General features: G+C 45.3%; 1 protein-coding gene across 1 annotated transcript; it reads left to right on the forward strand.

Annotated features, from left to right (window-relative positions):
* Positions 1-1858: 1858 nt before the first annotated feature.
* Positions 1859-57483, forward strand: LOC138349784 (rab3 GTPase-activating protein catalytic subunit-like). The gene is made up of 6 exons (XM_069308411.1): positions 1859-2157; positions 18743-19056; positions 26578-26724; positions 44887-45188; positions 56606-56834; positions 56941-57483. The coding sequence occupies exons 1-6, from the start codon at positions 1887-1889 to the stop codon at positions 57193-57195; spliced, it is 1518 nt and encodes a 505-aa protein (XP_069164512.1). The 5' UTR covers positions 1859-1886; the 3' UTR covers positions 57196-57483.
* Positions 57484-63131: the final 5648 nt, after the last annotated feature.

Raw genomic sequence — 63131 nt, forward strand, 5'->3', positions numbered from 1 at the left:
CAACGGTATGCATTGTAATTGCTAGAAAAAGGACATTATGAGTGCTAAAGTGGAGAAAGGCATATCAACAGTCACGAAACAAAGAACACAAACACTTGAGGAAGTTGAAAAGTTATTAATTCACCCAGAGTAAGCTGTAGTAGGCTGTTGTTAACCTTTTTAATGACTGTGTGATGTCTCACTTCAGACAAGTGTTCAGGTGTTACAATGTAGGGAAAAAAAACAAGTGTCACTAGACAGGTTTTTAGTGAGAAAATAGAGCAGTGAGCCACAAGCAGGTCCTCGTGGTATGCAGGCAAAACGTGCCAGTGTGTGTACTGTACCTCCAGAGAAGTCATCACTGCCTGATGTTATAATGGAAGGGGGACTCGCCTTCCAAACACTAACACCTCTCCTCCTTTCCCCTCCTCACCATCTTCCATACGCCAACAAGTCATCAATAAAGGTAAGGAATAACTTGTACATACTTTAGTACTAAAGATTTGGGTGAATTAGGTGTAAAATTTAGCTTGAAGTTAATTTTTTGAGTGTGTGGAACGGATTAATTCAGTTTACATTATTTCTTATGGGAAAATTCGCTTCCGTTTACAAATTTTTGGCTTATGAACCGTCACTGGGAATGGATTAAATTCATAAACTGAGGTACCACTGAATATATATAAAATTTAGGCTTGTATCAAGTTTTCCCCCCAAGATTGAACTGCTGACCCTTCCTAGGATGCAGCCTAACTCCTGGGTACCCACTGTTCAGTGCATTAGGTGAAAGGAAATGTGCAAAAATGTGCACCTGGCAATCAAACACAGGATTCCAGGGTGAGAATCAAGAATGAGAGTAATACTGTAGTAATGTACTTAAATTAAAAGTTTTATAAAGTAGGTTGTATAATTTTCTTATCAGCCTACCACTAGTTAATCTTTTCAGATGTCCAAACCAATATGTATTTCTCTTGACCCCACTCTGCTGCCTCTCACCTTCGAGCCAACTCTACTGTCTATATTCCATACACTTCTGCCATTCCACGCTCATGCTATTTTTACAGAGACTGACACTGGGTGGCCTATATGTAATGTCACCTGGTCCATCCCTCAAATGATTACTCTTGTAACATTTGTGCCTTTGATTATTCTTCCTTAAGAATCCAGAATCAGATTATATATTTAAAGTTAAAAAAAAATCTTCAATACTCCAATCTGAACTGAATTAGTTCACAGCCATTAGTTTATAATGAGACAATTAAAAACTTGCCTAATCTGAAAAATCCAAGATAGGAGTGAGAAGATGTGAAATAAGTTTTTAGTGTTGAGACTTCCTTACAATGTTTATACAACAAATAAGCAGTAGAAAATAAACATCAGACAATTCTGAGGCATGTCCACTGTTGGTTTTAGCACTTGATAGCTATTGCTGTGTTTATCTCGATATTAAAATTTATTTTTCTTTCAGTACCTAACCATTTAAAGTTTCACATTTTGTTTATTAGTTTGGATACGGTCACAGTTATCACTATTCATTAACTTATAAACAGAACTAGTAATCTTTGTGTTTTGTATGTAGAGCCCAGGGTAATATGTGGAATTAGGTACATAAGCACTCTTTTTATATGTTAAAGCTAGATAGTTATATCTGTGAAATAATCATACTGCAATGAGCTCAAATCTTCTCTGGATTTATATACTGCACTGTGTTTTCTCATGCAAGATCTATCTAATTAAAACTCGCTAACTGCAACTTAAATATCCAGAAATATGATGAATTATTTTTCTTTAGACATATCTTCAGTAATAAAAGTAAAGATAAGGACAATTATATTTTAATATTAAGAGTATCAAAGTTTAGATATTTGTCTTAAAAACATAATAATTTGTTTCAGAGTTTACTAAGTAATATGAAGAGTAGTGGTGTTGATGGTTTAATATGGCGTTTGGCTGTTGTGTTGAGTCATGTGATCCACTCTCTTGGTGGATTGCCAGCTGCAGCTCATCTCTGGCATGAAGTGGTTTTGGAACTACGATTTCGCTGGGACAATGCAATTTTAGTCCCAGGTATTGGCAGTGGGTCACCTGATCTTGCATCAACATTACTTCACCAAAAGCTTCAAATGCTAAACTGTTGTATAGTTCGAAGAAGGGCAAGGGAGAAGTCCATGTCTAAATCTAGTAAGTGATTATCTGCGATTTATTCAATTTTAAAATTTATTATTGACTTTTGTGTTGGGCTTAACCCCTGGGCTGTTCTTGTGATTAGAGGGTGACATATTTTGGCTGCAATAGGGCGAGGAAGTCTGGCAAAACTGAGGCGTTGACAGAGCAATCGTTGGAAGATGAGGATTCGAACCTGCATCCGAGAGTATCCCAGACGCTGCCTTAATCGACTGAGCTACGACATGGTCAAAAGGAGTTGAAACCAAAGTTCTACTGAACTCACTGGATCCTGCAGCCTCTCCGAGGCACAAACCAGGGTTTTACACAACTTCCCCCATGCACTCAAGCTATGTCAATAGCTATGTTCTTCCTCTTCGCCCTTACTTCATTACACACAGAAATCACAATTGCGTGATGCATCAAATGAACAAATCCACAAGGGCCATGACGAGGATTCGAACCTGCGTCCGAGAACATCCCAGACGCTGCCTTAATCGACTGAGCTGTGTGTAATGAAGTAAGGGCGAAGAGGGAGAATGGCATATTGACATAGCTCGAGTGCATGGGGGGAGTTGTGTAAAACCCTGGTTTGTGCCTCGGAGAGGCTGCGGGATCCAGAAAGTTCAGTAGAACTTTGGTTTCAACTCCTTTTGACAATGACGTAGCTCAGTCGATTAAGGCAGCGTCTGGGATGCTCTCGGACGCAGGTTCGAATCCTCGTCACGGCCCTTGTGGATTTGTGCACTATATTTTCACGTTATATATAAGTATCTACATTTGTGCTCACCATAGGGAACCACTAAGATGATAAAGCGATTCTTGACAATAACAGGTGGCCACACAGAGTCAGCAGATGGAGCTACCTCCCTCCCTCCCTCTCTCCTTCCCTCAGCATTACTGTTCCTACCATACTATGTACAGCTCTAATTATCATAATCCTGCTATTATCAGAATCTTGGTCATTTTTATCAGTCAGGGGTCTTCTATAATACTATCATCGCTAAATAATACGAGTTACATACGTATTTTTATATTTTTTAGGCGATACTGTAGTAACAAGCTGAACAGCAGGGCTGTTAGCTCATGCTGCATGCACCAGCCTCGGTTGCTCACTCAGTACTGATGCTCTCACACCCGGGAATGTTGCCCACGATTTTTTTTAAATGGCGTCTGTTTACAATAGCCTTGAGGAAGCTGATGTGAACCTTGTGTAGCCACGGAACTTTTAAATCTTGTGCGGTACTCCAACACATCAATAGCTGTGGTGTTCAATTCTGTGACAGTTACTCACCACAGCTATTGATGTGTTGCACAGTTTAAGGGTTAAGGGAGTGTTTGTAGTATTATGGTATAGATATCTGTTAAAGCTTGTAGATTGCTTCACCTTGATGACCAAACCACATATCAGAAGATGAAACGACAATGTTTCAGTTAGACCTGGACCATTATCAAGTCTTGTGATAGAAGAGAGGATAGAAGACTATGCTTCAGGCATAGTATGTACTAGCTCTATCTAGAAATCCAACATTATGTTTGTAATTCATTTTCAATGTATGTACCTTTACCTGAATAAACATCTTATATAAGTATGTACTGTACTGTGAAGAGGAAGAGTATGTCGACTGTGTCGGCTGCTTTGTGGAAGTTGTTTGCGCCAATTCTGAAGGAAGCGGTGTACTTTATCTGTTCTTTGCTTCCCGTCTCATGTGCCGGCAGGAGGTGCTCATTTACACTTTGGATTCCGTTTGGGCCCCAGGTTATCTTGAGATGATTTCGGGGCTTTTTAGTGTCCCCACGGCCCGGTCCTCGACCAGGCCTCCACCCCCAGGAAGCAGCCCGTGACAGCTGACTAACACCCAGGTACCTATTTTACTGCTAGGTAACAGGGGCATAGGGTGAAAGAAAATCTGCTCATTGTTTCTCGCCGGTGCCTGGGATCGAACCCGGGACCACAGGATCACAAGTCCAGCGTGCTGTCCACTCGACCGACCGGCTCCCAGGCTCTTAGATTTTCGTCCCCTTTCTGGGGGGAGCCCCGTCGGCTCCCCGGAGCTATCCCAGGCTGATATGCTAATGTCAGACTTTGGCATCAGTCATGTGTATGGAGTTCTTAGGCCTACCGGGGACCACGGCCAGAACCGGGCCCCCTCAGAGAGGCAAGGGGAGCAATGGCCTATAGAAGCCCCTGTAGTTGGAAGCATTCTATGTCTGCCATCGACCGGAACAGGCACCCAGAAAGGTAAGCGCCCCAAAACAAACCCCTATTCTGGTTAAAATTGCTACCTAATACCGAACTAGTGGATAGAACTCCCCAACCGAAAACAAGCAAATTAGTGTGACGTCACACACTGCCGCGCCGCTGTCTGCGCAGCTCCCCCCTCCCCGGGAGGGGGAAGGGGGAGCCCCAGACCCCCCGCGCCGGCTACCCACACCTCAGTTCTTGAGGCTGATGCTATAGGCGATGGTCGTGTGCTCTGGCTCCGGTGTCGCTACTGCACTGTGCTTTGAGTGTGGTGTTAGTTTTGTGGGTGCGAGAGCCAGGAGTTATCTTCAGTACTCGGGCTGCATGCGCCTAGGGCTGCCTTCCCTAGGTGCCCTGTAAGTACTGCCCTTGGGGCTTGGGGCCACCTTCCACAGGCTCCTCGGGGTCTGCCTCTGCTGGTCCGTTTTACCTTTCGGTTTTTCGGCCGCCTGTTGGGCTCTTGGGTGTTCTGTTCTCCCTTGTTACCGGCAGGTAAGAGGCAGTTTGCACTGGTAGGGGCGCAGGGTGCTGCTCAGCTTGTAATTCCCGACATCGCGGCCGGCTCTGTTCCTTGGGGTTCGCTGTCCTCTTGCGGGGTTTTGTTTTTCTTTTTGTTTTTGCCTGGTGGGGGGTTCTGTCATTTTATTCAGTTTGTTTTTGCCCTTCCACTGTTCTCCTCGGTGGCGCCCCCTGCTAGGTCCCCGTGAGTGTACACGTCCCTGGGGTTCAGCTTTAGAAGTTTGCTTGGTAGTTTTGGGCGCCGGTTTGCAGCACCCTGCCTGGGACTACCTGAGCGCGAGTCCTCTTAAAGTAAACGCTCAGGACCCTGGGAATCCCCTAGGGGGCGCGTGGGTCCGATGGATGTGACCCCGGAGTCCCCACTCGCTGTGTGCGAGTTTGAGGGTTGCTCGGTCCCCTTGTCTCAGGGTGACCCTCATTGTTTTTGCCTCTGCCACGCTGCCTGTTGGGTCGGTGATACTTTCGACCCTGAGTCCTGTGAGTGTTGCTGCTTGCTTGTGACTCAATTTACCCAATCCTCTGATGATTCTATTCGGGTACAGGCGGCACGTGCGTTGCAGTCTAGGTTTCGTCTGTTGCAACGCGCTCGGTTGGTTGCTTCCCCGGATGCCCCGGGGCTGCCCCGCTTTGCTTTTCGAGACCCGGACTTGGGGGTGGGGGTCGCTTCGATCCTGGTTCAGTCCGCACCTCCTCGTCCTTCCCCTTCTGTTCGTTCTGGTCCCCCGCCCCTGCTTCCGGCCCCGAAGCGTCTGAGGGTTTCGGGGTCGGAGCAGGGGTTACTTGATCTCGAGACTCGGGCAGCTTCGGGGGTTGCCCCTTCCGGGGGGGCGGCAGAGGCATTCGAGTCTTGTCTCCCGGCCGAAGCTTCAGGGTCTGACCAGTGGGCCCCCCTTCCTCCAGCTTTTCCGGCTGCTCCGTCCTTGTCTTGTGGGGTCGGGGCTTGGGGAGAGGACTCGGCCTCGGTCCTGTGGTGACGGACCTCGAGGCTGGGGAGGGGCTGACTTGGGGGCCTTGGGCCCCGCTGGACCCCGCCTGGGTTTTTCTTCCCACTGAGCGGGGCTTATTGTTACAAGGAGTGGGGTTTTCTTTCCCCCCCTCTGCGTACGAGTTGGATTTGGTGTCGGCCCCTCCCCGGGTACGGTTCCGTGTTCCCCCGGGTACGTCGGTTCCGTCCTTCCGGAGGTTTTCGGCTTATCGCATCCAACCTGGTGTGGTGCGAGCGGCCTTTGCAGCTTACCTCCTGCGTGACCCGGATTATGCCTCGGAAATGGATCCGTCCACGTTCAGGTTTGGGACTTCGTTCCCTTTCTGGCTCCGTTACGAGGTTCCGGAGTCATCCTGGCTAGCAGACTGCCCCTTGTTTGGTCTGGATTCCTGGCATTCCTTCTGTCGTTCCCGCACGCTGGAGTGGCGGGAAGCTTCCACGGTGCTTCAGGTTTTCCTGGGGGGTGACTTGAGTACCTGAATGAGTGCTTGTTTGCCCCTGCCCTTCCCCGCGATGTGGGCGTTATTCAGCTCCATGTGCAGGTTCCCTCCCTTTCGGCGGCGCTCGTGGCGGAGGACTTGCGCGCTCGGGGCCTTTTGTGTTCGGCCTTGCGGTTCTTTTCCCTCCTGGAGCTGTCTTCGGATTGGCTCGTGGAGGATGTGGGGACGCTTGGGTCCGTCCCGGGGTCCGGCACCTTGTCCTCGGCTGCGCGTTCGTCGGCTGCCTTGTTGAAGCTGTTCACGCCGATTTTGCGGGATGCGGTTTCCCTGTTCTATGCTTCCCGTCTCGCGTGTCGGCAGGCGGTGCTGGGTTCCTCCGTGGAATCTGCTTGGGCTCTGGCTCTTAGGCGTTCTTCACCTTTTTGTCCTCTCCTGTTTGGGGAGTCGGCCGTGGCGCAGTTTATTCAGGCTGCGTCGGCGGCTTGTCGTCCGATGTCGGACTTGTTGGTTTTCCGGGGGTCCCGGGGTGGGTCTTCCCGGAAAGGTCGTGCCAGGGCTCGGGGTTCCTCTCGTCGTGGTAGGCCTCTGGTGTCAGGTTTGGGGTTGGCTCCTCCTGCGGACCCTCCCTCGTCTGGTCGGCGCGGTGTTCGCGCTGTGCGGGGTTCTGGGTCTCGTAAGGGTCGCCGGCCCTTTCGCGGTTTGCCCCTTTGACGGGGCGATGGGGGGGCGGCTTGCGCTGTTCGCCCGCGCCTGGTCCCACGATTCGTGGGCCTTTCGGGTCGTGTCTCGCGGCCTGCGGTGGCGTTGGGTGGCCCCTCCCCCCTTTGGGGGGTCGGGGCTGGCGGGGCAGGCTTCTTCCCCTGCGCTCTGTCGAGTCGTCTTGGAGTGGGTACGCTTGGGCGTCGTCGAAACGACGTCGTCCCTCAGATGGGTTTCCCGTCTGTTTCCGGTTCCGAAACGGGACTGCGCGGACCTGCGGTTCATTCTGGTCTTGTCCCGTCTGAACCCCTGGGTTCATTGCCCTCCTTTCGGATGACTACGCTGTCTCAGGTTCGGCTCCTCTTGGAGCCGGGTGCTTGGATGGTGTCCCTGGACCTCCGGGACGCTTATTGGCATGTCCCGATTCATCCGCGGTTCAGGGACTGGCTCGGTTTTGTAGTGGGGCGTCTGAGTTACCGCTTTCGTTGTCTCCCGTTCGGGTTGAACCTGGCACCTCGCGTGTTCACACGCCTTACACGGGTTGTGGTGGCTCGTTTGCGTCTCCTAGGTGTTCGGGTGTTGGCCTACCTCGACGACTGGCTGGTTTGGGCTCCCAGCCAGTCAGCTTGCTTGCTAGCCAGGGATTTGGTTCTTTCCCAGCTCGCCGGGTTCGGGTTCTTGGTGAACTGGAGGAAGTCCCATCTGGTTCCCTCTCAGGTTCGGACTTGGCTGGGTCTCGTGTGGGACTCTCGGACCGCCTCCTTGTCTCTCCCTCGGAGTCTCTCCTGCGGCTGCGGTCCCGCCTTCGTCTGTTTCTGGAGGGCCCTCGGGTCACCCGGCGGTTGCTCGAGGGGCTGTGCGGGAGCCTGAACTTCGCGATGGTGGTCTACCCGCCGGGTCGGGTTTGGCTTCGACGGCTGTTCTGGTTCCTTCGGGGTTCCCCTTCCGCCTCTCTCGCGATCGCAGAGTTCGACCCCCGGGGGACTTGCGTCGGTTGCTGCGTCACCGGCTTCCTCTTCGGGTTTTTCGGGGTTCAGTGCCTTGGCGCCTACCCGAGCCCTCGCTCGATGTGTACACGGATGCGTCGTCTCTCGGCTGGGGTTTTGTGACCAGTGCTCACCAGGCCGGCCAGGGGCGTTGGGATCCGTCCTTCCGTCGAGCTCACAGTACGGTGCGGGAGTTCGCGGCAGTGTGGTTTGCTCTGGGGAGGATTCGGGTGGCCCGCGGATCGACGATTCGGCTCCATTCGGACTGCTCTCCGGTGGTTCATTGCCTGAACCGCGGGGGTTCGATGCGGTCCTTGTCTCTTTGGGGTTGGTCGCTTCGGGTGACTCGTCTGCTGAGTTCTCGGGGTTTGGCTCTCCTGGCGGTTCACGTACGGGGCGTGTCCAACGTCTTGGCCGACGCCCTGTCTCGCTTCGTTCCCCTCTCCACGGAGTGGACGGTCGACGACGAGTCCTTCCGTTGGCTTTGCCAGACGTTCGGGCGCCCCGAGGTGGACCTCTTCGCGTCGGCGTGGTCGCGGCGTCTTCCCGTTTATGCGGCGCCCTTCCCCGATTGCGAGGCCGTCGGGGTCGATGCCTTTCGGCTCGACTGGTCGAGGTGGGGGTTCCTGTACCTCTTTCCCCCAGTTCGGCTGTTGCTCCAGGTCCTGACTCGCTTAGAGACTTACCAGGGGAGAGTTGTCCTTCTGGCCCCTTGGTGGCCGGCCCAGCCTTGGTTTCAGGCGCTGGTTGCTCGGTGTCCGAACCCGAGGGTTTTCCCGCGGCTCCGCCTCTTTCAGCAGATCGGGCCGGTACGTCACGTAGCTGGTTCGATCTTCTCCTCGAGTCTTCGCGTATGGTTTTTTTGACTCGAGTCTATCATCATCTCTATGGTGATCAGGTGGCCTCCTTGTTGGTGTCCCACCTGAGGGCTTCTTCTCGGCGGCAGTATGAAGTTTCCTGGCGGTCCTTCCGTTTCTTTTTGCGTCTTCGTCGTGTTAGCTCCTTGTCTGTTCGGGTGGTCTTGTCCTTCCTCTCGTGGTTGTTTCAGGACCGTCATCTTATGCCTAACACTGTCGCTTCGTATCGTGCGGCGCTGGCGGAGCCGCTTCAGCTTGCTTTCGGTATCGATGTTACGTCTGCGCCGTTTCGCAAGCTGTCTCGTGCATTGTTTCACCTCCGGCCTGCTCATGCGTCGCCTGAGCCGTCCTGGTCTTTGGACAGAGTGCTCGCTTTCCTTTCATCTCCTCGTTTCGTTGTGGCCCCTTCGGTCCAGGATTGTTTTTCCAAGGCACTTTTCTTGTTGGCTTTGGCCTCTGGGGGTCGGGTAGGGGAGCTTCATGCTCTCCTCCGGCGCAGGGGTTTCTGCTCTTTTGGTCGTGGTGATAGTTTTGTTCGTTTGCAGCCGTCTCCTTCTTTTCTGGCGAAGAATGAGACTGCTGCGTTCCGGAGGGGTCCATGGGTGGTTGATGCTTGGTTGGTCAGGCCGGGGGTGCATCATGTTTTGTGTCCGGTTGCGGCGCTTCGCCGTTATTTGCGCGCCACAGCTTCTGTGTCCGGGGACGCGCTGTGGGTTGATCCGGTTTCCCTTCTTCCCTGTTCGCGGGTTCGGGTCTCTCAGGTCGTCCGCAGGGTTATTAGGTCTAGCCAGCCTGCGGTCTATCCCCGTGCCCATGACGTTCGTAAGTTCGCGGCTCTTGCTGCCGTCTTTGGGAATATGTCTTGGTCTGATATTCGGGCGCGGGGATTTTGGCGGTCGAACAGGGTCCTGGCTGCTCGTTACCTTGTGAATGTCCCTGGCCCTCGTCGGGCCTGTGTTGCTTTGGGTCGGCGGTTGCAGCCAGTTGTCTCGGCTTCGAGTTGAGGGGTGAGCGACGACCGCCTCCCGGGTAAGTCCCTCTTTTTCTGTCTGTGGGTAGTTAGCTCCGGGGAGCCGACGGGGCTCCCCCCAGAAAACCAGCGTTGAATGTAATGAAACGCCATTTTCTGGGTGAGTCCCGGAGGCTCCCCGGCATCCCTCCCTCCCTCCGGTCGGCGGTTTTTCGCGTTTTTGACATCCAGCCTCAAGAACTGAGGTGTGGGTAGCCGGCGCGGGGGGTCTGGGGCTCCCCCTTCCCCCTCCGGGGAGGGGGGAGCTGCGCAGACAGCGGCGCGGCAGTGTGTGACGTCACACTAATTTGCTTGTTTTCGGTTGGGGAGTTCTATCCACTAGTTCGGTATTAGGTAGCAATTTTAACCAGAATAGGGGTTTGTTTTGGGGCGCTTACCTTTCTGGGTGCCTGTTCCGGTCGATGGCAGACATAGAATGCTTCCAACTACACAGGGGCTTCTATAGGCCATTGCTCCCTTGCCTCTCTGAGGGGGCCCGGTTCTGGCCGTGGTCCCCGGTAGGCCTAAGAACTCCATACACATGACTGATGCCAAAGTCTGACATTAGCATATCAGCCTGGGATAGCTCCGGGGAGCCTCCGGGACTCACCCAGAAAATGGCGTTTCATTACATTCAACGCTGGTTTTTGTTCGTTGTTGTTTGCAGAGTCTGCCATGGTGCATTTTCTGCAGGCGGCTTCGTCTACTTGCCAGCCTATGTCGGACTTGTTGGTTCTCTGGGGAAACCGTGGTGGTACTGCCTGGAAGGGTCGTTCATGGGCTTGTGGTTCCTTCGGTTGTCGTAAGCCAGTAGTGCCAGGTTCAAGGCTGGCCTCTCCTGCTCAGCCATTGGCATCGAGTCGGCGCATTGGTCGCTCTGAGCCTAGGTCGGGCTCTCGTTAGGTTCATCGACCCTTTTGCAGTTCGACCCGTTGATGGGGGGAAGGCTTGCGCTGTTTGCTCTCACTGGTCCCACGATTTGTGGGCATTTCAGGTAGTTTCCTCCAGCTTGTGGTAGTGTTGGGTGACTCCTCCTCCTTCGGGGGATCAGGGCTGCAGGCCAAGCCTCTTCCACTGCATCCTGTTGGGTCATCCTGGACTGGGTTTGCTTGGGTGTGGTCAAAATGACAGTGTCCCTCAGGTGGATTTCCAGTCTGTTTCCAATTACCAAAAGGGGCTGTGTGGACCTGTGGTTCATTCTGGATTTGTCCCGTCTGAACCCGTGGGTCTCTTACCTCTACATTTGGATGACCACTCTGTCCCAGGTCTGGCTGCTTTAGGAGTCGGGCGCTTGGTGTCCCTGGACCTCCGGGATGCGTATTGGCACGTCTCAATTAATCATCTCCATTCAATATTCATTAAGAAATGTAAAGTACCAGTAGTGCGAGCGCTCAGCATAATATAGAGAAAGAGCCTGGATACAGGGGAGATACCAGCTGCACTTAAATCAGCAGATACAGCTAAGCTGCACAAGGGGGGTAGTAAAGCCTTGGCAGAAAACTATAGACCAGTTGCACTAACATCTCTCATAATAAAAGTTTTTGAAAGAGTGATTAGGAATTGGGAAAACAACCCAATACAACATGGATTTAGAGCAGGAAGATCCTGTCTGTCAGTTACTCAACCACTATTACAAAATCACAGAAGCTCTAGAAGAAAAGCAAAATGCAGATGTTGTATACACAGACTTTGCAAAGGCATTCGACAAATGTGACCATGGAGTGATGGCACACAAAATGAGGTCAATGGGAATAACTGGTAAAGTAGGACCCTGGATACTCAATTTCCTGTCGAACAGAACACAAAGAGTAAGTCAATCAAATAAAATAGAGCCCAAGCGCAGTTAAAAGCTCACTGCTTTTCAAACTCCCACAAGTCAAGCCTCAGGCCGGGCTTGGGGAGTAGAAGAACTCTCAGAACCCCATCAAGCAGGTATCCAGGGTTTGGCGACTGGCTCGGTTTTGTTGTGGGGCAACAGGCTTGCCACTTTTGTACCTTCCATTCGGCTTCAATCTAGTACCTTGTGTGTTCACACGCCTTACCCAGGTCATGGTGATCTGTGATCTGTTAGGTGTTCGGGTTCTGGCTTACCTCGACGACTGGCTGGTGTGGGCTTCCAGCTGGTCCACGTGTTCCCTTGTCAGGGATTTGGTTTTTTCCAGCTCACCGGTTTTGGGTTCTTGGTGAACTGGAGGAAGTCCCACTTGGTTCCCTTTCAGATTCGGACTTGGCTGGATCTTGTGTACTCGCCTATTTGTGCTTGTGGGGGTTGAGCTCTGGCTCTTTGGTCCCGCCTCTCAACTGTCAATCAACTGGTATGGCACAATCAACTTGTGTGGGACTCGGGACTCTCAAACCGCTAACTTGTTTCTCCCTCTGGTGACGTTGCAGCGGCTGCAGTCCTGCCTTCGGCTGTTTTTGGAGGCACCCAGATCACTCGTCGGTTGTTCGAGCAACTTTGTGGGAGTCTGAACTTCGTCATGCTGGTCTACCTGTTGGGTCAGATCTGGTTTCGGCAGCTGTTCTGACTCCTTTGGGGGATATCCCTTCCGCCACTCTCGTGATCGCTGGGTTCGGACCCCAGAAGCCTTGTGTCGGTTCTTGCATTGCCGGCTTCTTCAGGTTTTTTTGGGGGGTTCAGTGCCATGTCATCTATCTGAGCCCTCACTCGATGTGTTCACGGATGTGGCATTTCCTGGCTGGGGCTTTGTGACCAGTGATTACCAGGGTCGGTGGGGTCCGTTTATCTATCGGGCTCACAACACGGTGCAGGAGTTCGTTGGTATATGCGTCACCCTTCTCCGACTGCGAGGCCATCAGGGTCAATACCTTTCGCCTGGACTGGTCGGGGTGGGGTTTCCTGTACCTCTACTCCCCCAACCCCTCGGTTCAGTTGTTGCTCCAGATCCTGGCTCGCTTGGAGACTTAACAGGGGAGAGTAGTCCTGTTGGCCCCTTGGTGGCTGACCCTGCCTTGGTTTCAGACGCTTGCTCGGTGTCCGAACCCAGAGGTCTTCCCACGGTTCTGCCTCTTTCAGTAGATCAGTCCGGTCTGGCACGTGGCTGGTTTGATCTTCTCCTCCGATCTTCTCGTCCGGTCTTTTTGACGCGAGTTTATCACCACTTGTGTGGTGATCAGGTGGCTTCATTGTGGATGTCACACCTGCGGGTTTCGTCTGTATGCCAATATGAAGTTTCCCGGCTTTTCTTTCGGCACATTTTGTCTCTTCATAGATTGTCTTCGATTTCTGATCGGGTTGTTTGTCCTTCCTCCCTCTTGGTTGTTTTAGTACCATCATCATATGCCGAATACTGTCACCTTGTATCGCGTGATGCTGGCGGAGCCGCTTTAGCGTACGTTCGGGGTGGATGTCACTTCTGCTCTGCTTCATAAGCTTTATATGCATTTTTCCACCTCTGGCCTGCTCGTGCACTGTCTGAGCCGACCTGGTCTTGGGACTGGGTGCTCTCCTTTCTTTCTTCACCTCAGTTTGTGGTGGTCCCTTCAGTCAGTGATTGTTTCCAGAACGCCTTGGTTTTGTTGGCTTTGTCTTCTGGGGGTTGGGTTGGGGAGCTTCATGGTTTCCTTCGGTGCAGAGGCTTCTGCTCTTTTGGTCTAGGTGGAAGTTTTGTTCATCTGCAGCCGTCTCCTTTTCTGGCAAAGAATGAGATGGAGGGCTTCCGGAGGGGTCCGTGGGTTATTGATGCTTGGTTGGTCAGGGCGGGGGTGCATCGTGTGCTGTGTCCGGTTGCGGCTTTATGCCGTTACCTGCATGCCTTGGCGTTTGTGTCCGAGGATGCATTGGGGTTGCTCCAGTATCCCTAATTCCCTGTTCCAGGGCTTGGGTCTCTCAGGTCATCCACAGAGTTAAGTCTAGCCAGCTTCTGGTCTACCCTCGCACCCATGATGTTCGAGAGTTTGCGACTTTGGCCGCTGTATTTGGAAACATGTCTTGAGCTGACATTCCGGTGCGGGTGTTTTGAAGGACGAACAGGGTTCTAACTGTCCTATATCTTGTTAATGCGGGGGGCCCTCAGCAATCTTGTCATCTTGGGTTGGCAGTTGCAGCCAGTTGTCTCGTCTGAGTCATGGGTCGTGCGGTGTAGGCCCCTCCTTGGTAAGTCTCTCTTTTTCCTGCTCTTTGGATAGCTAGCTCCACGTAACCAATGGGGCTTCCCACAGAAAGCCAGTGTTGAATGTAATGAAATGCCATTTTCTGGGTAGAGCCCCGGAGGCTCCCTAGCACCCTCCTTCCCTCTGTTCGGCAGTTTTTGTTACATTTAGTCGGTCTACGAACTGATGATCCGGCAGCTGGGGCCCCCTCCTCCCCCCCCTCCTCATGGGGTGGGGGTAGCGAACGAGCGGCGCATGGTGTGATGACATGTTGCTTGTTTTCTTGTTTGCCTTCAGGGGAAGTTTCTAGCCTCTGTTCGGTCTCGGGTTACAATTTTCCTACCAGTTGGGGTCTGTTTTGGGGCGCCTATCTTTCTGGGTGTCAAACCCCGGTCAATGGCGGACATGAAAACTTTATACAAGGGAGTTTCATAGGCCATTGCTCCCTGCACCTTTCTGAGGGGACCATTTTCTGGCTAGTGGTCCCCTAGTAGGCATGACAATTCCATATGACTGAAGTCCCATACTAATAATAGCTAATATCAGTCCAATAGCTCCAGGGAGCCTCCGGGGCTCTACCCAGAAAATGGCGTTTCATTACATTCAATGCTGTTTTTTTTGTTAGGTAAAAGGTAATTCTTATTATGGCTCCAATCACATTGTTAATGTTTTTCATAGATGGGTGCAACATTATAAGCAATAGTAAGGGACCTTGGGAAAGCCAGTGAGCCTATTTAAAACCAAATTCTATGGTTAATTTTAAATTTTGAGATTCCCAGTTTTCATTCATTGTGTTCTTTTTCCCTTGAAAATGAGGTTTCAAGGCTTGGGCATGATAAATCTGCTAGATGTAGTGAAATCTCTTTACACACAGGTTCTCTTGGAAGTTGTCCTTCATATGACAGGATAAAATTAAAATTTTGCTTGGTAAAATCAGCCCATAGAGCATGGACTGATTTCAGTATGGTTCCAATCACGTTTTTTATTTTTGTAGATGGACTCAACATTTTAAGAAACAGTTGGAGCCTTGTAAAGCTATTGAATATATAAAGTCAAATTTTGTTTTTCAGTTTGGGTTGGCAAGGTTTTAGTTTAACACTTTCGCTTCTGGATAACATCATTGTCGTCCTAAAATCAACACTAGTACAGTAGTTCGCAAGAGGACGACAATGCCGTCCAAAATCCAAATATTTGTTAAAATTCCATTTGTTGTCTGATTATTGTGAAATTTGTTTTAAAATGCTCGCCAACGTCTTCCTGTTCTCTCTATACCCATGTGCCATCATTACACTGCCACGTAGGTAGCCACCAACCCAGCTAGATGTAGGTGGGTGGCCACCCACCCACCCTACCCTCGAATCGAAACGTGTGCCCATTCTGGTTGTTTTACCTCGGGTACTTTTTGTTACTGCCTTTATAAACACAAAACAAACAAAAAAAAAATGAATGATATAGTGTAACAAATAATGTCGGTAATGAATAACTACTGTAAACAAAAGCCAGTTTTTCTTGCATGTCGATGTACTTTATCTCATTTCATTGGTAACAATGAATTTCTATTTGACCTTGTATGCATATATCTCTTTAGAGCATTTTATTGCAAACATTATGGAACCAAAATGAATGACGTAGCATGAAAATTGAGGTGAGAAAACTGTAAAGAGTATAAACATTGGAGTGTGGTTGTCTGCTCACAGGCAACGCACAGCCTACCTTGCATTGCACTGCAGGTGGCCCGCTAGTGCAGCCAAAGTGTTAATCAGGTATAGCCCTGCAATTTTTGGAAAAAGAGTTTTGAAGCTGGGAACATGAGAAATCTAGATGCTGTTATTTTTTTTTGCAGACTTCTTCATTTGGTAGTTGTCTGTTAAAGGATGAAAATAAAATTTTGTTAAGTGAAATTAGCCCATAGAGTGTGGGAAATGCACCCTGGAGGCATCTCTGGGTGCAATGAATCACTCATTTCAGTGAATTGGGTTTGGTCCAATACATTGAATCTAGGTTCTACTGTATTGTATTATTGTTAAGGTAACTCAAATTTTAGTAAAATGTTCTGAACCAATTAAATGGAGAATCCAAACCCAGAAGAATTTAAAAAAAAATGTGGACTACTCATTTTTTGAGCAAAAACTTACAGAAGCAACATAGGAAAACTATACAGTGGTACCTTGGTTTACAACTGCCCTAGATTACGATTTTCCTGAGGGTAGCCCCTTTGGGTCCTCGGAGCTATTCAGGCTGATATGGACATTATTATACTTTCGCTTCTTCTACAGCTCTTTCTGACCTAATGTTATTTCCTTTTTTTTGCAACCAAAAATTATCAGGGATTTACTCCGATCAACTGAGTTTTGCACTAACTTCGGATTAGATGCCAATTCCTTTCTCACTTCCAGCCTAATGTTTGTTTTATCTTGGTTGCTGCAGTGTTTGGCTTCCTTTACAGCTTCTTCAATTTTTTCCTTCTCCTTGGCCACTTGTGCATAAGTGAGTTGCATATCTTTCTTGCACTGTTCTATTCCCTGTGTAACTTCCTCCATCTGTGCTGACAAAAGCTGTTTCTCCTGTTTAATTTCCTTACCTAACCTATTGTAGTCATTTATGTTTAAATTTACTTTAACTTCTTCCAAAGTTATTTTTAAGAGTTTATTTTCTTCTTCCATGGCTTTGCAATTTGTTTCCAATTGATTCTTATCCTTGCGCAAGTCATTCACTAAACCCTCAAGACATAAAACTTTGCTATTCAAATGGTCATTACTTTCTACCAATTTACTAATTATTTCTACATGAGAGTTCACTATAGTATCTAATTTTACCAACTTGTTGTGTAGACTGCTTATATCAATGCTTTCTTCATTGAATCCAGCAAAATCAAGCTCTGTTATGTTTTTCCTCTTGCCGGCGGCCATCTTGAATGTTCTTCTCTGCACTGGAAACACTAGGGCAACTTTTTCTCATCCAATTTTTCACTTCCCTTAGCACATTCCTGTTATTTCAACTATTTTTCAAAAGCACTATACCTTTATGTTCTCTGGGACACCACTCACTATCATCAACCTGTACTACAATACTTAGGATTGTTGAAATATGCTGGAGCTCCTCTGATGCAAGTGTTGTCCCTAGGGGTGTCACCTTTTGAATCCATCAGTCATCAATTGAATCAGTGACAGACATAAAATGCTCCAAATTACATGTGCAATTCTATAGGCCATTGTTCCTCGTGCCTCTCTGAGGGGCCAGGTTCTGGCTCGTGATTCCCGGTAGGCCTATGAATATGAACTCCATTCACACTGATGCCAAAGTCTAATAATATCCATATCAGCCTGGATAGCTCTGGGGAGCCTACGGGTCTCGCCCAGAAAATGGCATTTCATTACATTCAACGCAGGTTTTTTGGTTTACAACGTCAAATTCTTTGTAAAATTTGAATTGGTGTATGATGTTTGCCTTGGAACACGATTTTGCCTTGGAACACGATTTGTCTGTTGATACTTGTATGGGTCGAGCAAGCATGTGGTTCTGCTGGGTGCGGCGCAGGCGAGGCACGCTTGGTGTACTAATGACAACCGCACTTTAATTCTTTGTAAAGAATTTCATTGTTTTTCTACATTTTTGGTTTCTGAACATAAAAGTTTTTATTACATATAATGCCATGGGTCTCAAGTCAGTGGTAAAGTTCAACCTAAGAAAATAGTTGAGGATGACGATAGAGGATAAACAAGACATGATATATCACTACAAACAAATATTAAGACGTAGGGAAAAACAAGTAACTATAGACGGGTTTTTAGTGAGACAAACAAGCAGTAAGCCACAACCAGGTCCTAGTGGTATGCCTGCAAAATGTAGGAGAGAGTGTATCCCAGAAATAGCATCAGTGCCGGATGTTATAATGAATGGGAACTCCCTTCCAAATACTAACACCTCTCTCTTCCTCTCCCCCTCCTCACCGTCTTCCTTACGCCATGAAGAGTCCTCAATAAAGGTAAAGTACCTGTACAGTACTGTATAGCAAAAATCTATAAGTAGTATTCTGTATAAAATGTATTTTCAAGTTAAGATTTTTGGGTGTGTAGAACAGATTAATTAAATTTACATTATTTCTTATGGGAAAATGTGTTTTGGTTTACGATTTTTTGCTGTACGACATGTCTCTAGGAATGGATTAAAATCGTAAACAAAGGTACCACTGTATTAGCCTTAGTGCTGGCCAGAGGGAGACACAAGTAAATAATATTGAAATAAAGAACATATTAGGGAACAGTGATTTTAAGGAAATTTGCAGTTAGCCTAGCATGGAAAAGTTGCATAAGAAAAATTGCTATTCGAGTACCAAATTTTTGTAAAGCAAATTACAAGAAATTGAGGAGTTGCGCGAGTAGACTGGAGAGAACCGAATATGACGGGTCATCCTCTCCTAGGAATGCAACATTACTCCAGTGACGGATTACATCACACTGGATTACATTGTAGATGTACAGTATAATATAACTTCTTTAAAAGTATTTTAATTGCATCTTTGGAATGTATATATATTCATATACTGTACAGTATATTAATATATATTAATGACATCAAACAATAATGACCAAAGATGGTTGCAGTGAAGAAGGCAGAATAATTTTTCAATGCATGTTGACAATTTAATGAGAAAAGCACTGAACAGAAAAGTTGATAATGGTAAGGCTTCATTTCACCTGTCATGAGAAAGGATAAAGATTAAAAGTAATTTTGAACTTAATATTTTTAGATAATGATGAGGTAGATGATGAAGATGAATTCTATGAATGTGAAGAAGAAATGGAGGAAGAAGAGAAGTCCAATGGTAGCCGTCCATCCTGGGACAAGCCAGAAGGTCGCTTAAAGCGCTGTGGAAAATTGAGGCTTATTAAAACAAATGAGCAGTTATTCATTCCATATACCCAAGAACCAGCACCAATGACAGAAGACCGGCTTGAAGAACATGCAGATGTGTTACTACGCTTGGGAACAGATACTGTGGGATCCCAACTTCGTGCACGAATGATGTCTGCTTCTTTGCTTTCAGATATGGAGTCCTTCAAGGTAAAAATATTTATTTTTAATATTTTGTATATTCTAATAATATTTTGAAAACTTGGAATATGTCAAGTATTGAAATATGACACTGTTCTAAGTGTAATTTGCAGTTGTAAATACTGTTGGGCATGTACTAACATTAATTTTTTGGTTTACTATATAATCTAAATTTTAATTAGCTTTTATAGATGCATACTGAATAATACAAATTGGGTAATTTTATATTTTATATGAATTTTATACTTTTAACTAAATTGTAATGCATTTAATTTCCAACTTTTAGCATATGGTCTCACTCAGTAGACTTTTGAATCTAATGTTATGAACAGTCGGATTTCCAAATTCAGCAAGATTTGTGAGACTGTCTTCTTGTATTTGACAATTTAATAAACACACTGTTCATTGGATCCCATCTATAGATATCTATATACTGTATATATATAATACACATACATACATACATTCATACATATACATACATACATACATACATACATACATACATACATACATACATACATACACAAGAGTTGTTACATTCTTGTACAGTCACTAGTACGTGTAGCATTTCGGGCAAGTCCTGAATCCTATGTTCCTGGAATATGACACCGCAAAATCATTTAACAACCAGGTACCCATTTTACTGTTGGGTAAATAGAGGCTACAGTTAACCCTCAAACCGCTAGGGGCCCAAATGGAATTCACACCCACAGGCGCAACAAAAAAAAAAAATTCCAAAAAATTCTTTCGTCTTATAGAAGTGTTCATTTCTGGGGGGAGCCCCGTCGGCTCCCCGGAGCTATCCCAGGCTGATATGCTAATGTCAGACTTTGGCATCAGTCATGTGTATGGAGTTCTTAGGCCTACCGGGGACCACGGCCAGAACCGGGCCCCTTCAGAGAGGCAAGGGGAGCAATGGCCTATAGAAGCCCCCGTGTAGTTGGAAGCATTCTATGTCTGCCATCGACCGGAACAGGCACCCAGAAAGGTAAGCGCCCCAAAACAAACCCCTATTCTGGTTAAAATTGCTACCTAAAACCGAACTAGTGGATAGAACTCCCCAACCGAAAACAAGCAAACTAGTGTGACGTCACACACTGCCGCGCCGCTGTCTGCGCAGCTCCCCCCTCCCCGGGAGGGGGAAGGGGGAGCCCCAGACCCCCCGCGCCGGCTACCCACACCTCAGTTCTTGAGGCTGGATGTCAAAAACGCGAAAAACCGCCGACCGGAGGGAGGGAGGGATGCCGGGGAGCCTCCGGGACTCACCCAGAAAATGGCGTTTCATTACATTCAACGCTGGTTTTCTGGGGGGAGCCCCGTCGGCTCCCCGGAGCTAACTACCCACAGACAGAAAAAGAGGGACTTACCCGGGAGGCGGTCGTCGCTCACCCCTCAACTCGAAGCCGAGACAACTGGCCGCAACCGCCGACCCAAAGCAACACAGGCCCGACGAGGCCCAGGTTCATTGCCTGAACCGAGGGGGTTCGATGCGGTCCTTGTCTCTTTGGGGTTGGTCTCTTCGGGTGACTCGTCTGCTGAGTTCTCGGGGTTTGGCTCTCCTGGCGGTTCACGTACGGGGCGTGTCCAACGTCTTGGCCGACGCCCTGTCTCGCTTCGTTCCCCTCTCCACGGAGTGGACGGTCGACGACGAGTCCTTCCGTTGGCTTTGCCAGACGTTCGGGCGCCCCGAGGTGGACCTCTTCGCGTCGGCGTGGTTGCAGCGTCTTCCCGTTTATGCGGCGCCCTTCCCCGATTGCGAGGCCGTCGGGGTCGATGCCTTTCGGCTCGACTGGTCGTGGTGGGGGTTCCTGTACCTCTTTCCCCCGGTTCGGCTGTTGCTCCAGGTCCTGACTCGCTTAGAGACTTACCGGGGGAGAGTTGTCCTTCTGGCCCCTTGGTGGCCGGCCCAGCCTTGGTTTCAGGCGCTGGTTGCTCGGTGTCCGAACCCGAGGGTTTTCCCGCGGCTCCGCCTCTTTCAGCAGATCGGGCCGGTATGTCATGTAGCTGGTTCGATCTTCTCCTCGAGTCTTCGCGTATGGTTTTTTTGACTCGAGTCTATCATCATCTCTATGGTGATCAGGTGGCCTCCTTGTTGGTGTCCCGCCTTAGGGCTTCTTCTCGGCGGCAGTATGAAGTTTCCTGGCGGTCCTTCCGTTTCTTTTTGCGTCTTCGTCGTGTTAGCTCCTTGTCTGTTCGGGTGGTCTTGTCCTTCCTCTCGTGGTTGTTTCAGGACCGTCATCTTATGCCTAACACTGTCGCTTCGTATCGTGCGGCGCTGGCGGAGCTGCTTCAGCTTGCTTTCGGTATCGATGTTACGTCTGCGCCGTTTCGCAAGCTGTCTCGTGCATTGTTTCACCTCCGGCCTGCTCATGCGTCGCCTGAGCCGTCCTGGTCTTTGGACAGAGTGCTCGCTTTCCTTTCATCTCCTCGTTTCGTTGTGGCCCCTTCGGTCCAGGATTGTTTTTCCAAGGCCCTTTTCTTGTTGGCTTTGGCCTCTGGGGGTCGGGTAGGGGAGCTTCATGCTCTCCTCCGGCGCAGGGGTTTCTGCTCTTTTGGTCGTGGTGATAGTTTTGTTCGTTTGCAGCCGTCTCCTTCTTTTCTGGCAAAGAATGAGACTGCTGCGTTCCGGAGGGGTCCATGGGTGGTTGATGCTTGGTTGGTCAGGCAGGGGGTGCATCATGTTTTGTGTCCGGTTGCGGCGCTTCGCCGTTATTTGTGCGCCACAGCTTCTGTGTCCGGGGACGCGCTGTGGGTTGATCCGGTTTCCCTTCTTCCCTGTTCGCGGGTTCGGGTCTCTCAGGTCGTCCGCAGGGTTATTAGGTCCAGCCAGCCTGCGGTCTATCCCCGTGCCCATGACGTTCGTAAGTTCGCGGCTCTTGCTGCCGTCTTTGGGAATACAGGCATACCTCAGAATAAGAGTTTAATCCGTTCCTGGAGACGCCTCGCCTTCCGAAAACTCGCATTCCGAAGTTAATTTCCCCATAAGAAATAAAGGGAAATGAATTAATCCGTTCCTGACTACCCCAAAAACCCCACATCAAACTAAATTTTTATACCTAATTCATCTAAATAAACCTACAAAACTGTGTTCCAGTTATTACTTACCTTACTGTCGAGTGCTGTAGGCGTATGGAAGATGGTGAGGAGGGGGGAGGAGGAGAGGAGTTACTGTTTGGAAGGGGAGTCCCCTTCCATAATCACATCACATAACCCCATGCCTTGTAACACTATGGATACCACTTCTCTTTCTAAATTTTTCAAACCAGCCCCTGCTTGCCTTAAACTCTTTCTTATCTGCATCACTCGTTGCAGGGGTATTCTTTAGAAGGTCTTCGTGCAACACCCTGGCTTTCTCACAAATAATGGCCTCCGAAACACTATCACCCCTCAACTCCTTGTCGTGTATCCAAATTAATAACAACTTTTCCACTTCTTCAAGTATTTGTGCCGTTAATGTTCTTACTCCTTTTGCCACTTTAGCACCCATAATCTTATTTTTCTTCTTAAGTATAGTGCATATTGTTGATGTGGCTTTGTTGTACTGCCTACAAAGTTCAACAACACGTGTACCGTTCTCATGCTTCCGAATGATCTCTTGTTTCTCCTCTATTGTCATCCTCACAGGAGCTTTCTGGCCTTTATCCTTACCACTGGCTTTCTTGGGACCCATGGTGAGATATATAATAACAAATTGTATAGACAAATCACCAAAAATCCAACAAAACACTGAAAATCCGCGAGAAGAATTGATGTGGGGGTAGTCACTGAGCGCCAGACAATAATAAACTGAGGGGCGGCGGGGCGGAGGGGCGACGAACGCGCTAGGTCGGCTGTACGCGTATCAACAAACTCGCGTCCAAACTCGCCTCCCGAAGTAACCCTCGCCTTCTGAGACAAATTTTTGGAGTAAATACACCTCGCCTTCCGAAAATCTCGCATACAGGGACAATCGCATTCCGAGGTACCACTGTATGTCTTGGTCTGATATTCGGGCGCGGGGATTTTGGCGGTCGAACAGGGTCCTGGCTGCTCGTTACCTTGTGAATGTCCCTGGGCCTCGTCGGGCCTGTGTTGCTTTGGGTCGGCGGTTGCGGCCAGTTGTCTCGGCTTCGAGTTGAGGGGTGAGCGACGACCGCATCCCGGGTAAGTCCCTCTTTTTCTGTCTGTGGGTAGTTAGCTCCGGGGAGCCGACGGGGCTCCCCCCAGAAAACCAGCGTTGAATGTAATGAAACGCCATTTTCTGGGTGAGTCCCGGAGGCTCCCCGGCATCCCTCCCTCCCTCCGGTCGGCGGTTTTTCGCGTTTTTGACATCCAGCCTCAAGAACTGAGGTGTGGGTAGCCGGCGCGGGGGGTCTGGGGCTCCCCCTTCCCCCTCCCGGGGAGGGGGGAGCTGCGCAGACAGCGGCGCGGCAGTGTGTGACGTCACACTAGTTTGCTTGTTTTCGGTTGGGGAGTTCTATCCACTAGTTCGGTTTTAGGTAGCAATTTTAACCAGAATAGGGGTTTGTTTTGGGGCGCTTACCTTTCTGGGTGCCTGTTCCGGTCGATGGCAGACATAGAATGCTTCCAACTACACGGGGGCTTCTATAGGCCATTGCTCCCCTTGCCTCTCTGAGGGGGCCCGGTTCTGGCCGTGGTCCCCGGTAGGCCTAAGAACTCCATACACATGACTGATGCCAAAGTCTGACATTAGCATATCAGCCTGGGATAGCTCCGGGGAGCCTCCGGGACTCACCCAGAAAATGGCGTTTCATTACATTCAACGCTGGTTTTTTGTTCCCTGATCACGGAAAAAATAACAAAAAAATCGTAGGTGGCATATTTTAGCCGCAATAGGGTAGGGAAGTGTGGCAAAAAAGGGGCGTTGGCAGAGCCTTCGCCAGATGAGGTCTACTCCGCCCGAGCTGTCAGACGGCAGTTGCCACAAATATATTATTACCTAATTATTTCAATGTCTCTGATTGATTTTTTCTTAGTTTTTTTGCAGTAATATTATTCCATACAGTGAATTGTGGTATATTTATATTATAAAATGTGTGAACCATCGCTGTACTCAAAATTATGGTGTGCATATTAGTGATTCAATTATTATGATCATAAAACAATAAACAAATAGTTTTGCTGTTGTTACACTATATACACAGGTTATATATAAGTATTTGCATGTTTTGTACACCATAACGAACTACTAAGTTGGTCTTGTGAGTCAAAAAGCAACGAGGAGTGACCGCCAAACACCAGCGAGCCACTCACTCCCTCAACACCACCTTACTCACCCTCATTCACCTCCTACAATACTCTTTCTGTATTTATTCACTATACACAGATGTTATATATACGTATTTACATGTTTTGTTCACCATAACTGTACATCTAAGCTTGTATGGTGAGTAAAGGCCACAAAGACGTAGCTACTCACACAGTCAGCTGATCGGCGGCCGCCCTCAAGGCCAGACGCACTAATATTTGTCCTTCAACAATATTGTTTGTGGTGTTATTACGCTATATACACATATTATATATAAGTATCTACCTGTTTTATTCACCATACCTGAACAATTAAGCTGGTATGGTGCCCAAAGACTATTGTGGTCACCAGTAAACAACATGATAAGTCGTGCAGACGACGCCACCGCCCTCACCAAAATGGCGGCTCCCAACCTACTCCTCTTGCTGTTTATACCCTATATACACACACGTTATATATAAGTATCTACATTTGTGTTCACCATATCGAACCACTAAGCTGGTATGGTGAGTGCAGTCAATAAATGGTGGCCACACACAGTCAGAAGACGACGCCACAACCCTCCCTCGCACAGCCTTACGCCTCCCTCCATGGAGCACAGCGCTAAATATCACCACAATCCTGCTATTATCAGAATCCTGGTCAGTTTTATCACAGTCAGGGGGCTTTAGTAATACTCTCACTGCTAAATAATAGCAGTATCATATATATTATGGTATTTGTAGGCGATGCTGTGGTCACAAGCTGAACAGCGGTGCTGTGAGCTCGTGCTGCGTGCGCCAGCCTTGGTGGCTTGCTCAATACTGACGCTCTCACACCCAAGAATGTTGGCCTGGATTTTTTTTCTAGGTGGCATCTGGCAACTATCGGTCGTGGCTGTACTATAGCTGCCCCTATTCCAGGCAGGGAGTTTAAATTATAGCGCTAGACACGAAATCATATATAAATGATGTGCGCGGTTTCGGTTTTGTCACTGATATCATTTATATATGATATGCGCGGTTTGAGGGTTAAGGATTGACGCACAGTAAATCCTCCCCGGCCAGGATACGAACCCAGAACAAAGCGCTCGTGAAACGCCAGGCGAGCGTCTTAACCAGTACACCACGGGGACTGTTAACCACTAAACCACAGGGACTGTTATCACTTGTTTTTCTTTATTTACACCCAGAGAGAGCTATTATTTGCATCATACTTGTAAAACCCAGACAATAATTGTTTAAATTGTCTTTTGATGATTACATCATTTCCCCAGTAACATTCATGACAAAAAACACATTCATACCATGAAATGATAGCAGGATTTTTTTATGGGACAAGGTAAACTCCGTTACATCCTCATAGACCTATTATATCCATATTTGCATCATAAATGTAAAACCCAGACAATAATCGTTTAAATCGTCATTTGATGATTACCCCTAGGGATCATCAGTAGACGATAATCACTGCCTAGGTTAATATCTCGAATGCCCTCGTTCTGTTGACTTTAAACGTAAAATACTGAATAGTGCCATGCCTAAAATCTGGATAAATTCATTCCAGACCTATTCTGTAGTAGCATGAAATCTAGAAATCTAGATTTGAAGGATTTTTTTTTTTTTTTTTTTTTGGAGGGGGTGGGGGAGGAATTTGTTACCAAATTTTGGGGAGTTTTCTTATTATGGATAAAACACACATTTGCACACTTGGACACACACACAGCATCTACATACTTTTCAGATACCTAGTGACTGAGACCATCTAAACCACTAATTATGTTAGAAAAATGGGATGCCTGCTCTTACATTGATTTTTGTTATAATACTAAGCTGTATAGCCATACTATCACAATAATCAATCATGATCTCGGGTATTAGATGTAGTCATCAGATACAGTTATCAGATTGTCAGTCATGAGTCAGAATTAGTAGAGAGAAGGCATAACTCAAAATCTAAGGCAGGTGACCCACATTGGTTAGATAACATTAGAGGCAAATGCCAAAGTGGCCTACATTCATATACCCACAAAGAAATAAAGTTTAATTATTGTATAAGAGGACGAGATATTTGTATTTGTTTATTCAAAATTATTTGACTTGTATGAGTGTCCTCTTTCGGATAGGCTATCCGGTTATTCAGAAGCACTCAGTGTATTATTTTTTATACTGTCCCGTAATTTATTTTTATTTCTCTCCTATTGCTCCATTTTAAGCTTGTTTAATAACATTGAATTTGTAAATAATTCAAAATAAATTTAAGTAATATTTTTTACAATTGGAAATGACTGTTTTAAACAGGCAGCAAATCCAGGAGCAGTCCTTGAAGATTTTGTGCGATGGTATTCACCTCGGGATTGGATAGAAGATGCATCTGATGACCCCAGTCAGCCTCCTTGTGGTAATCTTAGTGCTCGCATGCTGATTCCAGGAAATATGTGGAAGGAGGTATGTATGTCTGCTTTCATAATACTCTGAGCAAATTGTATTCATGTCCCAGGAATAAATGACAATGGCTTTACAGTTTACACTGTAAGATATATGCAATAAATAAGATGTGTATTACAAATGCTCATTTTCATGACAAGAGTATGCCTTATTACAGTAGTCTAGCAGTTCTGTGCATGGAGATGTAATGTAAACCTTTTTGATGTGAGGAGAAAATTGGGATTTTTTTTTTCAAATTATTTATATTTAGTTTAGTTTGAATTCTCATGTGAGCTATTATGAACAATGTCACATTTTCTGAAATTTCCTTAAAAGTTGCTTAACCACTGTATTATGACTGCTTTTGCAGTAGTAAAATATATAAATATGCGGCCTTGCCTACTACAAATGTCTATGGGTAAATAAATCAACTGCTTAATCAGCAAAGCAATATACTTTAAATAAGGGTAACAAAGAAACATACAAACATATAAATGAAATACAGGCAACCAGAAATATTATTGCACCAGAATAAAAAACACAATATTATTATATAAGCACTGATCACTATTTTAAAACTTAAATGAATAGATGGGTATGCAAATAATGGTCTTACCAGGCAATTAGCTATGTTACTAAACAATAAACAGGTACCAAAGCTTTCTCATAACATGTCCACCTCAGCCAGCTTCACCCACGCGACTGGCGTGCTCAGCTTGGTGTTGACAGGTTACCAACTAAGAATCACATGAAATCTCTAAATACTCTGCTATCTGAGAGTAATACTTAAGAACAAAATTATAATTATACTAATATGCATATAACACTGCTAAGATGAAATTAAGTACATACAAGAAACTGGAATAATTACAGGGGTGAATCGGTGACGCTAAGTTGATACACTACATGCAATTACTGGAACATCCCAAATACGGTCATCCCCTCATGAGATGCCACGATCTCCCCCCACATGAATAAACATGCAATAGCATTAGCAAAATAGTACATAGAGGCACATTATAGCATGCTACATCTAACTCAAACATATATATTAGAAAACAAATAGACTTAATGGTTAATTTTAAATAATTGAGGAAAGAAATAATGAACATACATATTTATCATGATAAATGTTAGAATCAACTACAGTATATGGATTTATAACACACTGCACTGCACCACCTGACAAATGAGCGATGTTAGGATATCATAAGATTGAAAATGCGCGTGCAGTAGGTTGGGTACGAGATGGACGCCTGAGACCTCCAGTGAGCGGTAGCCATCTTGGAAGAAATTCACAGCATGCCCCAGGGCCATGGGTTGGCTCAGTTCTGAGTGAGCAATCATGGCTGGCGCACCCACCTCCGACTCCCAGTTTCCTGTCGGAAGCAGTGTGGAAAGATCGCTCTCTGCTGATGAAATTCATACCTTATGGTTTTGAAGAAGATAAGGGTAGTGATATTGATGAGGCAAGGCAGATGAAGCCTTGATGAAGCACGATAAAGACCTTACACAAGTGATGCAGCACAGCTGAGGACGATGCAGCGAGCATATCCAGTACAGGGTGAGCACTAGGCACGCTGTGTGGCCTCTCAGGCCATCGCTCATGCCATTATTATCACCACCTGTCATCACCAATTTTTGAAGAAAGTTATACTATACTTTGCAGTTCAGGAGGCCTCATCGACGAACGGGCCGCGGGGGTCGCTGAGCCCCGAAATCACATTAAGGTAACCTCAAGGTAAGGTACCTTGCAGTTACCTTGTGATGATTTCGGGGCTTAGCATCCCTGCAGCCCAGTTCTCGACCAGGCCTCCTGGTTGCTGGACTGGTCAACCAGGCTGTTGGACACGGCTGCTTGCAGCCTGACGTATGAATCACAGCTTGGTTGATCGGGTATCCTTTGGAGGTGTTTATCAAGTTCTCTTCAACACTGTTAGGAGTCAGCCAGTTATGCCCCTTATGTGTAGTGGAAGCGTGTTGAACAGTCTCGGACCTCTGATGTTGATAGGTCTATCAGAGTACCTATTCTCTGTGTTTCAATGGGGGAATTCTGCACATCCTGCCATGCCTTCTGGTCTCATGTGGTGCTATGTCTGTGTGCAGGTTTGGGACCAGCCCCTCTAGTATTTTTCACGTGTAAATTATCATGCATCTCTCCCACCTGCGCTCAAGAGGATACAGATTTAGGTATTTTAGTTGGTCCCAATAGTTTAGACGTTTTACCAAGTGGATTCTAGCCATAAAGGATCTCAGCATGCTCTTCAGGTCAGCAATTTCTCTAGCTTTGAAAGGGGCTATAGATGAATTATTTTCTGGATTCAGTGATGCTGCTTCTGATAAAAGTAGCGTAGATGAACAGTGTGTTAGCGGCTTCCATGGTGATGTTACTATGCCAGTGGTGCTGGTGCCAGTACAAGAAGCATGGGTGAATTCGTGAGGGAGGGCTGTGATAATTTTGTACTACACAAACCACAACTTGATACTGATGTTTGTGTTGCACCCACTCAGACTCACCAATACTTCAGACTCTTGAAGTATTTCATCTCCCAAATGATGCCTTGTATCTGGTCTCCTGCTCCCTACACCTATCTTCATTACATTGCATTGCTTGGGTTAAACTCTAACAACCATTTGTTCAACCATTCCTGCAGCTTGTCCAGGTCTTCTTGAAGCCTCAAACAGTCCTCCTCTGTCTTAAGCCTTCTTAAAATTTTGGCGTCGTCAGCAAACATTGACAGTAATGAGTCTATACTCTCTGGGAGATCATTTACGTATATCAGAAACAGGATAGGTCCGAGTACAGTGTGTGTGTGTGTGTAATTACCTAAGTGTAATTACCTAAGTGTAGTTACAGGATGAGAGCTACGCTCGTGGTGTCCCGTCTTCCCAGCACTCTTTGTCATATAACGCTTTGAAACTACTGACGGTCTTGGCCTCCACCACCTTCTCACTTAACTTGTTCCAACCGTCTACCACTCTATTTGCGAAGGTGAATTTTCTTATATTTCTTCGGCATCTGTGTTTAGCTAGTTTAAATCTATGACCTCTTGTTCTTGAAGTTCCAGGTCTCAGGAAGTCTTCCCTGTTGATTTTGTCAATTCCTGTTACTATTTTGTATGTAGTGATCATATCACCTCTTTTTCTTCTGTCTTCTAGTTTTGGCATATTTAATGCTTCTAACCTCTCCTCGTAGCTCTTGCCCTTCAGTTCTGGGAGCCACTGAGTAGCATGTCTTTGCACCTTTTCCAGTTTGTTGATGTGCTTCTTAAGATATGGGCACCACACAACAGCTGCATATTCTAGCTTTGGCCTAACAAAAGTCATGAACAATTTCTTTAGTATATCGCTGTGTGTGTGTGTGTGTGTGTGTGTGTGTGTGTGTGTGTGTGTGTGTGTGTGTGTGTATATGTATATATTCAACCCGTTCTCGCAAATTCGTAAAGTCAATATTGACTTATTAACTACGTGCATAGGTGATATACTAAACATAATAGATACCCTTAAAAAGATTCATAGAAAACACAGACCTTACCTAACCTTGTTAGTATCTTAAGATAAGCATCTTATTGCTTCGTAATTACAATTATTACTTAACCTATACCTATTATAGGTTAGGTAATAATTGTAATTACGAAGCAATAAGATGCTTACCTTAACATACTAAGTAGGTTAGGTAAGGTCGGTGTTTTCTATGAATCTTTTTAAGGGCATCTATTATGTTAAGTATGTCACCTATGCACATATTTAATAAGTCAATATTGACTTATTAAATTTGCGAGAACGGGTTGATATATTAGTATATTTTGGTAGCATTCGTTCTTGTAAACATATGTTGTTAAATATGACCGAAAAGGTAAGATTAATAATTCTAACACGAATTTTCTCTCTTTCTTGTGTTTCTTTTCACTGTCGATGGTAATTGAAAAATCAATTCTCCAAAATTAATTTTTACTTCTAGTCTGACGCGACGCCTGAACGCGTTTCGTAATATCTTATTACATTTTCAAAGACTTTAGTTTACACACACAACTGTAACCTGTAAACACGCAAAATCCGTCCATACTTATACTCGCATTTAGGTGAGGTGATATGGTACAACAGTTTTGGGTGAGGTGAACAAACTTGTGACAAATAAAAGTTGAAGTTAGTGTTTGACTAAAGTTGACTCTTTAGTAGGAGTCAACTAACACAACACATGTACCCTCTATTTGACTATTTTACAGGAACTTCTTTTCCACAGCTCATAAAATGAAGGAAAGGGTCCTGAAAGATATTGTTGATAGGAACGTTATCCCTACAGACAAAAATTAGAAAATACAATTGACGATTTACTATAAAATAAAAAAAACGGCCAACCTACTCCTGGAAAAACTCTCCAGATACCAAGCAGAACGCCTTAAAGGAGACCAACATCGTCTATGCCTTTAAATGCCCACTTGGGGACTGTATGCCCCAAAGAACTCAGTATATAGGCAAGACAGCAACGTCTCTTTCCAGGCGATTAACAATGCATAAGCAACAGGGCTCCATCAAGGAACATATAATCTCCTCTCACAACCAGACCATCACCAGAGAAATCTTAACAAACAACACAGAAATCATTGATAGGTACAGTGATAACAGGCGGCTCGACATCAGTGAGGCATTACACATAAAAAAAAGTCAACGCCAGTAATCAACAGCCAATTAATGCACAACTGTATTCTACCCACTTCAAGACTGAAGCAATATGGAAGCAGCAAGAGGAAGTATGGGCCAATAGGCCTTCTGCAGTTCTCTTATCCAATTTATACCCATTGTTCCGTGTTCTGTCTTGTGTTTGTCATAAGTTTGTTCACCTCACCCAATGTGCAAGTGTAAGGACCCGTAGCCTCAGAGAAGAAAATAAAGAGTACTCAGAGAAGACCTTGTGGATCCTCGCTGAACACTTTGATATTTTCTTCTTCTACCACCATTCTTTTGGTATGTGTGTATATATATCTAACTTTATTTGAAAATTTCATTGCACAAAAAGGGTTACAACATTGGTTACATGCAGGGTCCAAGGCTGCTTGTCACAAGTTGTATAGCTCCTCCAGCTCCTCAGATGGCGGGCAGGAACCATGGATGCAGTGAGCATTTCCTCTCTGGATCTCCACACTAAGGCACTGAAAGAGAAAACTGGCAGCTCTAGGGTCTCTAGTTGTTTCAATTAGCTTGGACCCCAACTCCTTCAAAAAACTAGCAGCACTTCTACCCCAGGCACCAAGTGTCTCTGAGGCAATGGGGACAAAATTGTAGTGGTGCTCAAGGTCTCTGTATTTGCGTGACTTGGCTGCTTCCCGGTGATTGGCAGTACCTCCTGCTTGTGTAGCACTGAAGTCAACATAGGTATTGGCTAAAGTTGAAACGCAAGTGTAGTCCCACACCAACTGTCTACCATTCTTCCAGGGGATCACCGTGATTCCGTCTGGGCGACCAACAGGCTCATCAGAGTTGCAGGACATTAGGTAATGGGGCTCTCTCTCTGCTGAACAACCGGCTGAGGTAAGGCATCTCTTAATATGTCATTAACCTCGCTGAATCTTGCATGCCATCCTTCTGTCCTTTGGCAGAGAAGGACATGCCGTCCGTTCCTGTCTGCCACTGCCTCTCCGCAAATACACCTGTATTCGGTGTGAATTGGGGCAGCGAGGCGGAGAGCCACGGCAATTCGGAGGGCCTGCAGTGTGAGACGGGTGCCAGTTGCTGACATTGGGGGTTGCTAATAGGAAGTCACCTGCATGGGGAACTGCTACAGCTCTAAGTCGGGCAGTGTCATGTGGTGTTGTCGCAGCTTCTAGCAAAGTCACAGCTTCCTGGTCGGCAATGGGGCAATCCCAGCTGGATTGCTTATGGGCTTCAGGTGGTGGTGGTTGGGGGTGCTGGTCCTGCGAGAGAGACCCATTTGGTGCTCGGGTAGGATTTCCTTCACCAAGTTGTCAGACACCACTGAAGAGGACAGGAACACTGGTACAGCAATTTGTGTTGCTGTGCGCACTCCAAGGCCCCCAAATCTGACAGGAAGGGAGGTCTGTTTCCACTGTGAGTTGCTGAGAGAAAGGTTGAGGGCTTTTTCAAGCATTGATTTCAGCAAGCTGTCGTGTATGTGTGTGTGTATGTATATATATATATATATAAAAAAAATTATTGGGGATATTCCTGCATGGGCCCTAAGCCTCTGGCTGGCCCATTAAGTGTTACTTGTTTCCATTTTAATTAGGCAGAGTATGAGTATTTATAACTCATATGTTTGCTTTAGTAAGATTATACCCCATGTGGTTAATAACTTCTAATGCTCTGTTGAATCTTATTTGAATTGTATGACTGTGTAAATAGTGTAAAAGTGTACAAAGTGTAAATAAATTGAATATTGAACAAGTAATTTTGCGACAAAAAAATTTTGTGGACACATTAGTGACACATGAATCATAGTTCCTTGGAACATTATGAACATTTTACTGTGTACATATTGCAAAGAACACAAATGTGCATCAGATGCAATAAAGAACTAATTATAAAGCAATGAAAAATTTATGAAAATATATTTGTGACAACTCGTGAGTCTTGAATAGCCCGCATGACCAGCTCCAGGAGCTTCGCGCATGGGCGAACACGTATCGGTGATGCCACATCGCATATTCTCCACATTGCCACAACCAAAGTAAGTTGTTTTCTGGGGGGAGCCCCGTCGGCTCCCCGGAGCTTTACCGGCTGATATGCTAATGTCAGACTTTGGCATCAGTCATGTGTATGGAGTTCTAGGGCCTACCGGGGACCACGAGCCAGAACCTGGCCCCCTCAGAGAGGCAAGGGGAGCAATGGCCTATAGAAACCCCCGTGTGGTTGGAAGCATTCTATGTCTGCCATCGACCGGGTCAAGCATCCAGAAAGGTAAGCATTCCAAAACAAACCCCTATTCTGGTGAAAATTGCTACCTAAGCCGAAATAGTGAATAGAACTCAACAGGAAACAAGGAAACTAGTATGACGTCATACGTCACCGCGCCGCTGTCTGCGCAGCTCCCCCCTCCCCGGGAGGGGGAAGGGGGAGCCCCAGACCTCCCACGCCGGCTATCCACCCATCAGTTCTTCGGCTGATGCTATAGGCAATGGTTATGTGCTCCGGCTCCAGTGGTTGTTCAGCACTGTACCTAGAGTGTGGTGTCTGTTTTCTAGGTGGTGCGTGAGCCGGGAGTGATTCTTCAGTACTCGGGCTGCATGCGCCTAGGGTTCCCTTCCCTAGGTGCCCTGTAAGTACTGCCCTTGGGGCTTGGGGCCACCTTCCACAAGTTCCTTGGGTCCTGCCCCTGCTTGGCCGTTTACTGCTTGGTTTTCGGCCGCTCTTTGTGTGCTCGGGTGTTCTGTCTCCCTTGTTCGCCTTAGAGTAAGGGGCAGTGTTTGCACTGGTGGGGCGCGGGGTACTGTGCAGCTTGTCTTTACCAATCATGGCGGCCGGCTCTGTTCCGCTTGGGTACGCTGTCCTCTTGCGGGGTTTTCTTTTTCTTTTGTTTATATACCTGGTGGGGGGGTCTGCCTTCGTTCTTGCCCCTTGTGTTCTGAGTATTTCTGGTGGTACCCCCTGCTAGGTCCCCGTGAATGTACACGTCCCGGGGGTTCAGCTCTTAGAAAGTTGTTTGGTAGCTTGGGTGCCGGTTAGCAGTACCCTGCCTGGGATTACCTGAGCGCGAGTCCTCTTAAAGTAAACGCTCGGGACCCTGGGAAACCCCTGGGGGCGCGCGGGTCCGATGGATGTGACCCCAGAGCCCCCCCCTCGCTTCCAGCGAGTTTGAGGGTTGCTCTCACCTTTTGTCTCTGGGTGACTCTCTGTTTTGCCTCCGTCTGCTGCCTGTGGGGTCGGTGACACCTTCGACCCGGTGTCCTGCGAGTTTGGTTGCTCGTTGTGGCTCTGTTACCCAGTTGTGCTAACAAAGCGGGTGCGGGCAGCAGGGGCGTTGCACTTGAGCCTTGGTGGTGGCAACGTTCTCGTGGTTTCCTCCCCGGGAGCCCCGGGGCTGCCCCGTTGTAGTTCATTTTGGGACTTGGGGGTGTTGGTTGCTTCGGTTCCATCCACGCCCCCTTGTCTTTCCCCTGGTTCACCCTTCCTGCCTGCATCCGGTTCCTTACCGTCTGTAGGTTCAGGGCGGGGTGTTTGGTGGTGTTGAGACTCGGGCAGTCTCAGGGAATTCCCCTTCCGGGGTAGTGACGGGGGCATTTGGGCCTGTTCCTCCAGCCGTGTTGTATGAGTCTGCCAGTGGGCTCCCTTCCTTAGTGTTTTCACGGCTGCCCCGGTTTTCTGGTACGGCCGGGGCTTTGGGGGAACGGCTCGGCCCCGAGGCCTGTCGTGTAGGTTCCCGGGGCTGGGGAGGGGCTGACTTGGGGGGCCTTGGCCCCGTTAGACCCCGTGGGGGTTTTTATCCCCCTCTAGGCGGGGCTTGTGGTTACGCGGAGTGGGGTCTTTCCTCCCCACTCGCCGTACGTGCTGTTGGACGTCGGCCCCTCCCCGGGCTCGGTTCCTTGGCCTTTGAGTCGGTTGGTTCCGTCCTGTGGGTGGATGTTTCCTCCCCCGCTTTTTGGGACGGTGTTTTTGTCATGTTTCCCCGTTCGATGGGGTTCTGCGTGACTTCTGATCTCGGGTGCGCCTGCGCCTTCGTGTGCCTTCGGGACTAGTGTTGGCTTCTGTGTTCTCGAGGGTACGGGAAGGTTTTTCGCTACTTCCCGCATTATTGAAACGTCTGTCGGCTCCTAGTACTTGTCGCCCTGTTGGACTACTTGTCGCCCTGTTGGGCTACTTGTCGTCCGGTTGGGCTACTTGTCGCTCTGTTGGGCTACTTGTCGCCCGGTTGGGCTACTTGTCGCCCGGTTGGGCTACTTGTCGCCCGGTTGGGCTACTTGTCGCCCGGTTGGGCTACTTGTCGCCCGGTTGGGCTACTTGTCGCCCGGTTGGGCTACTTGTCGCCCGGTTGGGCTACTTGTCGCCCGGTTGGGCTACTTGTCGCCCGTTTAGGTTCCTTTTTTGGGCTCTTTGCTTCTTTGGCCGGTTTTATTGTTCCTGCTTCCTCTTTTGGCTCCTTTTCTCGTGCAATAGTCCTGGCTGGCGCCTTCCCGCAGGGAGGGTGTACGGTTCGGCCAGCGTGTTATGCGCATGCGCCGTGGAGTTTGTTTTGGTCTGGGCGGTGGTTCAGTGCTGGGGTTTTGCGCCCTTTTTTGCTACAGTGCTTCGCCTCTTGTTCTTCTCCCTGGCTGCGGTATGTGCCCCTTCGCGCCGGGGGTGTCCTGGTTCCCAGTTGTGGGGAGGACACCGCGGTTTTCCCTGTGTCATGGGTGTGGACCGCCTCCTTCGCCTCTCCCTGTTCTCCTGCGGGTCTGGCAGGGTCCGGCTCTGGCGTCTTCACCTGGCGGTGCTCCCAAGTTCTTCTGGGCACGGTTGAGTCGTGTCAAGTTCGAGCCACCATTCGCCAGGTGAGTTTCTGCGGTCTGGCGTCTTTTGGCCGGGCGCTGGATGCGGCGGTGTTTATATCCCTGTCTTTATTTAGGTATATTTTTGTACGACTGAGACCGTTCGCACACCAGTGACTGTCCCTTTATCACCCCTTCCTGTCCCCCTCATGTGCATGTCCAACCCATGCTGGAGTCATTCAGGGGACCCTCCTTTTTTTAATGTTGAGGTGTGGGGGTTGTAGGGTTGGTTCTGTACTCACCTGGTGAGGCTCCTGGCTGTGCTTGCAGGATTTGAGCTCTGGCTCTTGGGTCCCGCCTATCTGGTAGAACTTGCGGGATAGTACCAGTGGAGTGCAGTGGTGCTCTTGGCACTTTTGGGGAACACTGTATTACCATCAGTGGTCTGTGCTTGTTACACGACCTACTTGCGAGCATAAGCCTTCTTGCTGGTTCGTCTGTGGACTTCCAGGGCGCACTGGCCTGTTTTCGTATGGCAGTTCCGGCCCGTCCTGGTTGTGGGGGTATGTGGGCCAGTGAACTGCTCCTAGCAGCTGCCTGGTGGGCCATCCTCTGGCCGGTCTGGCCTGACCTTGGGCCGGGCTTGAGGTGTAAAAGAGCTCCCAGTACCTCATCCAGCAGGTATCGAGCGGGGTTTCTCCGCCGTCGGTCGCCTGGTGCAGGTTTCTGGGCCTGCAGGGTTTTGTCGTGTCTCCGTTGGCCCTGTCTGGGGTCTGCCTGCTCCGTTCTCTGCCTTTGCAGAGGGGAGTTGCTATTTACGTGTTGCATGTTGCAGTGGTGCCTGTTGCTGCTGCTGCACGTGTGCACTGGTACCGTGTTTCACGGTGGCGTGTCCTTGTTCCTGTGTCCGGTTGTGGAGTGGCACTTTGCTGCCGTTTTGTGCCTGGGGATTGCGTGGGGTTTTTGTCCCTGCCTGATTGTCCACCCCTGGTTGTTCTCCTGTTTTTTTTTTTTTTTTGTGCTTCTGCTCTTTCTTCCTGCCTCCTCTGCAGCAGGGATGTTCTGCGTGTGTTCTTAGGCGTTGGTCAGCCTGTGTCCTGTGATGTGCTTCTTTGTCTCGGTCTGTTGCAGTTGTTCGTGCCCCTTGGTTCGGGTCCTGTTCTGGCGGCGACCCTTCCGCCTTCTTTGGTTTTCCTAGCTTGCCCTGCCGGTTGTTTTTTTTTTTTTTTTTTTTGGGGGGGTTCTTGCGATGTCTCGCGTCGGACCCGTCGTTTCTGAACTCCTGGCGGGCTTGCATGCTTCGGGGAGTTTTTCTGTTCGGCAGACGTTCCATCTCCTTGTGCCGCCTGGGTTTCGGTGGTCGCGCCCGAGATCTTCTCGCGGCTCCGCCTTTTTCCTGGGCTCGGGGGGGCCTTGTCGGGGCTGCTTATGTTCTGCCTCGTGGTCTCGCCTCCGGTTGGTGGTCGGGTGGCTTCGTGGTAGGTGTCCCACCTGCGTGCTTCTCTTGGCGGCAGTATGGGGTATTTTGGCAGTCCTTCCTTTTCCTGTCCCTTCTTAGGTGGTTCCTCTTGTTAGCTTGGTTTACTCTCGGCTTGGTTTTCTAGTGGGGGTTGGGGGCCGTCGTCTTGCCACATACTGTCGCCTCTTTTCGTGCGGCGCAGGCGAAGCCGCTTCAGCTTGCTTTCGGTCTTGGTGTTGCTTCTGCACCGTTAGTCAGCTGTCTTGTGCGTCATTTCACCTCCGGCCTGTTCGTGCGCCGCTTGCACCATCCTGGTCTCTGGTCAGCGTGCTCTGTCTTCTCCTCGGTTGGTAGTGTCCCTTCGGTTCCGGTGTGTTTTTTCGTCGGCTCTTTCCTTTGGGCCTTTGCCTCTGGGGGTCGGTTCGCTGAGTTTTCTTGCTCCTTCGGTTTTAGCGTTTTGGTTGTTTGATGGCAGCAGTCTCCATCTTTTCTGGCGCGGGGTGGGGCTGCTGCATTCTGGAGGGGTCCAGGGTTTGTTGGTGCTTCGTTGGTCGGGCCGGGGGTGTGTCGTTTTTGTGTTCAGTGGCGGCCCTCCCCTGTTGTTTGCGTGCCACGGCGTTTGGGTCCGGAGCGCGTTTTGTGTTGATCCGGTTCTGTTCTTCCCGGTTCGCAGGTGATGGTGTCCCGGGTGGTCAGCTGTGTTCTTGTGGCTAAGCTGCCTGTGTTCTTCCCTCATGCCTGTGGCGTTCGTGGCTTCGCTGCTCTCGCTGCCGTCTGGGCGACGTGGCCTTGCAGTCTTTCGGGCATGGATTTTTGGTGTTCGTGCAGGGGCCTTGCTGCTCGTGGTTCTCGTGTTGTTCCCGGGATTTTCGGGGCTGTGGCGCCTTGGGTTGGCGTTTGCTGCCGGTTGTCTCGCCTCCTTTGGGGGGTGCGTGGTGTCCGCCTCCCGGTTTTGTCCCTTTGACCTTCCTCTGTGGGTAGTTAGCTCCGGGGAGCCGACGGGGCTCCCCCCAGAAAACCAGCGTTGAATGTAATGAAACGCCATTTTCTGGGTGAGACCCGGAGGCTCCCCGGCAACCCTCCCTCCCTCCGGTCGGCGTTTTTCGCGTGTTTTGACATCCAGCCTCAGAACTGATGGGTGGATAGCCGGCGTGGGAGGTCTGGGGCTCCCCCTTCCCCCTCCCGGGGAGGGGGGAGCTGCGCAGACAGCGGCGCGGTGACGTATGACGTCATACTAGTTTCCTTGTTTCCTGTTGAAGAGTTCTATTCACTAGTTCGGCTTAGGTAGCAATTTTCACCAGAATAGGGGTTTGTTTTGGAATGCTTACCTTTCTGGATGCTTGACCCGGTCGATGGCAGACATAGAATGCTTCCAACCACACGGGGGTTTCTATAGGCCATTGCTCGCCTTGCCTCTCTGAGGGGGCCAGGTTCTGGCTCGTGGTCCCCGGTAGGCCCTAGAACTCCATACACATGACTGATGCCAAAGTCTGACATTAGCATATCAGCCGGTAAAGCTCCGGGGAGCCTCCGGGTCTCACCCAGAAAATGGCGTTTCATTACATTCAACGCTGGTTTTTTATATTTTTGTTTTTACATGTACATGTTCAGGGAAGAGATTTTAACAATTTACAAATAAAATAAAAAAAATTGAGAACGCTTTATTTTCCACGCACTACTAGAATGTCACAGTAAAAGCCGTGCAGCATGAAGGTTAACCCTTGTATGGCGCCGGGCTATTTAGCATTTGTCACCCACAGGCGCATACAAAAAAAAAAAAAATTCTTCTAAACCTGTTAATTTGTGTTCACTGATCATGGGAAAAATAATAAAAAGTCATAAGTGGCATATATTGCCTGCTATAGGGTGGGGAATTTTGGCAAAAAACAGGCGCTGACTCAGTGTGCGTCCCAAACGGTCTGTTGCTCACCAGCTGTGACCACAGAGAGATAATTACCTAATTATTTCAATGTCTCTGATTGATTTTTCGTAGTTTTTTGCTGTAATATTATTCAATAGTGTGTAGTGTGATATATTTATATAATAAAATACGTGAATCATCGCTGTACTCAAAAATATGGTGTGCATATTGTTGATTCAATTATGTTCATCAGTGAACAAATACTTTGTCGGTTATTACACTATATACACAGGTTATATGTAAGTATCTGCATGTTTTGTTCACCATAATGAACCACTAAGTTGCTATTATGAGTCAAAAAGTAACGAGGAGTGACCGCCACACAAATGATGATGAAGACACATGGAGATCTAAACTTTTGGAAGTGAGTACAAGGAACTTTCTGAGCCAACATGTCAAGGGGCCCACAAGAATGAGAGGAAATGACAAACCAGCTAGACTCGACCTGATTTTCACCTTAAATGGCTCAGAAATAAGGGAAGTCAAATATAAAGCCCCCATAGGAATGAGTGACCACAGTGTATTGATATTTGAGTATCTGGTAGAAGTAGGGATAACCTATCCAAGGATGGGATTAGAAGGAAAAAGACTAAATTACCGAAGAGGAAAATATGACGAGATGAGGAACTTCCTAATGGGAATACCATGGGAAACAGAACTCAGAGATTAGACTGTACAGGATATGATGGATTATGTCACTCAGAAGTGTCAGGAGGCTGCAGACAGGTTTATCCCAGTCCAAAAAGGGAAAAATGAAAAGCAACAGAAGAATCCGTGGTTCAACCAGGAATGTGCAGCAGCAAAGCAATTATGTAAAAGAACATGGCGAAAATACAGGAACAACAGAACACCAGAGAGCAGGGAGAAATAACAGAGGGCCAGAAATGAGTACATCAGAGTGAGGAGAGAAGCAGAGAGGCAGTATGAAAATGACATCGCGAGTAAAGCTAAGACCCAACCAAAACTGCTCCACAGCCACATCAGGAGGAAAACAGCAGTGAAGGAACAAATGATGAAACTAAGAAAAGGGAAGAACAGATACACAGAGAACGACAAAGAGGTGTGTGAAGAACTCGGTAAGAGATTCCAGGAGGTCTTCACAATAGAACAAGGAGAGGTCCCTACACTAAATGAGGAGGCAAACCGAACAACCTTGGAGGAAATTTACCTCACCAGTGATGAGGTCAAAAGGAATCTGTTGGCGTTGAATGTGTCAAAGGCTGTTGGGCCTGACAGAATCTCACCATGGATTCTAAAAGAAGGTGCAGAAGCACTAAGTGTGCCACTCTCTATGGTGTATAACAGGTCACTGGAAACGGGAGACCTTCCGGAAAGCTGGAAGACAGCTAATGTAGTCCCAATTTACAAAAAGGGTGACAGGCAAGAGGCACTGAACTACAGGCCAGTTTCCCTAACTTGTATACCATGCAAGGCGATGGAGAAGATTGCAAGGAAAAGGCTCGTAGAGCATCTGGAGGGAAACAGCTTTGTAACACACCACCACCATGGGTTCAGAGATGGTAAATTGTGCCTCACAGGCCTAATAGAATTCTATGACCAAGCAACACAAATTAGGCAGGAAAGAGAAGGGTGGGTAGACTGCATTTTCTTGGACTGTCAGAAAGCCTTTGACACAGTACCTCACAAAAGGCTGTTACAAAAGTTGGAGCAACAGGCAGGAGTAAAAGGTAAGGTGCTCCAGTGGATAAGAAAGTATCTAAGCAATAGGAAACAGCGAGTAACGGTGAGGGGGGGAGGCATCAGAGTGGCGAGATGTCACCAGCGGAGTCCCACAGGGCTCTGTACTCGAACCCATCCTGTTTCTAGTACAGTGGAACCTCGATTAACGAGTGGCTCTATTAACAAGTTTTTCCAGTAACGAGCAAGCCACTCGCAGCAAATTTGTCTCTATTGACAAGCTCGCCGCTATTAACAAGCGAAACCACATGGTGCTTCCTAGTGTCTCGCGGGTTCTCGGACGCCTCCGACGCCAGTGTTGTTGTTGAATCTCACACGACAAGCATCCCTCTGGATTTATTTGTGCTTTTCTTTGGGTTTTTAGTGGTTTTGCGACTACAATTTGTAACACACGATGTCTCCAAAGAAGCTGCTTGCTAAAGATAGTGTTGTCAAGAGGAAGAAAGATACAATTACTGTGGATTTGAAGAAGGAATTTATAGCAAAGCATGAGTGTGGTGTCTGTGTGACTGATCTCACAAGGGAGTATGGCAGGTCCTCATCAACAATTTACACCATTAGTAAGGGAATGAGGAGGTAAGGGAGGATGCTGCCTCTTCCAGTGACATCACCCTGATCAAGCAGTGACAACCCAGTGTGTGAACATGTAAAATGACAATTTGCTGTCTTGTTTTAGGGACATCCTAAAACAAAGACAAAAGCAATTGTCAATAGAAAAGTTCTCTCCAAAAGTAGAGAAAAGAAGAGCCAGTAATAGTGAACCACAACCCGGTCCCAGTGGGGTGAAAATCCCAAGAAGAGAGAGCCTGCCTGACTCAGAGGTGGATTCTCCTTCCACACCATAACCCCTCTCCTCCTTCCCACCTCCCCATCGTCTCCCTCAAGCCAGCAACGACTCTTCATAAGGTAAAGTAAACATTAAAACAGTACAACAAAACATTTATAATTACATGTGCAGTATTATATTTACATTAAAAAATGTCATACAAGTATGGATGTTTTTGGGAGTGGAACGGATTAAATTTATTTCCTTTATTTTAAATGGGGAAATTTGTTTCTTAAGACGAGTTTTCCAGGTAACAAGCTCGGTGCCAGAACGGATTAAACTCGTTAATAGAGGTTCCACTGTATATGTAAACGACCTTCCAGAGGGTATAGACTCATTCCTCTCAATGTTTGCTGACGATGCAAAAATTATGAGAAGAATCAAAACAGATGAAGATTGAGAGAGACTACAGGATGACCTGGACAAACTGGAGGAATGGTCTAGAAAATGGCTGCTAAAGTTCAACTCAGAAAAGTGTAAAGTAATGAAATTAGGCGAAGGGAGCAGAAGGCTGAACACAAGGTACCATCTGGAAGGTGAAATCCTAAAAGAGTCAAATAGAGAGAAAGATCTGGGGGTCGATATCACACCGAACCTGTCCCCAGAGGCCCACATCAAAAGGATATCATCAGCGGCATATGCTAGACTGGACAATATAAGAACTGCCTTTAGAAACTTGTGTAAGGAATCGTTCAGGACCCTGTATACCACTTATGTAAGACCAATTCTGGAGTATGCAGTTCCAACCTGGAGTCCATACCTAGTTAAACACAAGCCGAAGTTAGAGAAGATTCAGAGGTGTGCCACCAGACTGGTCCCAGAACTGAGAGGAATGAGTTACGAGGAAAGGCTAAGGGAGCTGAACCTCACAACCCTGGAAAACAGAAGAGTAAGGGGAGACATGATAACCACCTACAAAATTCTCGGGGGAATTGACAGGGTGGACAAAGACAAACTCTTTAGCGCGTGTGGAACACGAACAAGGGGACACAGGTGGAAACTTTGTACCCAGATGAGCCACAGAGACGTTAGAAAGAATTTTTTCGGTGTCAGGGCAGTTAACAAATGGAATGCATTAAGTAGTGTTGTGGTGGAGGCTGACTCCATACACAGTTTCAAATGTAGATATGATAGAGCCCAATTGGCTCAGGAATCTGTACACCAGTTGACTGACAGTTGAGAGGCAGGACCAAAGAGCCAGAGCTCAAACAGAACTAGGTGAGTACAACTAGGTGAGTACACACCAGCCAGCCACTCGCTGCCACTCACTCCCTCAACACCTCACTCGCCCACATTCTCCTCCCACCATACTGTTTTTTCTTTTATTCACTATATACAGACGTTATATATAAGTATCTACGCAGAATAACCACATGTGAAAAATAGAAAATGCGTTAAGCATTTTCTATTTTTCACATGTGGTTATTCTGCATACTTGGATCAGTGTTTTTGTGACCATTATTGCATAAGTATCTACATTCGTGTTCACCATAACGAACCACTAAGTTGGTATGCTGAGTGGCAGTGGCAGCCAGTGGCACCCCGCCACTAGCAGCCACTCCCTCCCTCCCTCACCTCACCTGACTTGCCACCATTTTCCTCCCACCATACTGTTTTTGCTTTTATATACAGACGTTATATATAAGCATTTACATGTTTTGTTCACCATAACTGTACATCTAAGCTTGTATGGTGAGTAAAGGCACAAAGACGTAGCTACTCACACAGTCAGCTGGTGGCGGCCGCCTTCAAGGCCAGACGCACTAATATTTCTCCTCCAACAATACTGTTTGTGGTGTTATTACGCTATATACACACATTATATGTAAGTATCTACCTGTTTTATTCACCATACTTGTACAAGTAAGCTGGTATGGTGCCCAAAGACCATAGTGGTCACCAGTAAACAACATAAGTTGTGCAGATGACGCACCTCCCTCACCAAAATGGTGGCTCCCAATCACCACAATCCTACTATTATCAGAACCCTGGTCTGTTTTATCACAGTCAGGGGTCTTCTGTAATAATATCATCGCTAAATAATAGCAAGAACATGTATATTATGGCATTTTTAGGCGATGCTGTGGTCACAAGCTGAACAGCAGTGCTGTGATCACAAGCTGAACAGCAGTGCTGTGGGCTCATGCTGCGTGCATCAGGCTTGATAGCTCACTCAATACTGAGGCCCCTCACCCGGGAATTTGGCCCATGATTTTTTTTTAAATAGCATCTATTCACAAGAGCCCTGATGAAGGTGTGGTGAACCCCGTGTATCCGCGGGCCATTTAAATCTTGTGTAGTACTCCAATACATCATATGATGTGGAGCGCAAGTTACTGCAAGTCACTGAACACATCATATGATGTGTTGTGCAGTTAAAGGGTTAAACATTAAATCTTGGTTAGCACTATTTGATGGTTATGAAGACAATCATTGGTTGCAGCATATGATGAAAATTGTGTGAAATATCCAGGTAGTGATTGAGAATGAAGGCTTTGTGGCTACAAAAAACTTTCACCCCTCCTCTTTCCAGACATAGTACCACCCACCTCTGTTTACATCTTGGCCACCTACCAGGGAACTACAGTATAAGCCTATCTCCTCTCTTGTCTTGCAGCAAACGAGACTGACATGATATTTATCTGGCATATGGTGGATGGGTTCCTTTGGACTTAGAGCATTGAATAGTATAGGTTATTGACAGGTATTGTATGAATGAATATAGAGTAGAGTACAGTATACTGTACTCATCCCAGCTTCTGTCTTGTCCTCATGTCCCTTCCAAGTGCTGTATTGTGTACCCATACTGGCTTAGCACTTCATCCTTGTAATTGTCTTGCTTTATCTCTTTGGTCGGTAGGTATGGAATAACGCCAAACCCGTTCCAGCTAGACGCCAGAAGCGCTTGTTTGATGACACTCGGGAGGCTGAGCAGGTTCTCCACTGGCTAGCATCTATGGGTCCTGGTACTGTGTGTAGTCACCTTCAACCCATTATTTTACATGCTTCCCTCTGTCGACTTGCTGAAGAAAAAACACTGTTTTCTCTCCCTGCTCCTAACAGCCTACCTCAGCCATGTCACAGCAATACTCTTGCTACCATCTTGGAGATGATTGCACAAAGAGTTGTAAGACTCTCAAGACAACCTCCTGATTCCAAAAAGTAAGATCTTTCTCATTGTTATTTACTTTGCAGTTGATTCTTGTTGGCAATTACCATCAACATTTAAGTACTGTACATTGAAACTGGATAGTCATAATTAACAGTTGTTAGAATTCTTAATATATATAATGGATTTTGAGCTGCAGCATTAGACTTTGAAGCCTGTTGACCCTATTTAGGTTTAGATCTCTGAATAATATTAAGCTTTTTAGTTGTCTAATTTGATGATGATTAAAGTAGCAAAGTGAATGAATATATAGAGATAAAATAAGTAATGTAATAAAAAAATGAAATATTTCCTCAAAGACACTTTACTCAACTATTTCACGTGTTATACTCAAGTCCATTTAACAGGACAAACAAGTATACAAAATTAATAATTCACTGATCAAAACTATTAATCCCTAGCCAAAGGGAAAGGGCTACATATGATATTATATAATAATAATTACTGTTGCGCATAATTAATATAAGCCTTAAGAATGCACTTCCTCGCTAAAAAATAACCTGGTGGACTTCAGTATTTAACAATAAACGGGCAAGATTCATGAAGCAGTTACGAAAGCACTTACGGACCAGTACTGTACCATACATCTTTTCTCAATCTTTGGCGGCTTTGTTTAGAATTATTAAACAGTTAATAAGCTCGGAAGCACCAGGAGGCTGTTTATTACAGTAACAACAGTTCATTAGGAAGTTTTCATGCTTGTAAACTGTTTAATGTATGTAACCACAGCTGTCAAAGATTGTGGAAAGATGTACACATTTGTAAGTACTTGCATAACTGATTTGTGAATCTGGCCTCAGGTACATAATGTGTTAGTAGAATATCACAGCCAACATGTCCTACAATGCCAGTCATCACTACACAACTGAAGATCAATTCTACCCGTGTCCAGCTTGCTCATTCGGAAACTGTACAAATCTGATTAGTTATAAACCACCATACACTCTAGTGGCAGTTGAGCTTCTAGTTCAACTCTTATCAGTCAATAAATAATGCTGCAATAATATTTGTCCTATGTTGCTAGTAACTCCATCAATTTAGGTACAGAAAATATTCTACAATGGAAAACCCAATATACATTAGGCATCAAGGTTTGTTTGTAATTTTTTTTAATACTGTCCACTTTCACTACACTTAACAAGCCACTCTATTCTATACATCCAAAATATACAAACATTTGTATTAATATAATAACTCAAATTACTTATTATTCATTGTACAGTAATTATGATATGTGATGCATACATACTTTAAATTAACTGCATTAATCAGCTTCTCTCCAGTTTGTATGCTACTTTACAAACCTATGTTAAATACAGGTAACACGGGCCATATCAACAGCAGAAACCCATTCTGTTAATACCTCTGAATATCCAAGGCCATTTTGGAGGGCTGCATGAAAGAGTTGTAGTTCCCATTCTTATGTACTGATGTAAGGCACTTGTGTGGAATGAACATCAAATCAAGTATTAAGCCATGAAGCGACAATGAGATGCATTTATGGTGTTAGGAGAATGACAGAAAGGAATGAAAATATCAAGGGAAGATGTAGAGTGAAGTTTTTAATAAATCATAAGAGTGATAAAAGTTGAGCTGATTTAGTCATATTAAATGAATGGTTGATACGAGTGGTGAATAGTCTATTTAAGTGAATTTTAAGATAGGTGGTGGTGTGTGTGAAAGGAAATGGGAATTAAATGTGAACAACCCATGGAAAAGGGTACCTTGCGATGATTTCAGTGCTCAACGTCCCTGCAGCCCAGTCCCCGAACAGGCCTCCTGGGGTAGGAAATAGTGAATGTTTGACATTTTCTTAAATGGCAACTCAATGGAAGTACTGCACACCTGTGTGTATAAAGAATTGGGATGCTGCTGCAAGTATTTTACCGAAGTGGTATGGTGCCAATTGTGCATGAGGCTGCAGTATGTAATATGGAAGATATGGCAAATGGATATGATGGGTTTTCTGTGTGAAGCCCCGTCAGCTCCCTGGAGGAGACTCGCTGCTGGTGCCATTGCTAGCTGGCCGCACATGGATCTGTTCCCGGAAAAACTCTAGAGTCTGAGCACCCATCAGCTCAATTCATTGTGGTTTTGTGAGGAAGAATACATCAGTACTCCAAGACCCAGACAATATCTTGTTTCGAAGGAAACAATTCCGATTTCATCTACAATTTATGGAGAAACAACGTTGTTGATTATCTGCTGTCCAGCTGACTGGTATTCTGCACAACCCAGTACGCAGGCAACCCAAACTCTCGTACCGAACTTTTTTTTTTTTTAAGGACTGACCAGGTCACTTAGAGTCCTACCCTGAAGGGCGAGGTGATATCCCGTGGGCATTGCGACAAGGGAGCACCTTAGAAGGTGTACTGAGTCTGACAGGGGAAAGGTAGACCAAAACTTGCTCATTTAGGTGTTAGATATTCCTGATTCCACCTGGGGGAATCATTCTACGACCTCTGTTGAAGGGGAATGAATTTCTCCAGGCCTAGGAGTGTCTCAGGCATTAGGTAGGGCAGTGATTCGGTCCTCATTAAGTTGAGAGTCATGGAGAAGTCAAATAGAAAGAGGCAATGGAGACAGCTTTCAAACGAGGAGGGACAGTGGACCGAGGTGCAGCAGGCACCGAAGAAAACTGCTATCGAGGCCTCACCACGTGCCTCTACCAACAAGACAGCAGACATTATGGACCTAGAGAGGACAGCACCAGTCACACACCAGCCAGTGTCAGACAATGTACCTTTCTCCACAGCCCAGCCACAGGACAACAGTCTGAGACAGGAGAGGACACCACCAGTCTCACACCAGACATCATCAGACTCTGCACATCTTCTAAAATTCAAGATAATGCAGACAGACCACTTTCCTACAGCATGTGGAGTAGTAACGGCAATGGAAAAGGAATAACCAGAGCTCAAACTTTCCATTACAGTCAACCTGAAAGGAGAAATAATGATGACATCACAAGACCAACAGACTGCAAATTACTTAGAAAAAGTAAGAGTCCTGCAAGGGAAACCTGTATGCTTGGAAAAGCTGGACCCTTTGGAAAGACGCACACGAGTCGTGCTTTTGGGATACCCAATTGATTTTCCCACTGGATCCAGTACTGAAACACAAGCAAATCCTGAATGCAGAACGATGCCGCACAAAAGTAGACAAGGCAGCGACATGTCAGGTTCTAGTGACTGTCATGGGACATGTGCCAGAAACATTCAATCTTGGAAATTAGGGAACATACCGACAGAGACCATACATTCCGAAACCCCTGCCCGGAACTTCAGGTGTCAGAAATACGGCCACCATCAATCACGCTACACCGGACAGGAGAGATGCGGAGTGTGCAGCCTGAGACATCCAACCAAAGACTGTATAGCCAAGCACAAGGCAAACCAGGCCACAACAGCCAAATGTCCAAATTGTGAAGGCAAGCATCATGCCTGGAGCACAACCTGCTCTGCACTGAAAGAAAAAGTGCAGACAGCTCAGGCCAGGATAAACACAGACCAGCACTACATACACCAACACCATCGTCTGGAACACTCGTGCACAGCCACAACAGACACCCACTCTCACAGAGCAAAATTTCCCGAATCTATTAATTCCAAATCAGAAAATACACAAAAGTGCTGCAGAAATACAGCAAATGCAAAAGAGTAAAAATCAATCACTTTCGAAATCAACACAACAAATATATAGTTTTACTGAGGTCCAGCTGAAAAACATAATGAAGATCATGGCAGAGACCATTATTAATTGCCTACAGATGACGCAGAACGCCTCACAACAACAGACTCAAGAAATCACTTGTATAATAATGGACAAGATCGTTCAGCAGACCACAGTTACACAAGAAATAGACAGTCTGAGATAAGACGGAGCACAAGACGACAAACAACGCAACATGGACATACAGACTACCAACAACAGTCGGATAGTCAAGACACCAGAACATCAACATTTACAAAAGCAATTGCAAGAAGCAGTCATCACCCAAGATCAACAGAATCTTACAACACAAGAGACAGACCAATGCAGTCTGATATGCAACAACACCAACAAAGACGTATTGAACAGCAGAGATGCACAGGTTCCAACAACACAAGAAACGGCCTTGAGCGATCAATACAGTCCGACATGCAGCAATACCAACAGCAAAACGATGGACCACAGTTATGCACAGATTCCAACAATGCCAGAGATGACCACGAGCAATCAGAGCAGTTCGATTTGCAGCGACACAACTTGTGAGGTGGAGAATATAGAGGTTGATTCCGAAGAAGAGTTCTACTAGAAGAGGCAACACCAGCCAAAACCGTCATCTGGCCATTACGAATACTGCAGTGGAACATACAAGGTCTTGGAAATAAAAACCACACTCTTCAGGAGGCTGCAATCAGCACAAAAGCAGATATAATCGTGTTGGAAGAAACTCTTTTTCCCAACCACAAAATCCTTCAGATTAGCTGGATATCAGCACTATGCTATACCGTATGAGCAGGGGGAGACAAAGAGGGTTAATGACCCTAGTCAGGAACACCATACCTAGCAAGAAAATAGACCCAGTTTCATGTGGGGATCGAGTAGAGGTATTAGCAGTAACAGTGAATATGGCTAATATTGAGCTCCTAATACACAACATTTACAAGCCCCCTAGACGTAATTTAGAAGCAGAGGCAGTGCAAGGCAAGCACTGCCTCTGCTTCTAAATCAATAATTACTGATTCAATAATTACGCAGGAAAATGTAATTATTGCTGGAGATTTTAATGCTCATCATCAAGAGTTAGGTGCGACTGGGCCAGCCAATGCAGATGGGCGCCATTTAGCTCCAGCTCTGCGAGAAGTACCTGAAATTATACTTCTCAACACTGGGGAACCCACTCACATTCTAGGAGGTTCCCTTGATCTTACATTCATCTCCACAGCACTCAAGCATCAGGCGAAGTGGGAAGTAGACCCGGTGATCACCAGTGACCACTATGCTACTGTCATAACACTAAACATAGAACGACTTCCTATACCACCTGCACAACCTAGGTAGAATTTAAAAAAGGCCAACTGGAATATATACCAAGAGGAACTTGAAAAATGGTATGCAACATACACGCCATCTGAGGATTTGAACATACATGAGACTAATCTGCAGGAAGCCATTGCAGCTGCTGCAAACAAAGCTATTCCAATCATTATACCAGGAAACACAAAATGAAAGAACTATTGGTTCTATAGTAATGAAGTTAAAGAACAGAACCACAGAGTCAACCTCTTCAGAAAACATCTAAAGAGAAACCCTACACCAGAAGGAAGAATTCTGCTAAGAGCGGTGATATCTGAAGCAAGACGAGTTTCTAAAGAAGTAAAGGATGCAAGATGGTTTGAGTGGTGTCAAATTCTAAATGAACATAGTAGTCTTGGCAAAATATGGGGTCAGATTAAAACTATATCAGGTCGACCAGCCCGACCACAAGCATGTATTCAACCATTGCAGGAGGCTGAGAGACTTGCTCTCCAATTTGCAGAAAGAACAGCTTCATATCAGCTTCCTACAATGGTCCGAAGGCAGCAAGAACAATTAAAACAAGATAGGTTGACAGTCATTCATGAGAGCATAACAATAAATGACGAATGTGACTCTCCCTTCACCAAACAAGAACTAATCAGAGCCAAAAAAGGTGGTAAGGACACTGCACCAGGTGCTGATAACATTACATACTCAATGGTCGCACATGCAGGTCCTCCTGGAGAACAAGGAATATTGGACGTCATCAATGCATCTTGGCAGCAAGGCAAACTACCAACATCTTGGAAGAAAGCAGACATCATACCGATTCCTAAGCCGAAAAAACCTGGCAATTACAGACCCATTTCATTAACATCATGCATTAGTAAAACTGCAGAACGGATGGTCTTAAATAGGCTCCTGTGGAAGACGGGGGACACTAAAAAGCCCCGAAATCATCTCAAGATAACCTCAAGAAGATAACTGGAGACCTGCATAAACACATATTTGGCTTCACTAGATGAGTAGGTACTGACAACTGCATAGCAACATTACTAGGAACAGTTAACTCAGGTCCAGCTATAGTGATCTTCCTTGATCTAGAAAAAGCAATTCGAACTTGCAAGCTCGCAAGCAATTTTACACACCTTAGTTAAAAAAGGTGTAAAGGGAAATATGCTATCGTGGATTCAAGATTACTTAAGTCACAGGTATGCCAGAGTAAAGTTGCAAGGACAAGTGTCGAACTACCACTTGCAAGAGAATGGAACTCCACAAGGAGGAGTCTTCAGTCCTAGTCTTTAACATCCTTATGGAAAACCTTGTTACCATGACATTTACAGAAGGGGTTAAATTGCTAAGCTATGCTGATGATATAGCATTAGTCATTACAGGTCCTTCACTTATAAATAAAGCTCAAGGTGCATTAGATAAAGTAACATCTGAATGCAGCATTTTAGGGCTAAAAATATCTGCACAGAAGTCTAAGGTAATGAGACTAAGCAGCAACACTCCAGACAGGCACCTATGCATTCAAGACATTAACCTTCAGTGGGTTACACAATATCAATATCTCGGAGTGTAGATAGATTCTAAAATGACATTCAACAAGCAAATTCAATATTTGAAGGAGAAAGCAAAATCACGACTAAATATAATGAGAGCAATCACAGGGCCCCGTCTAGGAGCGGGACACAAAGTGTTAAGAATGTTTTACATACACACCTTCCGTTCCCTAGTTGATTATGCAGCGCCTGCCTTACTCACTCTTTCTCCTGGTCAGTGGGCAAACGTTGAGGTCATTCAAAACGATGCATTGTGAATCATAACAGGAGCTCCCAGATGGACTAAAATACTGAACCTAAGACTAGAAACCAAGCTAACATCGATTGAAATAAGGGTAAAAGGGATTACTGCGTGCATGCTGACCAAGATATTGACTAGACCTAGAATCAGTTTACTTAAAAGATATAATCACTGGAGCACTAACTCTGGACAGAAAAGCCTCCAATAGCAACAGGTGGACCCATTGTGCGATAAACAACATCAATACATTTGATATAACAAATACAATCACTGAGAGGGGTGTCAACGAAATACATGCAGACTTTGGTATGCAAACCCCTTGGGAATCTCCATCAGCAGACTTTAAGATTATGGTTCTTGAAGGAAAAAATAACCAGACAAATCCTCATCTGCTATGTAACATTGCACAGATGCATATACAGTGGTTCCTCGGAATGCGAGTGTCCCTGTATGCGAGTTTTTCGGAAGACGAGCAGGATTTCCTCGAAAAATATGTCTCAGAAGGCAATGGTTACCTCGGGACGCGAGTTTGTTGATACGCGTACAGGTCGACCTATCGCGTGGTGGTTCGGCGATCGTCGCCCCTCAGTTTACCATTGTCTCGCGCCCAGTGACTACCCCACATCAATTCTTCTCGCGGATTTTCAGTGTTTTGTTGGATTTTTGGTGATTTGACTATACAATTTGTTATTATATATCTCACCATGGGTCCCAAGAAAGCCAGTGGTAAGGATAAAGGCCAGAAAGCCCATGTGAGGATGACAATAGAGGAGAAACGAGATCATTCGGAAGCATGAGAACGGTACACGTGTTGTTGAACTTTGTAGGCAGTACAACAAAGCCACATCAACAATATGCACTAGTACTTAAGAAGAAAAATGAGATTATGAGTGCTAAAGTGGCAAAAGGAGTCAGAACAATAACGAAACAAAGACCACAAATACTTGAAGTGGAAAAGTTGTTATAAATTTGGATACACGACAAGAAGTTAAGGGGTGACAGTGTTTCGGAGGCCATTATTTGTGAGAAAGCCAGGGTTTGGACAGATTTGTGGTGAGGAAATTGAGCAGTGAGCCTCAACCAGGACCTAGTGGCACTCAGATAAAACGTCCCAGGGAGAGCACACCAGAAAGGTCTTCACTGCCTGATGTGATAATGGAAGGGGACTCCCCTTCCAAACAGTAACTCCTCTCCTCCTCACCATCTTCCATACGCCTACAGCATTCAACAGCAAGGTAAGTAATAACTGGAACATAGTTTTGTAGATTTATTTAGATGAATTAGGTATAAAAATTTAGTTTGATGTGGGGTTTTTGGGGTAGTCAGGAACGGATTAATTCATTTCCCTTTATTTCTTATGGGGAAATTAGCTTTGGAATGCGAGTTTTCGGAATACGAGGCGTCTCCAGGAACCAATTAAACTCTTAAACTGAGGTATGCCTGTAGAAGCAAACTTGGCATCCGACAGCTTCACTTCACAGATGGATCAGTAGACCAGCAGGGACAAGAAACCAGAGCTGCAGTTAAAGCAGGAAACTCTGTAAATAGTTGGAGACTCTCAAATAGGTGTTCGACTTTACAAACAGAGATGCTAGCCGTTCAAAAGGCTTTGGAACATGCTCTTGCTGAACACCGACAACATGTTATCATACATACAGATTCAAGAACCGCCATTGAAACCTTGCAACAAAAACACCTATGTGATAACATCCATCTGGTCACAAATGTCATATTATTAATGCAAACACTCAAACAACAAGGCCGTCGGGTACTTATCAACTGGGTGCAAAGTCATGTGGGAATAATAGGAAATGACATTGCAGACGAAGCTGCAAAACTTGCAACTAAGAGAAGAAATGTAGACATTTACATACCACAGAGTCTATCACAGATTAAGAAAGTAATTAGAAACAGAGCAATGCAAAAGATGTACAGTGACCACAACACAGCAGTTGCAACATCAGGATCTGCGGGTTGGTACAAGAATTCAGCCAACTACGAACCACTTAGTTTGATGAAAGGGAGTAGTAGAACAACAGAAGTACACCAGCAGAAACAAGCAACACTTAGTGGGCCAGCCAGAGGCTTAGGGCCCGCGCAGGAATATCCCTGCAAAAAAAAAAAAAAGACCTATCGGACTGATGTGCGATATATTAGTCTGGGGCATCAGTCGATTAGAGTTCAGCCTACCAAGGACCACGAGCCAGAACCCGGTCCCCTCAGAGAGGCACAGAAAGCAATGGCCTATGGAAAACCCCCTTGTGATTGGGAGTATTCCTTGGCTGCCAGGGTTAGGCACCCAGAAAAGTAGGCATAATAAAACAAACCCCGCTTGGTAAAAAAATTGCAACCGAAGACCGAACAAAGAGGCTGAACTCCCCCAACACCCAAGGAAACAAGCAATCATACACTGCCGCTCGTCCGCGCAGCCCTCCCCTCCCCGGGAGGAGAGGTAGCCAGCTCCGGACCCCTGCGCTGGCTACTCACGCCCCCAGTTCGTTGGCTGATGTGATCTGGGGCGGTCGTAAACTCTGGCCTTGATTTCTTGGCAGGGTTTTTCCTTAGTAGAGTGTGACGGTAAAGTGTTGGAGTGTTGATGTTCGGCAGTTCTCCAATGGCAGGTGGAGCCTTGTCACACTTACAGAAAAAAAAAGAGACTGCTTGCCTGTTTGTCTGTGGTAAGGTAATGGGAAGATACACAAAACACAAAATATAAACAATGAAATTTTAATTACTTTAGAAAACAAGATATGAACAAAGACAATCCCTTGGCTTACGTAAAATTCAAAACAAGTCAACAAACAAAACAACATGAATAATTAATAGATGTGAAATTTACTCTAAAATAAAATGAAGTGCAAGATAATATTAATATTAATCAGGTGCTGAGAATACTGGCTTGAGCTGCCACCTCCCTTAGTACACGACAGCCAGGGCTTAGTCTACCAGAGAGAGATGTCAACTTCTAAGAGCACAGAGATATTCCGAGGAGTACGGCGTGAGCTGGCCCAGACGTCGACTCAGGTAGAGGGCGTGAGTGCAGGTGCAGGTGTTGTCGGCGATACACCAGCCAATCAGGAGCAGGCAGGCGGAGAATGGGTAGTTTGCTCGTTGACGACGCGCGGAGCCGGCGTGTCGGGTGGTGCAAGGTACGCTTTGCTTCCTGGGCAAAACGTTTGGCGATACTGGTGGACGTATCTTCAATATAGTATCTTGTACTTGTAAAATGACGTGAATGATATAGGGAAGAGCAGGCTCAATCTCGCTTGAAAGAGATTATCGTCACAAGAGTTATTTATTAAGTCTAGCCAGCCTGCGGTCTATCCTTGTGCTCATGATGTTCGTAAGTTTGCTGCTTTGGCTGCCATCTTTGGCAACATGTCTTGGGCTGACATTTGGGCGCAGAGATTTGGAGATCGAACAGGGTCCTGGCTGCCCGTTATTTGGTAAACATTTCTGGTCCTGGTCATTCGTGTTATCTTGAGGTTATCTTGAGATGATTTCGGGGCTTTTTAGTGTCCCCGTGGCCCGGTCCTCGACCAGGCCTCCACCCCCAGGAAGCAGCCCGTGACAGCTGACTAACACCCAGGTACCTATTTTACTGCTAGGTAACAGGGGCATAGGGTGAAAGAAACTCTGCCCATTGTTTCTCGCCGGCGCCTGGGATCGAACCCAGGACCACAGGATCACAAGTCCAGCGTGCTGTCCGCTCGGCCGACCGGCTCCCTTGTGTGGCTTTGGGTTGCAGGTTGCAGCCAGTTGTCTCGACTTCGAGTTGAGGAGCGCATGACGGCCACCTCCCAGGTAAGTCCTTCTTTTACTTATCTTTGGTTATGTAGCTCCAGGGAGCCGACGGGGCTCCCCCACAGAAAACCAGGCCATTTTCTGGGTGAGCCCCAAAGGCTCCCTGGCACCCTCCCTCCCTCCGGTCGGTGGTTCTGTTTTCTTTTTGATGTACTGTACTCATGTTTTGATGTATTCACACCCCCATCTTCCAAACTGTGGGTGTAAGTAGCCGGCACGGAGGTCCGGGGCTCCCCACTCACCCTCCCGGGAAGGGGAAGGCTGCATGGTCAAGCGGTGCGGCGGCGGTGTATGATGTTTGTCTGTAAGGCATAGGCCTTACCTGGAATTATAAAAATATATAAGTTACACAATCTGGGATTCCACTGAATCCACAGGACATCTGGAGGCTTGTACTGAACCCATTCCAAGTTTTACATAAAACCACTATACACTCTAGTATAGGTAAAGTAGTACATTAACTGCTCCAGCTTCAGATGCACAAGGAAATCACACTTACATGATAAAGTACTGTATACATAAATGAGAAAATCAGTTGAATTTTACAGTGTGACTTGATCCAGCGATCAAGGTACTCCCAGCCGTGCACCTTACCCCTGTACAACAACATGGTTGTATAACTTATACCATGTTGTGGTACAGGGGTTAGGTACATGGTTGGGAATATCCTGTTCACTGGTTCAAAGCAACTTATTGCTCCAGTTGATTTTCTCATTGATACATATAATGTTAGTGTGATTTCTTTGTGTATGTGAATGATTGTGGTTTTATTAATCCTTTTGTTTTCTACATACAGGTATCAGGAAGTTATTGAACAAATAACAGAAGTTGAAACTTGTATAGCCCGAGCACAGAGTGTGCGGCATAAGCTTCTAGGAGACACCACTGAGTCACATACTTCCTCTCCTTTGGCTCTGGAGGAGCTTGTTCTGAGACTCTTGAACTCGCCCGAGGTGATCCTTGATGGTGGACCTCGAGGTCCTGCTGCTGCAGTTATCAGGAAACTGTTTCAACAGGCTCGAAGAGTAAGTTCATTACAGTACAGTATTTGCTTAGATTGATATTGATTAATGAATGTAATATAGTTTTTCTTTATTATATAATATTAATGTAATTATATTTGTCTTTAAGGCATCAATGTTGGTAGATGATTCCCCCCAAGAAAATCCAAGCACTAATGAAGGGCGTCGTTCATCTATGAGCTCTAACCATGCTGGAACTGCAAGTGAATTAGGACGCCCAGCTGGTCGTGAATATCTTTTGCGTACACTGGTACCAGCACCTGCACCTTACTCGCGTCCAGTTCCTCACCGCATGTTTGCTGTTATTCTTCAAAATGAATTTCGTCTCGCAGGGGCATATTCACAGGACACTACTTTCTGTTGATCATAATGTAAATAAAATGACATAGATTTATGATGTATATAATATATGCATGATTTTAACATGAACATTGGTCATAATAATTGGGTTAGCAACAGTAACTACTGGCAGGATATTTTTTTTTATAATACAGTATTTGCAGTGACTGGTTACTATCAAGATACTTGGAAGTTTAATTTTTTTAATATAATTTATAATTACACGTGTTACTAGTCATTTTAACTAATGTTGATCATTTCACAAGATTCATTATATATGATCATTTCACACGATTCAATATATATATATATATATATATATATATATATATATATATATATATATATATATATATATATACTGTATATATATATATATATATACTGTATATATATATATATATATATATATATATATATATATATATATATATATATATATATATATATATATATATATATATATATATATATATATATACTGTATATATATATATATATATATATATATATATATATATATATATATATATATATATATATATATAATATATGTAATATATATAATATATATAATATTATAAATACAGTATCCACCTCATATATGACTTGTATTCAAGAAGATGATCAAGCATAATTTTCCCCAGACGTGGCAGTTATCATATTTATTTGTATTTTGATTACTGTTTACACACTAAAATGAAGTACATAAGACTGTTAAGAAAGAGGTCTTCCTAGGTAAGTAAAAATGAGGCAAAAAGAAGTTTGAAGAATTGATAAAAATAAGGCTTGTTACGGTATGGAAAAAATATATGGAAAAATTCCTTTGAAAAACCTAATTTAATTTTGTATAGGATGCCATTTTGTGCTGCATTTAGAATGTAGCAAAAAAATTTATTTGACTTTTTTGAAAGACCTTGCTTCTCTTTAGGGTTAATGCCTGCATAGAAGACACACATGTTTGTGGCAAGTACTACGATAGACTACTTAAGGAAATCATCAACAGCATACTGCATAATCCAAGCAAAAATATTTTTTGTTTGAGTATTCACATGATTATACTTTATATCACCTGAATAACAAGCCACCAGACAAAATTCTTCTGAAGAAAAAAAGCAAGGTGTTTCTGTGGATACTGCAAGCATGTTCTGTATATAATTGAAATAGAAGTTTATCTGTAAATAAGAGATTTACTGTATATAGTATTCTCCTATTTGTTTCTGAGGATTAATGAACTCATTAAATCAGTGTCCATCACTTGTATCGGCAAGCACTGATTAAAGATTAGTGGTTACCATTTCATCTGTATTGTATTAAGCCTTTTTCAGTCTAACAATGTCTTGCAAATAATTTGAAGCAAGTGTTGACTGATGATAATGACCAGAAGGTTGCTTGTTTGTGTGGTTACAGACATTTGTTTGGCGATAAGTTCATCTTTGAAATTTTGTGCTGTTATGTATTGGTCTTGACAAACTGATACAAAAGTACAAAGCTTTTCATACTAAATAAATAACTGAAACCATTTAGTTGCAAAGCAGTAGTCTTTTTGGATTACTTGTTAATTGCTTGTGCATTCGAAATTCTATTAAACATTTTGAGCCTAATAACAATGAAGCATTTCCTCGAGCTATATAGCCATACTGGCTGGGTATTTTTTGATAATTACTTCAAGGTAGATGGCTGGGTTATCCGCAGGTGAAATAAAACATGCGTTTTATTACCTTGTGGTAAAGTTACAAATAATTCTTGTACATGAAAGTTTAAACTGGTGCAGCTTAGATAAAAGTTTGCTTATAATATTTAACTAAAATGAAGTATGTGATACCCTAATGTTAGCTTAATAGTAGGCACGTACAATATTTTTTGCTGGTTTAGGTAAAGTACAGTACTTAATGTTTTTTGTATATTTTTGAATGCATATTGAAACATTCATATCAATACAGCAAATGCCATTTGGTTATTGAACACACTGATGTTTATTAAAGTTGCTGAACATTTGGCATCATTCAGTATGTCTTCCATATAAATCTGTGATTTTAATGCGTATGCAGAATTGGTTATACAAATGCTTGGGTTTTAACTCTTGAATTCTGTACTTCATTGTAACAAAAGCCAAACCTTTTTTTTGGTAAACATTTTTTTTTCTTTCCCAAGATTGTGTTGTTTAGAAAAATTGTGGCTAAGTAGCATTACTAAATTAATATTTTTGTCTGTGTGTGGTCTCTTGAAAACTTTTAATGTTATCAGTCAAAAGGCGTATTACACAGATGGACTTACTTAATAATATTGAGAAGTTTTGTTTGTCGTAATATTACCAGTATATTCCAGATTTTGTCAATATTACTGCTATTCCAGAATACATGGCACTGTTCTTATTTGTAGTTCTCATTATCCTTTGTTTACTTTCCACTTAAACATTTCTTTGGAAACAAATATTTTGTACATATTTTCGGTCTTGTTACATATTTTCTGGTTTACATATTTGTGTGGGTTGACCAGTGAAAGGTAATGCAGGCCATTACCACTATATGAACATTTGCTTTATGAGCATTCATGCATATGAACATTCTCTCAGGTCCCCCTATACTCTGTTTATGCATAAAATCATTGTACAAATTCTTCGGAGTGTCCTTTTGAATTTCGCGGTAGTGCACTAAAATATACTGTATGTGCAGCAGCCACATGGTGGAGTGTTGTACAAAAACATCCACAAGGCCCACTAGGGAAGGTGAGGTGGTGGGGGTATTGTGAAATCATACATCATCTCCCACATCAAATGTAGCCAGCGACACTGAAAATGACCATCTCCGCACTGCTGGTGATGCATCGCCACACTCCACTTCCATTTTCTGCCATCTCCAATTAGATCTCTTCACTCCTAAAAAACAGCCGACTTTGACAAGCAGGACAACTTCATTCAAGGTAAATAATATGCTGTGTTTTTTTGTCCCAAAAATATTGGTTTTGTGAAGATGTTTGGTGGCCCAGGAATACATTTCCCATTTATAGCATTGTGCCTATGAAGAATCTCGCTTCGTGGTCCAAACAAATGCTTTACAAGCATGTCCTCAGAACGTAACTCATTCATAGTAATGGGACTGCCTGTATGAGGTTCATAAGGCCCATTCTTCTGATATTCTGTTCCTCTCATATATGATCCACCTCGTTTCATGATTATGGTAAAATTCAGGTACTTTAGTGAATTTAAAAGTACTGCATTGCATTACTAACACTTTATTAGAATAATAAGTACTGTATTGGCCCTGCTGAGTTAAGTGGGTTGCCTAGGTTAGCGTGCTTCAGGTTGGGCAAATGCATTTCAACTTTGGCACTTGTCAAGAACTTAGACTGGCTAGTTTAATGGTGGCTGACTCAGCATTGTGCTGAGCATTGTGTTAGTGGCTTGCAAATACTGTCAGGAGCAAAATATATATCATACATTTATCATGAGGATGAGTTCTGTAGACAAACTAAGTGCTTATCAGTGACTACTGGAAAGCAATATCTTGGGCTTCATACCCTGCCTCGATCTTGGCCATTTGTACCTGGTGATGGTGCTGCCTTTTGATGATTATTTATTTTGTACCTGGTGTGCTTTTTAAATCTCTTTGAATTCAAATTCTATCCTATTTTGTTCTTGAAGTTGTGGATTAAAGTGGTTTCCACAACCTCCTCTTGAAGTCTGCTAGATGACCACTCATACATGGTTCAAAGATTTCCTTTACTTTCCCATGACTCTTGTTTTATCAGCTTCCACTGATGTTCTCTTGTACAACCTTGTCTAAATTTTAAGAGGTTGTCCTTGTCCATCTTGTCTGTATCCCTCAGTATTTTGTATGTAACAATCATGTGCCCTCAGCTTTTACTGCCTGTGGGTTATGATAATTGAGTTCCCTTAACTTCTAGTAGTTCAGTATTCTCAATTCTGGTATTAGTCGTATTGTAATTCTCTGTATTTTTTTAAAGTTTCTGTTTGTGTTTCCCAAGGTGTGTATTCCATGCTGTACTGCATACTCTCGAAATGACCTAACATAGGCTGGTGTATCTTGTGATCCTTTGGTGTTAATGTTTGAATTATATCTACTTCCATGCTTTTTTTTTTTTTCAAATAATTTTATTAGAAAATTTATTTTCCCTAACGTTTTAGGGTGTTTCCGGTGTCGTTTCATTCTTCCCATATCTTCATTACCTAATAGTTGTTTGAGCTGAATTATAACAGCCATTTGTCCATGCCTGGGATTATTTAAGTTCTAATAGTAGCATTTTACAGGCCTGAGTTTTTACTTCCCTCAATAGCTATGGGTCGTCTGCAAACATTGACGTTTATGAACTCGTTGCCTCGAGGAGGGTTCTTATAGATTATAAAGAGCAATGGGCAAAGATTAAGACGGTACCGATATACATGTTGCTGTTGCAGTTGAAGCAGTGATGTGCATGTTGCTGGTTAGTTGAAGTAGTGATAAACTTACAAATATTGTATTGTGATCCACCTTTATTTGTTGTAGTTGAGACACTTGTGCTGTTTTAGCCAGTTAATATAGGAAAGGAAGAAAATGAAAAATAACTAAAAGATACAGACTTCTTGGGACATCAAAAAAGTTGTTCTGTCCCCCCCAAGGTTGTGATAAAATTTTAATAATATGCAAATGGCAGAATAAAACAAGGGCTTTATTAGTTGGCCAAACAAACTTGAGTGGAGGACGGCTGGGGAGGGTGGGTAGAGGAGAGGCGATGCAGAAGGGGATGGAAGCAGGTGAAAGTAGTGGGGCGATGTTGGAGGAGTGTGATTTGAGTGGGTCATCTGGTGGGAAGGGATGTGGGAGTGGAATTACGCGAGTCTTATCATTATATATGACTGTTCCGTCTTACTTTGTTTAACTTGACTTTGTATTGTTCATTCATTTCTCTACGTAGTGTACTAATGTCGTTCTCTAGATGTCTCTAGATGTAATGCTTTCTGAGCTATATATATATGGGGGTTAATAATATGTGTCAGCGAACCTATAATACTTTTATATTAGCTAGAAGATGTTTTAATACCATTGAAATCGACTCTGACCAATCTGAAGGGTCTATATTTGAGAGCCAGTAAGAGCTCACCAGGTTTGAGCTAAGCCAATGATTGAGTTCACCATTTATTCCATTAATGGAATGGAATAAGTGGCAAAGCAATACACTGGGTTAAATAATGGTTGAAACTAGAAAAGCAAAGGGTCGTCCTAAATGGAAAGGAATCTGACTGGAGAAATGTGCTTAGTGGGGTACCACAAGGTTCCATCTTGGGGCCACCCTTTATCATATACATCAGTGACATAGGTGAGAATATTACAAACCACATCATCAAATTTGCAGATGACACTAAAATCTATGGTGAAGTTGGAAGTGAAAATTATATTGAAGCATTACAAGATCTACTTAAAAGTTCACAAATGGTCAGAAGACTGGTTAATGTTTTTTTAATAATGAAAAATGCAAGACCTTGTATGTGGGGAATAACAATTCACATCACAACTATCAAATCAATCACATTATCATATAGCAGATTGATGAAAAAAAGGACTTAGGAGTCAGAATCCAACAGTCATTGAAAGTTACACAATAAGTGGGAGCTGTGGAAAAAAGTGAACTACACCCTAGGAATAGTCAAGCAAACCTTTAACTTCAAAGAAAAAGTGGTTAGTCTACTGCACAAATCTTTGATGTGCAACTATTTGGACTACTGTATCCAATAAACTTAACAGTAATTGAGCTTAAAGTATAAATTGCATTAAAAGAAACAAAAAATAAAAGATAAAAAAGGGGGGACTTGGTAGAAAATAGGCAATATACAATTTGGTCAACAAACAGCATTGTTTAGAAATAGTAAGACATGGGTTGACATTTAGGGGTAAGGTATGTTACATGGAGTTAATTAGGTAGTACTTAGTTTTCATCTTAAACTGGTTGAGAGAGGTACAGCCT

Source organism: Procambarus clarkii, chromosome 62, assembly GCF_040958095.1.
Source record: "Procambarus clarkii isolate CNS0578487 chromosome 62, FALCON_Pclarkii_2.0, whole genome shotgun sequence".
NCBI lineage: Eukaryota > Metazoa > Arthropoda > Malacostraca > Decapoda > Cambaridae > Procambarus > Procambarus clarkii.

What these genes read in the sequence shown, in the direction of transcription:
- LOC138349784 (XM_069308411.1), top strand. Translation starts at nt 1,887, where the DNA reads ATGAAGAGTAGTGGTGTTGATGGTTTAATATGGCGTTTGGCTGTTGTG. An exon ending in GAAGTCCATGTCTAAATCTA is followed by an intron (nt 2,158 to 18,742) that starts GTAAGTGATTAT and finishes TAATATTTTTAG; the next exon opens with ATAATGATGAGGTAGATGAT. An exon ending in CAACCTCCTGATTCCAAAAA is followed by an intron (nt 45,189 to 56,605) that starts GTAAGATCTTTC and finishes TTCTACATACAG; the next exon opens with GTATCAGGAAGTTATTGAAC.